Genomic DNA, 66,704 nt, shown 5'->3' with positions numbered 1-66,704 from the left:
TTTAGGAGGAAAAAAATCCCATCTGTATTTTAAAATTGCCAGTCAGAGAGAATCCACCAAATACTGGGTAAACTATGCTAACAAGAGTAGATTTACACTAGCAGAAATTAGCATATTTCCACTGAAATCAATTAACCAGGTCCTGTTGCGATGTCTATACGTTTTACAAGGAACAAATGTTTGAACTCCTGTAAAAAAAAAAAAATTATTAAAGTCAGCAAAAGTAGAGCACAAATAGACCTGTACAAACTGGCTTCTTTAAGTAAAGGAACTGTGCTAAGTGGTCTCCATGGTTTCTGGTAAATTCAGAGCCTGTCATGAAAACAAGCCAAAAGTGTCTCGACGTGGATGGAAATTTTACAGTTTGAAGTCACCAAAATGATTGATGGATGTTGATGGGAGGAGGCTGCTGCAGCTTCTGAAATATTATTTATCTAGTGGTCGCTCCATGGGATCAAGGGCATGAGTGGACTGGAAGGAGAGAACTTTACCATCATGGCAGCCAGACTAAACAACTCTTGAGGCCTTTGATCCACCAGGACACCTTTAGGCCTTTTTTGCCCATATGCAGAAAAGTGTCTTGAGCAAAACCAGCCAGCCCGAGAGAAACAAATTGAGACGTTTTGAGTGAACCATTTGGTACAATGTAATGGGTGGTATCTTACTATGTCAAAGAGTGTACCTTGCCATGTTGGGGGAGGCACCTACACACATCAGAGGGGTAATACACAACTTGTTTGTATCTATGTATAAAAGGGGACCTAAGAGGAGGCATTTTGGTCCAGCTGAGGGGGAAATGGAAAGTCACGCCCTTTATTGAGCTGGTTCATTGTAACACACATACAAGTGTTAGTGTTCCTGTAGCATCTGTGGGATACTAGGACCGTGCTTTGTCTACAATAAACCTGGCCTGGTGCCTTCATTATTGAAATGGATCTCTGGTCTTATTGAATAATTTAATCATGGAGTGGTGTCTCGGTTATCTGCACAGAGCTGGGACAGCATACACCTTGGGAGAACACACACACAGCCAACAACTGACAACAAGGGATAATGGTAATGCATGATCTATTTGTCAGGGCAAGATCCTCACCCGCTATAACCTGGTGAAGATCCATTGACTCCAGTTGAGCCACATGGATATATGCCAGGTGTCGATCTTACACGTTGCTTTCAATAGAGCTGTGCTGATGAACAGCAGTTGTGGATCTGGCCCATTGCCTTCAGTGGAGTCACAACGTTATAGAAAAGCAGGGATCAGGCTTCTTGACTCCATTTGAGCTACATCAATTTATACCAATTGGGGACGTGATTCATTGAGTCCAAGTGAGCGGTGCTGAGTTACACCATCTGGGAATCTGAGCCATATTGTTCTATTGTGAAATCCTCACAATTAATCTATCAAAAATTAAACACGCGTGTATTGCTGCTGTCCTGTTCTCCTACATTTATTTCACCTGGCGGTTACATTTTGTCTTAATAAAATGGTAAGCTCTTTGCTCCATGGATTCTCTTTTAGAGCCATCTATAATGGTCTTATACAAGATGCTATGGGCTACGTTCACAAAATGACTTAGACACCTCACTACCACTTTGGGCACCTAAATCCCAAAATTAAGCCCCACTGGGATTCACAAAACCCCTGCTCAGCTTCCACCTGCTCCTCTAGGTGACTAACCTCACTCAGAACTTACATTTTTGCTTGCATATGGAAGCCTTATTCCAGTCATCAGGATCCTTAAGACACAGAGTGATTCATGAACTGTGGAAAGACAGGTGTTCCTCCACTTACCCCACCTGCAGGGCAGTGATGCAGTGGTAAATAAAGAAGGGGGTCTCCATTTATCATCTAAAATTATTACAGTAGATATTTTGTACATCAGTAAATATGATGCATGTGGTGCTTCTGCTGGTGAGTCTTTCTGCAGTTGGTAAATGAGTCAATGTACTTATCACCTTTAGAAAACCCAGGAGTAAGGCAGTTGTCTAAAGTGGTTACCTTTGTTGCCAGTTCTCTGTGGCAGGAGCCAATGTTAAAATTGTAGTTGCATGAATTTACATTGAATTAAATGCGATGTCTTTGAGCTGCTAGAAGGAGAGACAGAACATGTAGACAAATAAACATGAAAAAGGAGTAGTTTTAAAACTTTTAGGGTACTTTTTGAAAAGCATCCGAGTCCCATTTTAAAAAGTGATGTGGAATTTAGCGCCTCTTTTAAAGGTATTTAGGTGTCTGAAGATGCAGAAACCGCCTAGTGGGATTTTCAAAAGTGCCCAGGCACCAATTCCCAACAGGAGTTAGGCATCTAAATACATTTTAAAATCTGGACCTAGACACATAACTCATTTTAACAATCTGCATCTTAAATGCTTTGAAAAATCCCACTAGGTACCTATTTGCATCTTTAGATGCCAAAATATCTTTAAAAATCTAGTCATAGGAGCTTTTGAAACTTTTACCCTGAATCTCAGAAAATATTAAATGTTACCCAAAATATTGCATATTAGGCCAGATGTCAGTACAAATTAACAACAAAAAGGTAAAGGCTGGAGATATTGTCTGTGTTTCATGTTTTTGTTTGATGCTGATATTTGCTGGGATTTTACTATTATTATGACTACTGTACTATTTATTTTCAATGGGGACATTCAACATCAGCTATATAATGAGACGCTGGTTGTGACCTTAGTTAGGGGTGTAGGGTGTAAGACAATACACTCAAATTGCTAAACAATATAAAATATGCTCCGGAGGGCAGAAGGTTACGTGAAACAAGAAAGAAGGAAAGAAAGAAAGAAAGACATTTCTAGCCCTCCTGAGACCTAAGGACAACCTAAAGGCTGAGGAAATGGAAGGCATTTACAGAGAACCCCATGTTTAGCTATATAATAAGATTACAGGATTGTCACTCTGCGATGCCCTGAAACTCAGATGTCTGTCAGTGAGAAGCAATGGAAACAGCTACACATATTTCTGGGGGCTCTTTTTGGTGTGACATACAGTTACAATAAGGCATGTACCTATGCCTTGTCCAGAGTTGTAGAATGCTGGGATGTCAGAGGTAACTCAACCAATCAGCGCCCTTACTCTACAGCTCATTTGAACGAAGAGTATCATTGGCTGTATGAGGAAGACTGCAAACACAGGGATTACTTGGCCCAACTGCCACATGAATTTCAAATAATGTGTCAGGTAGATAGATAGATAGATAGCTTCAGGAACCCATTGTGCTAGGCATGGTACAAACAAAGAATGAAAAGACAATCCCTGTCCCAAAGATTTTACAATCTATGTAATAAAAGTTTAATTGGAATTCTGCTCTGGCTTCTTTACACCACTCAGGAGACACCATAACAACCATATCTATTATCAGGGAAATCTGATCCTAAAATGTAAAAAATATCTATCTATCTATCCATCTATCTGAGACCCTGGTTGGAGGTCCATCATTAAGGCTGAGATCCATTTTTGCATTTAAATCATGGATTCAATGTCTTTGTTATTCTAAGACAAAATAACCTATGCTAACCTGGAGAATATTCCCATGTTGAAAAAACAAAACAAAACACCTATGTGTGTTGCTCTATGAATTATGTGTGACCATTTATAATATTATTAATACCAATATGAAAAAATTGCAAAGAATCTTACGTGCTATGCCATGGAAGGTATCGTTGGAAAAGTCATGATTCATTAAATACGATAAGCCTATCTGTATGTGTGTACCATCTTTGTATGGTGAGTTATAAATACGTGCGGTAAATCTCTATCTAAAACTTGTGCTGTGCTGCTGGGTGACACTGCCAGACAGATTCTCAACAGAACTATCCAGCCGACTTGATGGCCCAGCAAGGACACCCAAGGAGAAAAGCAAGAGACTATCCCTATGAGTCAGCAGGACATGTAGGGACACGCCTATGGACACGGGTCTCCAAGTGCTATTCCATGCCCACGAGTGGTGAGCTTGCATTGAACTGGTAATGTGGCTGACCCTTTCGGGATCAGGAGAATATTTTGGTAAAGGGAAAAGAGTTTTAAATCACTTCTCATTTTCCTAGACCTAGCTGCTGATTGGGGGCCAGATGCTGACATGAAATAAAGGGGGCTGTGTAACTTGTGTTTAGAATCATAGAATCATAGAATATTAGAGTTGGAAGGGACCTCAGGAGGTCATCTAGTCCAACCCCCTGCTCAAAGCAGGACTAACCTCAGCTATATCATCCCAACCAGGGCTTTGTCAAGCCTCAGCTTAAAAACCTCTAAGGATGGAGATTCCACCACCTCCCTAGGTAACCCATTCCAGTGCTTCACCACCCTCCTTATGAAAAACTTTTTCCTAATGTCCAACTTAGACCTCCCCAACTGCAACTTGAGACTGTTGCTCCTTGTTCTGTCATCTGCCACCACCGAGAACAGCCTAGCCCCATTGTCCCCGGAACCCCCTTTCAGGTAGTTAAAGGCTGCTATCAAATCCCCCCTCATTCTTCTCTTTTGCAGACTAAACGAGCCCAGTTCCCTCAGCCTCTCCTCATAAGTCCTGTGCTCCAGCCCCCCATCATTTTTGTTGCCCTCCGCTGGACTCTCTCCAACTTGTCCACATCCTTTTTGTAGTGGGGGACACAAAACTGGACACGATACTCTAAATGCGGCCTCACCAATGCCTAATAGAGGGGAATAGTCACTTCCCATGACCTGCTGGCAATGCCCCTCCTAATGCAGCCCAATATGCTATTAGCCTTCTTGACAACCAGGGCATACTGCCGACTCATATCCAGCTTTTTATCCACTGTTACCCCCAGGTCCTTTTCTGCAGAACTGCTGCCTAGCTCGTCGGTCCCCAGTCTATAGCTGTGCATGGTATTCTTCCTTCCTAAGTGGAGGACACTGCACTTTTCTTTGTTGAACCTCATTAGATTTCTTTTGGCCCAATCCTCTGTATCCTATCCCTATCTTCCAGGGTATCTACCACTCCCCCCAGCTTAGTGTCATCCGCAAACTTGCTGAGGATGCAATCTACTCCATCTTCCAGATCATTAATGAAGATGTTGAACAAAACCAGCTCAGGGACCGACCCCTAGGGCACTCCACTTGTGACTGGTTGCCAGCTAGACATGGAGCCACTGATCATTACTCGTTGAGCCCTCTGGTCTAGCCAGTTCTCTATCCATTTTATAGTCCATTCATCCAACCCATACTTCTTTAACTTGCTGATAAGTATACTCTGAGAGAAAGTATCAAAAGCTTTGCTAAAGTCAAGGTATATCACATCCACCGCCTTCCCTACATCCACAGAGCCAGTCACCTCATCATAGAAAGCAATCAGGTTGGTAAGGCATGACTTTCCCTTGGTGAATCCATGTTGACTGTTCCTGATCACCTTCCTCTCTTCCAAGTGCCTTAAAATGGATTCCTTAAGGACCTGCTACTTGATATTTCCAGGGATTGAAATGAAGCTGACCAGTCTGTAGTTCCCTGGATCCTCGTTCCTCCCTTTTTTGAAAACGGGCACTAGATTTGCTTTTTTCCAGTCCTCAGGGACCTCCCCCTGTTGCCACGAGCTTTCAAAAATAATAGTCAATGGCTCTGAAATCACCTTAGCCAACTCCCCCAGCACCCTCGGGTGCATTGCATCCGGCCCCATGGACTTGTGAATGTCCAGTCCTTATAAATAGTCTTGGACCTGTTCCTTCAGCACTGCAGGATGTTCGCCTCCTTCCCATTCTGTGCCACCCAGTACAGCAGTCTGGGAGCTGATCTTGTCTGTGAAGACACAGGCAAAAAAGGCATTGAGTACCTCAGCTTTCTCCACATCCTCTGTCACTAGGTTGCCTCCCTCATTCTCTAAGGGGCCCATACTTTCCCTAATCTTCCTCTTGTTGGCAACATACCTGTAGAAACCCTTCTTGTTCCCCTTCACGTCCCTTGCTAGCTGCAACTCTAATTGTGCTTTGGCCTTTCTGATTTCACTCCTGCATGTTCGAGCAGCATTTTTATAATCCTCCCTAGTCATCTGACCAAGCTTCCACTTCTTGTAAGCTTCTTTTTTGCGTTTAAGTTCGCCAAGGACATCTTTGTTAAGCCAAGCTGGACGCCTACCATATTTGCTATTCTTTCTGCACATCGGGATGGTTTGCTCTTGTGCCCTCAATAAGGTCTCTTTAAAAAACAGCCAGTTCTCTTGGATTCCTTTCCCCCTCATGTTAGCCTCCCAGGGAATCCTGCCCATCAGTTCCCTGAGGGAGTCAAAGTCTGCTTTTCTGAAGTCCATGGTCCGTATCCTGCTGTTCTCCTTTCTTCCTTTTGTCAGGATCCTGAACTCGACCATCTCATGGTCACTGCTGCCTAGGTTGCCACCCACTTCTACTTCCCCTACCAAATCTTCCCTGTTTGTGAGCAACAGGTCAAGAGAAGCACGGCCCCTAGTTGGTTGCTCCAGCACTTGCACCAGGAAATTATCAGCGACACTCTCGAAAAACTTCCTGGATTGTTTGTGCTCTGCTGTATTGCTCTTCCAGCAGATGTCAGGGTGATTGAAGTCCCCCATGAGAATCAGGTCCTGTGAACTGGAAACTTTCCCTCGTTGAGAAAAGAAAGCCTCATCTACCTCATCCTCCTGATCTGGTGGTCTGTAACAGACACCCACCACTACAGCACCCTTGTTGTTCTTGCTTCTAAGCTTCACCCAGAGACACTCAACTGGCTTATCTCCAGTTTCATACTGGAGTTCAGAGCAATCATAGTGCTCTCTCACATACAGTGCAACTCCTCCACCCCTTCGCCCCTGCATGTCCTTCCTGAACAGTTTATACTCATCCATGACAGTGCTCCAGTCGTGTGAGTTACTCCACCAAGTCTCAATTATTCCAATCATTTTGTAGTTTCTTGACTGTGCCAGGACTTCCAGTTCCTCCTGCTTGTCTCCCAGGCTTCCTGCATTTGTGTACGGGCACTTGAGATAAGTAGCCGATTGGCCTACATTCACAGTATGAATCGGGAGGCCTCCCCTGCTGCACCCTCCTCCTTCTGCTTCCTTGTGGTGTCCCTCTTCCCCATTTACCTTCAGGCTTAGGTCTCTGTCCCCCGTCGAACCTAGTTTAAAGCCCTCCTCACTAGGTTAGCCAGCCTGTCTGCGAAGATACTCTTCCCTCTCTTCGTTAGGTGAATCCCATCTCTTCCTAGTAATCCTTCTTCCTGGAACAACATTCCATGATCGAAGAATCCAACGCCCTCTCTTCGACACCACCTGTGTAACCATGCATTTACTTCCACAATGTGACTGTGCCTACCTGGGCCTTTTCCCTGAACAGAGAGGATGGTTGAGAACACCACTTGCGCTTCAAACTCCTTTGTCTCTTTTCCCAGAGCCACATAGTCCGCAGTGATCCGCTCAATATCATTCTTGGCAGTGTCATTGGAGCCCACATGGAGACATAGGAAGGGGTAGTGGTCTGAGGACTCGATACGTTTTGGCAGTCTCTCCGTCACATCCCTAATCCTAGCTCCAGGCAAGCAGCACACTTCTCTCATTTCCCGGTCCGGACAGCAGATGGATGACTCCATCTCTCTTAGAAGGGAGTCTCCGACCCCCATCACCCTTCTCTTCCTCTTGGGAGTGGTGCTTGTGGAAACCCTGTGCCTAGGACAATGCATCCCTTGCCTTCTGATCAAACAGGTCTCCTTCTGATCCATTCCCTCCGATGTGTCCTCCAGATCGTTCTCTGCCGTAGTACTTGTGCAGAGAGGATCAAAATGGTTCCTTACTTCTATCCGCATGGTGGGTATACAGGTTGTCTTTCTTTGGGAAGTCACATGCTTCCAATTTTCTTCTCCTTTCTTCGGTTTCGCCTGCCTGGCCTTCTCTGAATCTTCCTTACACTGTGCCTGTGCCCAATCGAGAAAGACTTCATTTTCTTTAATGCATCGCAGAGTTGATATTTGGGCCTCTAGTCCTTTTACCTTCTCTTCCAATATGGAAACCAGCCTGCACTTGGTACAGATAAAGTCATCTCTATCCTGTGGGAGGAAGACAAACATAGCACATCCAGTGCAGGTGACAACAACAGATCGCTCACTCTCCATATATTTCCTCTGAGAGCCTCTTCAGATGCTGTATTTCCTGCTCAGCAACGTCTGGGCTCCTCTCGGACAGAACCCAGGCAAACTCCCTCCTTCTGTTAGCCGCTCGTCTGTTCGCTTCTTGATAATCGGTGGGGGAGTTCAGGAGCACTGTTTGTGGTTGATTGGGGACTGACCGCGGTGTTAGGCACCAGTTTGGATAATCTGCTCTCCCTTTTGCAGCCTGCCTTGATCTTGGTATTTTCCGATGGGCTACCCTAGGCACAGCAGGTCACACTATGTTAAGATGTAGTACAGGGTGAGAGCACATCTTGGTAGTTTAGAGTAAATTACATTAAAAAGAACTCCTAATTACCCTAAACCCAGCATAAGAAACCCAGGAAATTTACAGTTAAGGTGAAATTTAAAAGAATTCGAAGATCTAGAACATTCCCTGAAATGTTGGATCTGATTGGATGTGATTTTCAAAAGTTACCATGTTAGATGAATACAAAGAGACAGACAGAGACATGCCAATGTGTTCAGTCTGAGGCCTTGCTTCACTTGGCCAGTCAGGTAAAGTTGAATTTTAAAGGCCCGTTTTCTGTTCCCCTTCCTGGGGTGACTGCACCGGGACCTGGCTCTGCAAGTCTCAATGAGCCACAATTCCAGCTGTGTCCCCAGGGGGCAGTTCCAGGCGGGCGGAGGGATTTCCTGCCTGGCCTGGGCACACGCAGACATGACCTTTTCACTCCCCTCACTCTGAAGGCTGGGCCCGGAGCTGTGTCACAAGGCTGTGTGAGCTGGGTACACGCTGGGAAAAGCCCTGAGTGGGGGGACACAGGCTGGTGCAGAGAGGGGATGAGAGCTCGCAGGCCCCCAGCCTGGCTCTCTGTCTCCTTCCCCTCTCCACCTCTGGACCTTGTGTACCCAGCTGCGGCTGGGCTGAATCTAGCCCTGGGGGGCCCAGACGAGGGACACCTCGTCTCTCTCTCGCTCTATCTGGGGTCTCTCCCAGGGTCAGGGTCACCCTCCACTGATGGAAGAGGTGCCTGGAGGTTGCGCAGAGTCTCTCTTGCTCAAGTGGGGATGGCTCCGTCAAAAGCAGAGTCTGACATCCTCCGCTCCCACGGGGTCTGTCTGCCAGCTACCTCATCCCTGGAGCGCAGGGTGTCTCGTCTGCCTCACACGGAGGGAGTCTTCATTGCTCCTTGTACAACGGGGGTCATCTAGCCTCCTGTACAACAAGAGCAAGAGCCTTGTGTCCAGCAAATGTAAATGGGAGTGGTTCCCCCAGACTTTGTCTGTGGGTCTGGGAGCAGAGGAGGGGGCCGCCCCTCGCTCCCAGGCTGGGGTGGCCGCATGGCCGGAGTGAGACTGCTGTTAGCCCTGCCCTGGAGGGCACTTGGAAGCTCCTGACGTGTGATGGGGGAGCACACGTCCCATTGACACACCCGGCAGGGGTTGGTTCAGTTGAAGATTTCACTTTTTAAAATTCTGTATTTTACTATGTATTTTAAGTTTTAAATTTTATTGTATATATATTTCAAAACTTTTTATAAAAATATTATTTTTTTACTTTATATTTCTTTTATATTCGGCCCCTCCTCCCACCAGGCCCTCTGACACCCCCCACCCCCACCAGCCAGCCCCTCCCACCAGGCCCCTAGCCTCCCACATTCTAGGCTGGCCTTCTCCAGACAGATCCATCTCCACCCCGTAGTCAGGCCAGAGCAGCCCGCCTAGCCAGGCCCATCACCCCCACAATCTGGCCAGTCCTTTCAGCCAAGCCCCTCATTATCCCCCCACACCAGCCAGACCCCAGCCTCTCCACTTTGTCAGCCCCTGCAACCAGACTCTTCACCCCCTACACTGGCCAGTCACTCCCAGCTGCGTCCCCTCCTCCTCAGTCTAGCCAGTCCCTGGTGCTGGACCCCTTGTCCCCTGACACACACTCTGGCCACACACCCTCCAGCCAGAACCCTTGTCCCCAACTCCACTGCATCCAGCACCTGCCCGACACCCACAGCCAGACCCCTCGCACTATTGAACAGGCCTAGAGTCATTTGCTCTTTCTTTCTTTCTTTCTTTCTTTCTTTCCCCTCTCTCCCTCTGGCCAAATGACTCTTTCATCATTTATCCAAAGTGGAACAGACAGACCTGTCTTTTCTTTAGGGTTTTCATTTGTATTATATTAAAGCAAATGGAGGAAGAACAGAGCAAATGCACCTTTCACACCCATCAACATCCAGCACCTAGACAAACAAGAATTAAAAATTACCAGGCCCCAAGAAATTTTCCATGTCACTCAAGAATGTGAAGTGTAGGCATAGAATCGGGAGTACGGTATGCTTGGTACGCTCTATATTGGTTATTCATAAATTCTCAAAACTGTTAGATATTGCAACCACATTACACTCTATCTATCTATCTATCTATCTATCTAATGATTTTTCCTATGTTTTTGAATGACAGAAGAAAAGATAAATTCAATTAATCATCTTTAAATTAAGGATAATTTAAACGGGAGAGAAAATGAGGAAGAGCTGGGGCTTGACATGTGTGAGAGCGAGAGTGGAAGAGAAATTGTCCTGATGTATAGAGGTGAATCAGGCCCATCTCTTCAACTGCAGTTTTGTCTAGTTACCTTAGTCCTGGGGTTATTTTTTTTTTTACACTCTGCCTACATTCTCCCGTTGGGTTTTTGATACCAAGAGTCTCATTTCACATCTCTGCATGCGTTACCTCTCCAAAGTAAATCACAATCTAAAACATCTCATTTTCATCACCAGTTCAGGCATGAAATATGAACCTTCCTTGTGAAGCAAAAAAGTTCAAGTAACTTTCAGTGAAAATGGAATTTAGGTGCCAAAATCACTTAGCCTTCAGATAGCGTCATATGCATCTCGACTCATATTAACAGGGCTGAAAAGTCCCACTGACTCCTCCAGGCCCCTTGAGCTAGCCTGTTCCCAACAACTGGGAAACTGGGGATTTAACTAACCAATGTGTAAGCAGAACACCAGAACTGGACAAAGCCCCGGCTGGGATGATTTAGTTGGGGTTGGTCCTGCTTTAAGCAGGGGGTGAGACTAGATGACTTCCTGAGGTGCGTTCTAAACCTCCTTTTCTATGGCTCAATGATTCTCTGAAATCGACACTAAATGGCAGAAAAGAAGAGGAACTGGTGCAGGACTCAGAAATACTGGCCAGTGACCAAAAGATTTCAGTAGCCAATTCAGTAATGGGAAAGCTAGACTGTAAAATGGCCACAGGTGGAAGTATACTGAAAGGATGAGATATGGGCAGCTATTTATTAGAAATGCCCACTAGCTGGCAGCATCTGTTGAATATTTATTAATCAAGGGATGGTGCAATTGTTTTATACAGGCCTTCACCTTGGACAGGCATCACTCAAAAAGATAAGCTGGGGTTTACTTACAATCTCAAATATTTTTCACATAGGATTATTAGACTTAAAAAAAGATGCAATTACGCAAGTCCCATAGTATAAATCCCACTGGGGGTTGTTAGCCACAAAGCTTTGGAGACACGAAATTAACCAAATGGGAGAAAACTTGCAGAGAGAGGGTGGTATTAAGAAGTGTGAGGACCGAACACTGATACAGAGTCAGCATTTACACGAATCGAAGGGCAGCCCCTTTTCCAAAGATAGTTCAATGCACCTGCTCATCTCTTCATGGAACTGCAGGTCTCTGCACTGAGAAAACCCAGCTTCTGCAAGAAAAAGAGACACAAGAATCTAAGCTGCGGATCCTGGGTCCTGGCACCGAATCTGGAGAAGTAGGAGATCATCGTTTCAAGCTGGAGTTGCCCTGGGGTGACAGGTGAGCACCAACGCACTCACAGTGTTCCCCCCCCCCCACCTTCCAGACACGGCATGAATGTGCTTTGGGAGGAGTAGGGGGAGAGGCGGGTGAGGTAATATCTATTATTGGTCCAACTTCTGTGAGTGAACGAGAGAAGCTTTCAAGCTACTCTGAGCTCTTCTTCAGGTGAATATTAACAGATTCAGGCTCTGTCTACAATGCAGCGCTAATTCGAATTAGCTTAATTCGACTTTCAGAAACCGATTTATAGAAATCGCAGCAGACTGTCCACACTACACTGTTTGTGCTGGTCTCTTGCATTCACATTGGCCAGCCTTAATTCGAATTACAAAGCAGTGCAATGTGGGTAGCTATCCCACAGTGCAACTAGCCACGGAGGCTGTTGAGATGAGTGTCATCATCCCAGGATGCAGTGCTGCTTCCCTCACCATCTTCCCCTGCCCCCCCAAACAAACAGGAAAAGGATTTTTGTGCAGTTTTGTTTACTCCTTGCGATCATTTCTTCAGAGAGATGGAGCCAGCTCAACTCTGCACTGTAATTGTTAGTGTGACAAATACATCGTGGCTTATTCTGCAGTACTTTAGAAACAGAGCAAGTAGGTGAAGCATGTACTGCATGTGTGCCACCGAGGGTGCCCTGCTTCAAGACATCCAGCAGAACAATTCCTGATTGCTGCAGGCAATGAGCAATGCGTGAGTGATTTCTGTTCCTGGATGTTGTTTGCCTTTGATTATCCCTGTAGCCTATAAAACTATCCTGCTTGCTTGCATTCTATAGGGATTCTATAGGGATATATATTTTCTTATAAGATTTAAGTATGATGGTGTGATTAATAATAGAGTTATAAGTTTATATATTTTGCTGTAATGCCAAGTACCTTACGGGCCAAAAATCCTGTAAGACAGCTACGCAATTTGAGACCTTTGACTTAGTTAAGTGTCGAAAGAGATGAGGTATAACATAACAAGACATATATGGAGTTGTTTTTATCAAGATTTAGCAGACCTTTTGACCTAGATGTTGAAAGGGGTGATGTCAGGTATTAACCAATACATCATAAGACTCGGGACCCTTTTCCCAAAAAGTGGTGATGTCAGAAAAATAAATATACCACAAAATCCACAGAGGGTCAAAAAGGCAAAGGTGAGATCATGGAAACTTCTGATAAGTGATGGGGATATCTCATTAATATACATGAACCTGCCAGCCTATGACATGTGGGTACCCCACTATTCTGGGTGTAGGAATCCAAGTATGGACTTAGAAGGAGGACCCATATTCTCAGAGTATAAGAATGGAAAGATCGTGCTATTTGAGGCGATCGTCATCTATTCCTGCTTGAAGCTTCTTTACTCTTAGCTCTCCGCATTGCCTACTCCACCCGCTCCCCCCCCCTCCCTCCAGAGGTGAGACATCTCTCAACCAGGTCATCAGGGAAGGTGTGAGTATATTAGGCTAAAGAATATCATAAATATATTATATAAGTCTCTATAATTAAAATTGTCTTATCCATTATTCATTTGATTGTTCATTTACTCTATATCAGTCATTTGTTTATCTTTTTATGTTATCTTAATAAATTATAAAATTATACAAATTTGGTTATCATTGAAATATTCCTGTGATACCCCCAAGAGTTCTTATAAATTCTTCTGGAGCCTGGTTAAGACACAAACCTCATGATCCTCTAATCAGATCATTTCGCAAACCTATAACTCTATTCAATATTGATACAACTAAAATCAGGCTACATCCCCCAACCCACCACCAACCTCCCACCCCCCTCTATGTCGCTTGCCTTTTATCATCCCCCCAGCCCCCACCCCCTCTATGTTGCTTGCCTTTTCTCTTCCACCCACCCCTCATCACCCTGCAAGTTGCTTGCCTTTTATCATCCCCCCAGCACCTACCCCCCTGTATGTTGCTTGCCTTTGATGCAAGCCTGATTTTGGTTCCTGTGTGTTGTTTTCCTTTGATGATACCCACTCCCCCCACCGCCCTTCCAGATGTGTGCCCGACAAATCCCTCATGAACAAGATTTTATTTAATAAAGAAACGTTTTGGAAAGATGCAAAAATGTATTTATGAACAGTCATGTCTTGTGTGAAGGGGGCGGGGGAGGGTTCCTTCACTGTCTCCAGGAGGAGTGTGTTAGCTTGCTGGCCAGCTGTCAGTGTGGCTGCCACAGCTTTCTGCTCCCCTCTACCAGGGTGGAGGATCTCTGTATGCATCACAAACCCACGCAGACAGGGACTGAGTGGGGGGGGGGGGGGAGAGACTATGTTTAAAACACATGAAGCCATGATGCTAGCTACCTTCAGTGCAGAGAATAATCCTAATGTGGATTGAAGAAATAGTCAGCAGTCCACTGAAAACATTTTCAAGTGACAGCCCATTACATACATTACATTTTCAATGTGATATCAACTGATGATAAAAGCAGCTTTTCTCATTGCATAAAGAACCTGATCCCTGGGTAGACACCCAGTACAGTCACGTAAATGCCTGACATCCCCTTCATTCCCCCCCACACCCAATGTACATGGACAAGAAAACTCACCAGATGTGCCTTCCCCAGGACAGATGTGCTGTTCTGTGTGCTGGTGGACTGCTCTGGGGTCAAGAGTAAGTCTTGAGTTTCTGTTAGCTTCCCTGGCTTTATGATACATCTAGCGAAGCTCCTTGATCTTGACTCTGCACTGCTCAGCGTCCCTCTTGTGTGCCTTCTCCAGCATGCCCTGGGATATCTTCCCATAAATGTCCAGATTCCTTTTGCTGGCTCTGAGTTGAGCCAGAACTGACTCCTTGCCCCACAGCCCAATGAGGTCTAAGACATCTGCTCGACTCCATGCTGGAGCATGTTTGGGATTTGCAGTAGCCATGCAGAGAACAGTGGGAAAGCTCCCTCCACGCTGGCAGAAAGCACAGAAAAAGAGGATTCAAAACTTCCTGGGACTGCTTGAGGGGATGGGACTTTAAAATGGGGCATTATGGGATAGCTTCCGGAGGTCAATTAATTCAAATTACGTCCTATTGTGTCTACACTGATACTAATTCGAATGAACAAATTCAAATTAGGCGCTACACCACTTGCAGAGGTGGTCTTATTAATTTGATTTTACAGGCACCTTAATTCGAATTAACAGTAGAGCCAGTGTAGATGCAGGAGTATTAATTCGAATTAAGGGACTTTAAATAGACCTAAGCTGCCAGTGTAGACGTGGCCACAGTCTCAACTTCCTGCAATTCCAGTCAGCATCCATATCACCATTTAACAGAGATGGAGATTGACATACAGCTCTTGTGATAGGTTCTCAGTTGGGGATCTGCCCCCCGACACACAAAGGGAGCTACCTTGATATATACCAGCTGAAGGTCTGGCTCAGTGTGTCCCAATCAGGTGCTGAGTGTAGATAGAGTCTTACTAGCCCAGATCACATGTGCCACGTTCTTTCTAAACTCCGAATTCAGGGACAGCATCTTTTACCACCATGTGTCTTCTTCCTGTATTATCATCCCACAGTCATTATGGAGAGAGGAATGACACTCCCTGGTAAGGACTGAATGTCAGCCTGTTTATGCTCCTTCCCAAGATTCATATTCCAAAGAGCTGTATTGTGTTACTGCTACAAAGCGAATGTTGAGAAACAGAAAAGGCACTGCCAGTCCCTCAGCACATCACCATCACCGCCGCATACACTAAGGAAGAATTTACTCCACTTCACAGTTGATGAAATAAATGCATCTGTGGTAGGACGTGGAAATTGTTCCTTTTCCTACAGGACACTGAAACGCTGACTACACCAGGACTACACCAGGATACATGCTTGGATTATTTACATGTATTGTAATAGAAGGTCGGTGCCTAAGGACCCTAGACTGCACTGAAAATGTCAGTGCAAGGTTTCAGTTGCTGTATTTATTGATTTTGACTCTTGAGACATCACATGATTCTGCCATTGTCAGAAGTGAAATACAGCATTGAAGCATCATTGTCAATCTCCTCTGTGTCACTAGATAGGATACAATAGTAGATAAAGAAATGCTGTGCTCTGCCATCTCAGTATGTGGCTACCGGAGAACTGGACCATTGTTACTGTAGTTATTGCTCTGATAGCGCACAGGATAGTCTGCATGGGTACCAATGTTCTTTTCTCGAATTGAGACACCTGCCACTTTCCTCTGAACTCTACATTTAGTCTTAAAATTTCAGCCTGTGATCAGGAGAAGAGGAGCTTCTGATTATTTATGGAATTAATTCACAAGACTTTAACTCTTAACTCTGTGTTCTACCAATTCAATTTGTTTTATTATTCCTAGACTCAACCCATGACAGACACAGACTGCAGAAACCAAACAGATGTCATGGAATTCATCCTCCTGGGATTCAGGGATCTCCTTGATCTGCAAATTTTTCTCTTCTTGGTGTTCCTAGTGATCTACGTCACAACCGTGGCCGCAAACACCCTCATCGTGGTGCTTGTTGTGATTGATCGGCACCTTCACACCCCCATGTACTTCCTCCTGGGAAACCTGTCCTGCTTGGAGACCTGCAGCATCTGTATCATCCTGCCCAGGATGCTGGCCAATCTCTTGACTGGGGACAGAACCATCTCGGTCAGTGGCTGCTTCACACAACTGTATGTCTATGGTTTTCTTGTAGGTACCGAATGTTATCTTCTAGCAGCGATGTCTTACGATCAGTATTTAGCGATATGTAAACCTCTGCACTATTCCATTTTTATGAATCCCAGGTTTTGTCTCCAATTGGCTGCTGGTTCCTGGTTAAATGGTTGCTTGGCTCCTGCCATCTTTCTCTTCTTCCTATCACAGTTAATATTCTGTGGGCCAAATAAAATTGACCTTTTCTATTGTGACTCCATCCCATTGATGGAACTCTCCTGCAGTGACACACACCTGGTCATATTGTTGGATTTCATACTAGCCTGTGTATTCACCCTGCCTCCATTCCTGCTAACCCTGACATCCTACGCATGTATCATCGCCACCATCCTGAGAATCCCTTCCACCACCGGGAAACAAAGAGCCTTTTCCACTTGCTCCTCTCATCTCATCGTGGTAACAGTTTTCTATGGAACCTTAATGATCGTCTACCTGCTTCCCAAAAGTGACACACTGCGAGAGCTGAACAAAGTGGTCTCTCTTTGCTACACGGTCCTGATTCCCCTGGTAAACCCCCTCATCTACAGCCTGAGAAACAGGGAGGTCAAGGAAGCCTTGAGCAAAGCCATCCGTAAATGTGGCTTTCACAAAACCATGCAGAGACTTTGAGATAATATCTTAACCTGAGATTTACCTTTAATTTAGCCAATCAGCCCCCATTAAAATGAAGTTGAAAATTAACATTGAAAATCTCAGCTCCAGTGTGAAAAAACATAGATAATCTGCAGAGAGTTACTAAGCATGTTTACAGTCCCACACTCTGTTCATGTAACACAATGTACAGGAAAGTGAGGCTGAGGACAGCTCTGTCGCTCTCTCATTAATAGCACCGATACACACAGTATCATAGTATTTTTCTCCTTGGTGTTGGCTAAATGCTCACCCTATTGGGGGTGGGTACATAGCATCTGAACTTGCACAATGCTGTCTTTGTGTAAAGCATAAAATCCATTAACAATCCAAGTAAATCTCTGGGTATATCCCCTATTCATTGTTTCTCTCTGTTAGATAATAAAATTCTGTAATCAGGCAGTTTAATTCAAATAAAACACAAGAGGTGACATCATGTTTGTTGCTACAGTTTCTTATGACCCTGAGGACACAGCAGAAAACCCAGGACCAGCTCAGGTAAGCATTGTCCACCCAAAGGGAAGGATCAGGGAGTGAGGTGGGCATAACAATGTTCCCATCAGGGCGTGTTCAGCTGGGCACCAGGAGGAGGGGAGACACAATTGCAACCATGTTTTTATGTCCATTAAAAAGCCATTTTTGATCAAAATAAATGTTTCTGTTAGAAATAACCCAACAGGTTGTCCCAGGGGTGGATTGGGGAGATGGAACAGGGATGTGCAGCAGTGCCACATGAAGATCAAGGAGCTATGGGTGTCATATAAAAAAGCCAGGGAAGCTAACAGCCGTTCTGGCTCCTCACCAAAAACATGCCCCTTCTACGATGAGCTGCATGCAATTCTTGGCAGCGGCCCCACCACTTTGCCGCCATGCAGCATTGATACCTCCGCTGCATCCCAATCCAGGGATGATGAAGACTCCATGGGCGAGGAGAGGGACGAGGATGAGGAGAGTAGGGTGCCCCTTCTCCAGACAGTCAGGACCTATTCCTGACCTCAGAGCAGTCCAGCAGTACACAGGACAGGAATAATGATTCCGGGGAAGGCACATCTGGTTAATTTTAATTTTCTTCTTAGCAGTTATGTCCTTATAAAGGGGAGAGGAAGGGGATTTCAGGGGTTTAGCAGACTTTACTGGGGGGTTACTCCCGGAACAGATTATTTATGTGCAGAGGTATGTTCTGAGAATCATCCTTTCATATCTCAAGGAAACTTTCATGTAGGTAATCTGTTGTCCTTTGCACAAGGTTTCGGTGGAGGGCAGCCTTGTTCCTTCCTACCCGGTAGGATGCTTTGCTGTGCCACGCTGCAATCAAGTGAGCCGGCATCCTGGCAGAACACAGCATAGCAACATAAGGGCCAGGCCAGTACCCCTCTGCTTGCAGCAAATCTTCCCTTTCCTTGTGCATTACCCTCAGGAGACTGATATCGCTCGTAGTCACCTAGGGAAGACAATGCATGTTCCAAATACCAGAGCAATACAGCTGATACCCTGTACCTCTCTATTCCCCTTTGTATTGTCTTACTGAGTCACTAATTATTTTGCTTTGGCTTTTGATGAGACTATTAACCTGCTCGCACTTGTTGGAAAAATATTCCAAATGAGGTTCGTTTGCCCTGCACCAGAGGAAAAGAGATCCACGCAGGTAGTTGGGCAGTCTCCAAGTTTTATTTCTGCAGAGGTCGGACACTTCCCAGCAAGTGGTCAGTGTGAGACCCCGAAGGCATGCTCTCTTGCATATTTATACAAACACAAACAAAGAAATTACATATGCATACATTCTTAATGCTTATTGGTACACTCAAATTATTATTATTATTGCTATTGACTTTACACTTTCTACCTCTTCTAACTATAAACATATGCATAACATAAAAGATAAGGGCAGAAGATTTCAACTTATCTATCAAAATGGTCTAGTCTATTTCCCAAGACTGAAGAGAAAGCAAAAACTACTTATGGCTGACTCCTCATTTCTCCTGTTAATCTTTCTCTCTGACCTTGGCAGAGATAAGCACCATAAACATAGTGAAGAGGAGGGGGTGGGTGATTTCAACAGAAAGCAGAACACTAAAACAACTAAAATGGAGTAACTGTGGTCAAGCAAACAATTATTTTCCTTCACACTGTCCTCAGATCCACTGTGGCCGTCTCATGATAAAATAGTCATCTTAAAGAGATATTTATGCCCAGTCACCCCCTCATATAGGGCATTTGAAATGAGCTTTTTAGAGATAATTAGTTCTCTCTATAGCAAAGTAAAGTGTTCCTGGCTTACCGTCTCTGTAACAGCACAGCAACCTGACCTTTCTGAGATGTTCAAATGGAATGCAGGTCTGCCTTAGCCTTGTGCACACGAAGGGGAGTATTTTATACTTTGTAGCGGTTGCTTCGTTTTCCTGGCTTGGCTAACAATGGCAACGTTGTGTATTTCTTTTCATTCTGTAGATACCTTAGCCTTAGCCCCCCCATCTCGAAATGCTGCGGAAAGACTATTGCAGATTAGAAAGAGGGAAAAAAATCACGGGACGGCATGTTTGGCAAGCTCATGAACGCCTCTGCAGCCGCAGAGACAGAGCTCTGTGTGTGGTGGCTGTCCGTGTCCCAGTACATGGGCATGGTCAGGGAGAATCAAAGAGCAATGCAGGAGCACAACTGCAGTACCATACAGGAGATGTTTCAAATTATGCGCGATCCGGCAACTTGTGGAGCTTCAGGAAGAGCGGAGGCCGAACAGAGTCCCGCTGCAGCCCCTCCAGAATGCTCCTCTGCCTATGGCTTTTCTGCCCTCCTGCTCTCCCACCCCCAGGCGGTCTCGGAAAAGAATGGCCAGGCTGCATTATGTGGTGCACTCCACCCCGGTGGAGGCGAGCAGAAAGCAGCAGCGGCCATGCTGACAGCTGTCCTGCAAACAACCACTCTACCCCTTGAGACTGTGAATGAACACTCGCCTCCTGCCCCCACCAACTTGAACATTCATAAATAAAACTTTGCTTCATTTCAATACTTTTCTTTATTAATTCATATCTTATTTGGGAGGGATTTGGAGGGTACTCCTATCGGTGGTGGGAGGGAAGCAAAGGCACAAAACATACAGGAACAGAAATCATTACTAGAAAAATTACTACTGTCATTGCAGAACCTGGTTTTCAATGCTTCCTGAATGCAAAGTGCTCTGCAGTTAGCTCTCAGCGTATTGCTGACATCTGCCTGCTCATAATTGGGGGCCAGTCTTTCTGCCTCCACAGCCCATCCCTGGGAGAACCTTTCCCCCTTCGCTTCACACACATTATGAAGAACACAGCACGCAGATATAACTGATGGGACATTCTTTTCACTCATGTCCAGCCTAGTAAGGAGACATCTCCATGTGGTCTTTAAACACCCAAACACACACTCCACAACGATTCTGCAAGTGCATAACCTGTTATTAAAATGTTCCTTGTCGCTGTCAAGTTGCTCGGTGTACGGCTTCATTAGCCAAGGGAGCAAGGGGTAAGCAGGATCCCTCAGAATCACTACTGGCATTTCCACACCTGATGTTAACTTTTTGGTCTGGGAAGAAAGTGCCTGCCTGCATGTAGGAGAACAGCCCCATATTCCTAAATACACACGCATCATGCACCTTTCCAGACCACCCCACATAGATGTTGGTAAAATGACCACTGTGATCCACAAGGGCATGCAGCACCATGGAAAAGTACCCCTTGCGGTTTATATACTCGGTTGCTAGGTGGGCAAGCGCTAAGATAGGGATGTGTGTGCCATCAATGTCCCCCCCACAGTTTGGAACCCCATCACGGCAAATCCGTCCGCTATGTCCTGCACGTTTCCCAAAGTCACTACCCTTCATAGCAGAAGTCTATTGATGCCCCTGCTGTTAGAAATAATCAAACAAGTTGTCCCGTGAGTGGATTGGGGAGACGGACCTCTTCATTGCCTGCTCTTTCCACCTCGACGCCAGGAGTGAGCAGCGAGGTGATTACTTTACAATCCTTTTATACATACCAGTATGTAAATGTATACATTTCCAGCAACTCCCCATAGACCCTTATTTGGTTACATTGACACCTATAAAATGTATATTAACAACTACATGATGAATATAATTATACCCACCCCTGTTTGTTTTTTACAGGATTACCATACAGAGGACAGGCACATCACCTTAAAACCTATACATTTTACACTAACATTTTTTGAAGTAAAGGTATGCTGGGGGAGAAGAAAGATAACACTTTCTTCCCACCATAAAATCTTGCACAGAAATAGCCATAGGCTCATCTCCTTCACAGATGGCCAGAAAGGGAGGAGAAGAAGAAGAGAGATAACATGCTCTAACTAAAATTCATACCAATTAACAGAAACAAAGTTTGTCCTTATATTGACCCCGTTCCCTGTAATTTTGGCCTGAAAACTTGTCCAGCTTTTAACTCTTTACTCTCCTACTCTTGCACACTTGAATCATAGCAGTTCCCACTGTAGATTTACCGACTCCGAACTGATTCCCAACTGATCGGTAACAGTCCGGGGTTGCCAGCTTCCACATAGCAATGGCCACTCACTTCTCCGCCGTCAGAGCTTCTCTCAAGCGAGTATTCGCATGCTTCAGGAACGGGCCCAGCTCCAAACACAGTTCAAGGAAAGTGGCCTTTCGCATATGAAACTTCTGAAGCCACTGGTCATCATCCCACAGCTGCGTAACGATCCATTCTCACCAGTCCGTGCTTGTTTCCTGGGACCAGAACTGGTGTTCCGTGGGCTGTAGATGATGTATTATGGCCTGCAGCAATTGGGAATTGTTCTGCTTGTTGTCTTGTAGCAGGGCAGCCTCAGTGACATTGCAGTAGCCTGTGCTTTATGTTCTCGCTTTCCTTCGAAAATACTCAAGGATAAGCCGTGATGTATTTGTGACGCTCCCAATAATAGTGTAGAGTTGAACTGGTTCCATGTCTCTGCAGGCAAACCAGTATCCTGGGAATTCCCCCCACTCCTAGAGGATGTTTTCCACCAGCTCTTTCCCATGTTTTTCTATTTTTTAAGGGAGTCACATAACTCTGTGTGTGGTACCAAAAGCCTAGCGTAATAGTAGAGCTAAACTAAGACTTCTTTCTGCTGTCTTTGTTGTCAGACCTCCCAATATCTGCTCAATGCATGTCTCGTGTGAGGAATACCTGTGTCAAGGCTTGTCTGCCCAGAAATGTTGCACCCCTTTAACTGTACTGGGCTACATCTGCCTGTGACAGGGCCGCACGTCCTTGGACTGGAGAGCCTGGCACATGTCAGCCCTGATTAGAGAAGGAGCCAGAGCTGAGGGGAATCAGGAACTTTGCAGCCAAGCACAGATGTAGCCAGGGTGAGAGGGAACCATGAGATGCTGAAGTGAAACTTGGGAGAGTGAGAGAGGCTCCTGCAGGGAAAACCCTGAGATGGGGGATTCCTCCCTTACATGAGGAACAAAGGAGGGAAACTGAGGTGAGGGGCTGCCCTGAGTTCTCTGAGTGGAAGCAGCTCTACTGAGGTAAAGGTGCTTCTGGCAGGCAAGTTCGTTCCTATGGGGGAAGCAGAACAAGCGATATATTGGTCATCTGTATCCGCCCTAGAGGGAAGAATTGCAGCAAGAACGCAGCTGTGTGTGCAAACCCCCCTGGCTGTGAGATCGCCACCGCCTCCCTCTGCCTGTGCTATAAAGGGAGTTGGGCCAGAGGGGGCTGATATCTGCTCTCTGAGCTGCTGGTTCTCTGGGACGTGGGCTCTCGGGTGAGTAGGAGCAGCCGGATCTGGATCTGATGCCTGAATGACATGGGGACTCCCAGCCTACCCCAGAACACTGACACCAACAATGCACACAGATTTCCCCTCACATACAGCCAGCCCCCCATGTTGTCCTTCCTCACACACAGCCTTCCACAGAGTCCCCCCACAGCTCTCCCGCAATACACACAGACACAGACCTCCCCACCACACACACAGCTCCCACCCTCCCAAACAAGGTGTGGTAGGTGCCAAGATGAGGCCACGGTGAAAGTGCCGCCACCGGCCCCTGGGGCACATGATGAATCCTGGCCAGGGACAGGCAGGACTAGGGCCCTGCTTTGTCTTCTAGGACATGCTGTGCTCTCTTCACCAACCGAATGGGGTCCATTCCTCCCAACAGGCAGCAGCAGGGACCCACCCCGCCCCTCGACACTGGGCGAGCCATCTCCATGCAGTGCTGTCACTACCCCAGAGCTGGCTGCATCTCAGCGCTGCTGTGCACATGGGGTTGGAAGGAGAAGATGCTTTATGAACTCAGGCCAAGTGTAGATCTCTCGCTGCCGGGTGTATGATGTGTTTCTCCTTTGCCAAGCCAGGGGAAGGGCAAAACCCTGTCTGGGTCTTCACTGTGTGGGTCCTGTACTCAGTCGGCACCTCATTCATCATTCTTATTCATTAATCTCCTGGGGGCTGGCTGGAGTGGTGGAGAGGGGCATGGTGGGGGGACAAGGGCACTGAATGGAGTAGGGGGGGCTGGATGAAGTTGGGATGATGAGCTGGGGGGGAGGCTGGAGGGAGTGGTGATGAGACGCCTGGTTGTGGGGGCTGGACAGAGTGGGGGATGAGGGAGGGCCTTTATGGGGGGGCTTTAAGGAGTGGGGGTATAGGGTCTATATGGGAGGGGGCTGGACAGATTGGGTGGGGGTGGACGGCTTGATAGTGTGCAGCTGAGGGACCAGACTGGGGATCTGGCCAGATTGGTCATGAAGAGACTGGCTAGGGGGGAGGGGGCCTGGCTGGGGGGCAGGACAAATTGGGGGTGAGGGTCTGGCTGGGGGGCAGGACAGATTGTGGGTGAGGGTCTGGCTGGGGGGGCTGGCTGGAGTGGGGGACAGCGACCTGGCTCAGGGGGCTGGATGCTGTGAGCTGAGAGGTGTGGCTGGAGGATGATGGATAGGGTGGGGGTGATGGCTGCGACTTGTTAAAAATGTGGAGATCACCCCAACGGAGAGGAACTTGGGCATCTCTGCTGCGTGGCATGTAGGGGGATCTCAGGATGGAGCTGTCCCCCTGCAGAGAGGGTCTGGTGTGGCCGGGTGGCGGGGCATAGACAGGGAACCTCAGAATGGGGGATCCCCCCTGCGGACGGAGGCAGAGAACCCCTTTTTCCCATGCTCTCGCTGCATAGAGGGTCCCCCCTCCGCTGGCACTGAGCTAGACCCAGGCTCTGCTCCCAGACGCCCCCCTCAATCAACCAAGGGCTGACCCCGGGTGGGAGGAAATCTCACTGCGATGAGGAGACCACTCCCAAGTGCACCAAGGCCCCTCTGCACCTCTTCCCTGCCCTGTCACCCCAGGGTGGTCGTGACGGCCGCCTCTTCTGTGCAGTGGGTCCCATGTGTAATGAGTGGGGTCGTTCTCAGCAGAGCAGGGGTCCATGGGAACCTGAGACTCAATAGCTCTGCTTATCGCTGGAGACCAAAAGCTGACCGGACTCTGGAGACTCATCTCCACCCTCCGCCCCACCCCTCGGTCCTAACCCTGGGATCTGCCCTCAGCTCTTGCAGGAGATGAGATAACTTCTGCTTTGAAGTGCCTGGCTCCAACTTTTCAAGCAGAAACCAGCGGCAAACTCCGCTCAGCTCTGTAATTGGCTCCGCTAGCGGCCCCAAATCATCAATACCCAGAGTGAGAAACGTTCAGACACAAAACAAGCTAGTTCTGCCCAGGGAATTGCAGTCTGGGCTGCATGATTTATTAAGTGGCTCTAACTTGGACACCGCACCGAGACGGACAGCTTCTGTTAATAGCTAGTATTCACACAGTGGTTGTGATGTCTACTGGTCAGACTGCTGGACTGGGAGCCAGGACTCCGGGGTTCTTTTACCAGCTCTCAGGGGCCAGTGGGGCCACTGACTTAGAACAGGGAGGGACGGGCGGTCAGGACTCCTGGGATCTATCCTTAGCTCTGGAAGTGAAGTGGGATCCAGTGGGTTAGAACAAGGGTCTGGGATTCTGGACTCCTGGGTTAGGAGCCCCCCGCACTGGCTGGGAAATGTGTAAGCGAGATGCACCCAGATAATCCTGGCCAACAAACAGCATCCCACATGCTGCAGAGGAAGGTAGAACACTCCCTAGATCACTGCCGGTCTGACCGGAGAGGAAATTCCTTCCCACCCCACGTCTGAGAACCAGCTACGCCCTGAGCACGTGAGCAAGAGCCAGCCAGCCGAGCAGCTGAGACAGAAAATGCTCAGTGCCACCTCAGAGCCACCCCGGGCAATGTCCCGTCTCCAGCAGTGGCCATCCCTGATGCTTCTGAGGAAGAAGTGAACAATGGAATAATTATTTTGGAGTGGGGGGTCCCTTCCTGAGCCTTGCAGGGACCAGCTGAAACCCTGCAGCACGAGCTTTTGGGAACAGCAGACGTGAACCAAAAGGAACCTTCAGTGCTACCACCCCCCGCCCCTCCATCCCAAGAGACTCCATCACACAATCCAGCTCGGACATTGTCCAGCTCTTCCAGAAAACGAATGAAGTTATTTACCACCGTGACCCCAGTTTGGAGGCTGTCCCAGAACCTCGCGCCTCTGATTGTTAGAGAATGTCTTCTTTCTGTCCCTTGGTACGGGAGGGGAGTGGGGTCCAGTGGTTAGATCAGGTGAAGCTGGGACTCCTGGGTTCTAGCCCTGGGTGATATAGGGAGGGAGGTGGTGTCTGGGACGCCTGGGTTCTGTTCCTGGCTGTGAAAGGGGAGTGTGATCCACACCAAACAATACAGCACTGCCATGATTTGGGTCCCGGGTCTCAGTCTCTGGCCATCACCAGACTGGCAGGGGAGAAAGGAGCAGAATATGGCCCTCTGGATCTAAGGGTGAGACCACATTGATACAGGGAACAAGCTGGAAATGCAGCTGCACAAACAGGGCCGAGACGCAAGCCAGCCTCCGCACCCGCACACTCGGTCTGCTCTCCTCTGCACACTCCCACTGAGCAGGGCTCATTTCCTTCAGCAAAGACACGACCCTCCCAGCTCCCGTTTGCGTTCTGGCTGTGCCGTCCCACGGGCATTTTTTAATATGAGGTGGGACTCCCAACAGTTGTGGGAAATGCTGTGTGTTCCCCTGCAGGGCTGGAGCCAGCACCCCTTAGAAAGGAAAGGACTCGTATCTCATTGCCCACCCTGCTGACCGGCCAGTCCCTGCAGACTGGGACCAGAACACGCCCCCTACCAACCTCCCAGAAGCGTCCTCCTCAGCGCATCCTTCATCTCCTTGTTTCTCAGGCTGTAGATCAGTGGGTTGAGAAAGGGGGTCCCCACCGTGTAGAAGAGAGTCACCACCTTTCCGCTGCTTCCTGAGGCAGCCGGGTTGACGTAACTCACCATGACAGAGCCGTAGAAGAGACCCACGACAGCCAGGTGTGAGGTGCAGGTGGAGAAGGCCTTCTGCCGCCCGGACCCTGCAGGGAGCCTCAGCACCGCCCTGATAACTAGCCCGTAGGAGGCCAGGATGAAGAGGACAGTGGTGAAGAGGAGGAGGGAGCTTGTGGTGGAGAAAGTCTGTTGGGTCCAGGGAGCTGGGGTGCAGGAGGCAGCCAGCAACGGGCCCGGGTCACAGATAAAATGATCCAGGGTGTTGGGGCCACAGAAGGAGAGCTGGGAGATGAGGACAATGGCCACCATGAACCAGAGGAAACCGAGGAGCCAGCAGGAGGCCACCAGCACCCAGGAGCTCTGCGGGGACATAAGGACAGGGTAGCGCAAGGGGTGGCAGATGGCCAGGTATCTGTCCAAGGCCATGGCCGCCAGGAAGAAACACTCGGTGGTGCCCATGGAAAAGAAGAAGTAGAACTGCACAAAGCAGTCGAGGAAGGAGATGGGGACCCCGGGGTTCATGAGGTCGAAGAGCATCCTCGGCACGGTGGTCGTGACATAGCCGACCTCCAGCCAGGCGAAGTTCCCCAGCAGGATGTACATGGGCAGGCGCTGGAGGCGGGGGTCCCACAGCACGGCCCACACGATGCTCAGGTTGCCGGCCAGTGTCCCGGCGTAGGTGCAGGAGAGGAGGGTGCAGGTGAGATCCCGGCCCAGCCGGCTCAGGGAGGGGAAACCCAGCAGGATGAACTTGGTCACCGGGCTGGTGCTGTTGGCTGGATTCATTGGGGACTGGGGGAGCCCTGCAGATGAAAGGAAACGATCGACAGGGCGCCAAGGCTTTGCCCAGAGCTCTGGGAGGAGAGCAGGGTCTAGTGGTCACAGCCAGACTCTTATAAACATCACATACCAAACTCCTCCCCAGCCACCTGTCCCACCACCCAATGTCCCATCTCCAGGCGTTGCCTGGGGCTTCAGAGGAACAATATTTAACCCCCCTCAAAAAATAAAAAACAACCCAAGCTCTCTCCGAATACATGGGGCAGTGGGGTGGAAATCCCTTCCTGGCCCCTGCCGATGGCCCGCTGAACCCTGAAGCATGAGCATTGAGAATGTGGGATATTCACTGGGAATGAGCACCAGTGCTGCTAAGCTTTGCCCCCAGTCTTCCAAGCAACCCCATCCGATAATCGCACTCAGACAGTTGTCCAGTCCGCCCTGAAAATGAACAAAATCGTTGCCCCCCCACCCACAACTCTGACAGGGATGCTGCTGCAGAACGTCCCCCCTCAGCTGGTTAGAAACTCCCTGCTAATTTCCAGCAATCCTGTCTGCATGGCCAGGTGGGCGGCTGGGCAAGGAGGGGTGGGCGACCGAACCGTGAAGCAGCCAGGGAAGGAATCAAAGAAAGAAAGAAGCTGTCTGGGAAAACTCACCTGGCTGTGAGATCTCAGCCTCTTCTCTCCGCCTCTGTTAGGAAGGTGAGAGGGGGCTGATATCTGCTCTCTGAGCTGCTGGGTCCCTGGGACATGGTCTCTGGGGTGTATAGGAGCAGTTGGATCTGGATTTGATGCCTGAATGACATGTGGGCACCCAGGGTAGTGCCAGGGAGAGCTCCCCATCTTCCCAGCCACCCCACCCAAACACCCCACTCAGATATCCCCTATCCTCACACACAGCCCCCCACAAAACAAACACAATCCTCCCCATCACACACATCTCTCATGCAGAACCGGGCATGGGGGTGAGGGGCCTGGCTTTGAGGGGGGCTGTAAGGAGTGGGGCTCAGGATGAGGAGACCCCTCCTAAGCTCATCCAAGGTCTCAGCGGCAAACTCCGCTCAGCTCTGTAATTGGCTCCACCAGCGGCCCCAAATCATCAATACCCAGAGCGAGAAATGTTCAGACAACAAAACAAGCTAATTCCCCAGGGGATTTTAAGTCTGGTCTCCATGGTTAAATAAATGGTTCTAACTCCCATGAAAGATATGGGAGGGAAAAACAACAGCTTCTGTTAGTGCCAAGAGTTGACACAGCACAGGCAGTGGGAGTGAGGGCTAGGGTTCAGAGGGCTGAACTGGGAGCCAGGACTCCTGGGTTCTTTTTCCAGCTCTCAGAGGGCAGTGGGGTCCCCAGAAGGGACCGGCAGCTCATCTAGTCTCAACGTCTGTATATCTGAGGCCACCATCTAGCAACTGAATTAGACCAAGATCTTACAAACCTCAGTTAGGTAAAGTGTTCTGTGCCACAGGTGGAGAATAACAGGAACTGCTGTGCTCCAGTCCCTAAGGCCCCCACGATTTCAAGGAAACGATTAAAGGAGATACAGCCAGCTAATTCTGGCAACTGACCCCAACCCACAGGCTGCAGAGGAAGGCTGAAAAATCCCAAGGTCACTGCCAGTCTGTGGTGCGCAAAAGTTAGACCCAGAGCATGTGAGCAAGACGCAGCCAGTCGAGCACCTGCGAGAGGGTTTGGCTCAGTGCCACCTCTGAGCCCTGGCCCACCCCACCCACTGTCCCATCTCCAGGCGGGGCCATCTCAGTGCTTCAGAACAAGACAACAACAACTCAAACAACCCCCTTCTCCCCAAACCAGAATTTTGTTGCGGGGGAAGGTGACTCCCTTCCTCACCTTTGCCAGTGACCAGCTGAAACCCTGAAGTTTTTAGGAGCATCAGACATAAACCACAAGGGCTCTGCAGGTTTAGAACAAGCGGGGGGCTCGGACTCCTGGGTTCTATCCCTGGCTGGGGGAAGGGCGAGTGGTCCGTAACACAGGACTGTAGTGTTGCCATGAATTTGGTCCCAGTTACACAGGTATCAGTCTCTTGACACCACCAGGCTTGCTCCTGACGGACAGCAGAGAAAAGGAGAGCAGAGCTTTACTGTCTGGATCCACGTGTGAGAAAACATTTACCCAGGGAACAATCTTGAAATGCAGCTGCTCAAAAAGGACAGAGATGCCAGTCAGCCTCCTTGCCCGCACTCTCGGTTTGCTCTGCTACCCTCTGTGCAAAAACACACACTCTTTGCCTCCAGCAAGGTTCCACCTTTCTGGAACGTGCTGTACCTAGTGGTTCTTTGCACTGTGTGTGTAATACCAGCTCAGGTTTTCCCAGTTCCTGTGAACTTACAGGCAGGCTCACCACCTGACTCCTGCTAACTTTGCTTTCTTACAGCAGTCCTTGACCATTCTCAGGTTGCAGTGGGGGAGGTCTAGTTTGGACATTAGGAAAAAGTTTTTTACTAGGAGGGTGGTGAAGCACTGGAATGGGTTACCTAGGGAGGTGGTGGAATCTCCATCCTTAGAGGTTTTGGAAGCTGAGGCTTGACAAAGCCCTGGTTGGGATGATATAGCTGAGGTTAGTCCTGCTTTGAGCAGGAGGTTGGACTAGATGACCTCCTGAGGTCCCTTCCAACTCTAATATTCTATGATTCTACTTTAATTCAGGCCTCAGGCCTTCTAGGCCTCATGTCTCAGGCTCTCACTTTCTACTCCACCTAGGTAAGCCTTTCCAGAGCTTCACCACCCTCCTAGTGAAAACGTTTTTTCTAATATCCAAACAAGACCTCCCCCACTGCAACCTGAGACCATTGCTCCTTGTTCTGTCATCTGTCACCATTGAGAACAGCCTAGCTACATCCTTTCTGGAAGCCCCTTTCAGGTAGTTGAAGGCCGCTATGAAATCTCCCCTCATTCTTCTCTTCTGCAGACTAAGCTAGCCTAGTTCCCTCAGCCTCTCCTCATAAGTCATGCGCTCCAGCCCCCTAAACATTTTTGTTGCCCTCCGGTGGACTCTCTCCAATTTGTCCACATCCTTCCTGTAGTGGGAGGGCCCAAAACTGGACACAATACTCAAAATGTGACCTCACCACCAAAGATACAAAAGACTTATAGAAACATAGAAGGTAAGAGTTGGAAGGGACCTCAGGAGTTATCTAGTCCAACCTCATGCTCAAAGCAGGACCAACCCCAAATAAATCATCCCAGCCAGGGCTTTGTCAAGCAGGGCCTTAAAAATGTCTAAGGATGGAGATTCCACCACCTCCCTAGGTAACCCATTCCAGTGCTTCACCACCCTCCTACAAAAATGTTTTTCCTAATATCCAGCCTAGACCTCCCCCACTGCAACCTGAGACCATTGCTCCTTGTTTGTCATCTACCACCACCGAGAACAGGCTAGTTGAGGCTATCAAATCCCCCCACTCTTCTTTCCTGCAGACTAATGGGATGGGCATTGGGATATGAAACCTTCCCCTGCCAGGGGTTGTTGGCTTCAGTCCTGCTGGGGGAACACACCCTGCATATTGCATGGCCTATCAGGGTCACCTGCTGTATAAAAATGGCTCTTTTATGATAGAACCAGGTCAAGCCCTGCTGTAAGAAAGCAAAGATAGCAGGAGTCAGGCGGTGAGCCTGCCTGTTAGTTCACAGTAACTGGGAAAACCTGAGCTGGCATTACACACACAGTGCAAAGAACCATTATGTACAGCACATTCCAGAAAGGTGCCAGAACATCCCAATTCCCCAAAGATAACAAGGGCTCAATGACCCCTCAGAGTGACAATATGATGGATAGAGATGTTTTTAGCCGAACGATCCAGTACAAGATCAAAGGTGGCAGCTTACTACTTCAGAGAGCGGTAACTACACGTCAGATGGGCGATACACAACTTGTTTGCGTTAGTGTATGAAAAGGGGGTCTCAAAGGGAGTGTCTTTGTCTGGCTGAGTGAGAATCAGAAAGTCCCGCCGTTCACTGAGCCAGCACCATTGTCAGAGGCACACATGTATTAAGTGTCCTTGTAGCATGGATAAGACGTTTTTTACCATGCACGTTCGACAAAAAACCTGGCCCGGTGCCTTCGTTGCTGAAAGGGATCTGTGGACTTACTAGATAATCCAATTGTGGTTTGTTGGCCCAGTTTGGTGCACAGAGCGGGGACAGCATAAAAATTAGGAGAACACTGTGGAGGGAAAAGAAGATGGAGTTTCAATTTCTTAGGAGAACTGGTCTGTAGGAATGGCTGCAAAAGCCTGAAATGGAATGTGCCTTTCTAGCAGATGTTTAGTCTGAGAATGTTTAGCAGTAACAAGACAGTTATGAGGCCTGGGTGCTGGCAGGGACGGAATGCGGAGGAAGACCTTGCAACTTAGATAGGGACAGTTGAAAAGTACTAGGCTAAAACATTCCTAGATAAGTAGTTTTAGTATGTATTACCATGGAAACAGTGACATAAAAAGACTTGTTTGTATAAGACTATAAAAGCTTTTAGAAATGTATGTTTAAGGTCACCCCTTGCCTTTAGGGACCACCTTCTTTACGTAAAGAATAAACTTTTGACTTTGCTAAACTGCTGCCTGGCTAATTTGGACTATCCACTGGGCAACAGACGTGCAAATAAGGACCCCTGAGATTGGGTTCATCCACAAATTTGGCACCCCAGATGGGACCTGACTAGCGCGCATCCTCCTCGTCTCAGTTCCACTGAACTACCCAGCCGGCACCAGGTGAATTCACCTATTGGGGTTACTTCTGGGTAGCTGAGGCGGTGGGGAGGCGATAAGGTAAGGTCCCTTGTTTATTTTTTTTAGCAAAGTCTAATGCTATAATTCCAATCTGTAATTCCCTGTGTGGGTGAGAGTTGGTGAGCAATTTCTGATCAGAAACCCCAGTTATGGGTGCAAGGCAGTCTTCTCCCACCCCTGTGAGTCCTTTGGACTATATGGTTAAGAATTTCAAGTCTATTCCAGGTTCTAAGGGTTTGTCTATAAAGCGCTTAATTCTGTTATGTAAAATGATATGGCCAGGTTATTTTTCCGGAGATCCTAGTAAACAATGGCCACAGGAAGGTACCTTTGACTTAGACAAACTGCAGTATTTGAAGGGGTTATTAGAAGATCCACACCCCAAGCAAATGGAATATTGGTATCTGTGGGATAATGTACCTTTTAAACGCCGTACGGAAAGTCAGCTAGCTAGTTATAAATCAACTGTGAAGAATTTAGAAAGGAAATTGGCAACTGTTGCTCCCTTATTTGCACAGCCGATTTCTAACACCGGTGAATTTATTTCAAAAGTCTATCCTTCTCTTACTAATCCTCTGCCTTACAATGAAAAGGGTTTACAAGCAGGGAAAGCAGAGGAGCAGGATTGGTCACTGCCTCCTTGCTGTGTGTTTGAGGGAGAATCTAGGACCCGAGAGGAATCCTCATCTCCCCCCTCCCCTGCACTCCCTTTCATTACTCACAGACTGTCAGATCAGTCTGTCAGTAAGGGAACTAGAGATCAAGTTCGTCAGAGACTTGATGATGAGCCTTCCTTTTCTGGTTTGTCCCCTAATTCTCCTATTCCCACTGTTCAGGCTCCATTAAGAACCTACCCTGTCATTATTGGAGATGGAAGCATTCAGCAATCTTTTGTTCATGTTCCTTTTACTCCACAAGATCTGCTCTTATGGCAGCAGGGTACTCCGCGTTTACGTGATGATCCAGAGACAGTGTGTAAAAAAATTAAAATTATTTTTTCTACTTATAATCCATCTTGGGCAGATGTTACTCAGTTGTTAGACGCTCTTCTGACAGAGGAGGAAAAACTGAAAGTTATTCAGGAAACTACTAAGCAAGAGGGAGGGCAGGTAACCCACACATGGCCCATGGAAGATCCCTCATGGGATAATAATAATGGTGCACGGAGGAATAATTTAATTAATCATCGTTTAGCCTTATTGGAAGCAATTAGGGGAGCATCAAAAACTGGAGTTAATTGGACTAAGGTAGAATCATGTACACAGGGTCCTGATGAACATCCAGGAGACTTTTTTTGGGTGATTGAAGAAAGCCCTCAGACAGCATGGAGGATTAAATCCTGATTTACAGGAAAATCACCCTATGGTTGCAGGTTTTTTTGTGAGGCAATCAGCTGGGCATATTAGATCTTATTTTTACTGTAATGGTCCAGGCTGACAAGGGAAATCATTGTCTGAGATTATATCCATTGCCACTTATGTGTTCAATGGAAGGGAAAAGAAAAGGCAGAGAGAAACTGAAAAGGTTGCTGCTACTCAAGCTGTGCTTTCTCAGTATCCTAATAGAGGAGGGCTCTCTCAAGAACACCGCCTGCAAGGCATAAGGCAGACAGGCCGGAGACAGCCTAGTGTGGTTTATCAGAGGCACGGGAGAGAGAATACAGATGCCTGCAATTATTGTGGGGAACTTGGTCATTGGAAACATGACTGTCCTATAAGATTTAGGGGGCTTCCACCACATTCAAATCAACGACCCCCAAAGTGAAAATGTTCCAACCATCTAAAGGGAAGATGGTTTAGCAAATTTAGACTAGGATGAGGAGGGAGACTTCACTCTGTTAGCGTCGCTTGTTGTTGATTCATTTCACTTAGATTCTTCTGACCCACAATTAAAAATTCAGGTAGGGGAACAAGTTTATAGTTGTTTAGTTGATTCTGGAGCAGAGTTAAGCTTACTTAAATATTCTGAGGTCCCTCTGGACCCTAAACATTCTGTTCCGATAGTGGGGGTGTCAGGAAAAATACATCGTGTTTCCCAGACTAAACCTACACTTGTTCACATAGGACCTCTTACAGAACAACATGCTTTTTTGATTTCTCCAGATTGCCCTCATCACTTGTTTGGGAGAGACTTGTCATGTAAATTGAATGCCACTACGATTTTTACACCAGAGGGAATTTCTTTGTCTTTTCCTGGTTCACTGGTTCCTTTATTTTAAGCTTTAATTACTGAAGTTGTAGCTAAACGGTCTCTTCCTCACCCTGCACTAAGCGAAGTACCTGAAGGGTTATGGGCTCATACTTCTACTGAAGTGGGGTTACTAAAATCTGCAGACCCAGTCAAAATTACTGTCTGTCCTGGTCCACTGCCTTTGGTGCCTCAGTATCCTTTATCTCAGGAAGCAATAGAAGAAATTTGCTCAGTGATTCAAGAGTTTTTAAAGCAGGGTATTTTAGTACCTTGTCAGTCTCCTTGTAATTCTCCCATATTGCCTGTTAGGAAACCTAAACCAGGTCCAGACGGAAAACCTGTGTATAGATTTGTACAGGATCTTTGTATTAATAATTCTTATGTGGTCCCACAACATCCAGTGGTTCCAAACCCAGAAACTATTCTTACTTCAATCCCACCCTCTTTCACTTATTTTACTTGCATTGATCTTTGTGCTGCATTTTTTTCTATACCTATTCATGCAGATTTCCGATATCTGTTTAGCTTTATTTGGGAAGGGATGCAATTTTGCTGGACACGCCTTCCACAAGGATTTGTGGAAAGTTCTATGATCTTTTCTCAAGCTCTTACTAAAGATTTACAGTCTATAACATTTTCTGAAGGTTCTGTTTTGATTCAATATATTGATAATTTGCTTTTGTGTTCTTATTCTGAGAAAGCATGCATTGTTGATTCTGTGTTTCTATTAAAAGCACTGTATGAGAAAGGGCATCATGTTTCTTTGATAAAATTGCAGTTCTGTAAACTAGAGGTTCAATATCTGGGGCATCTTATTTCTTATCAAACACGTTTACTTTCACCACAGCACATAGAAGCTGTTCTAAGAACTCCTAGACCTAATACTAAAAAACAGATTCATGGGTTTTTGGGAATGGTTGGTTATTGTAGACAGTGGATTCCAAATTTTGCTGCTATGGCTAAGCCTCTGGTTACACTTACTAAAGTTTCTGAGACTGATCCACCTCCTTGGTCAGGAGAAGCTGAGGCTTCTTTCATTTTTTTAAAGCAAGCCTTGTCTATAGCCCCAGCATTAGGGCTTCCCAATTATTCTAAACCGTTTAACCTTTACTGTCATGAACAACAGGGTACTGCATCTGGAGTGCTTACACAACCAATGGGAGGGGCTCAATGACCTGTTGCATACTTTTCATGTCAGCTTGATTCTGTGACACAGGGTTATCCAGCCTGTCTTAGAGCTGTGGCAGCAGCTGCTTTACTAGTTCAAAAAGTACAAGATCTGGTGCTTGGACATTCTTTAACTCTTTATGTGCCACATGCTGTAGAAGCCCTGATAACTAAAGGGAAAACTCAGCATATTTCAGCACAACGCCTTACTCAATATGAAATTGTGCTTTTAGCAGCTGATAATATTACTATCAAACGTTGTGCATCCCTAAACCCAGCTACACTGGTACCAATTCCCACTGAAGGAGAACCTCATGATTGCGATTATGTTATTTCTCAGAGCACTACACCCTGCTCTGATCTTCAGGATACTCCTTTGACTAACCCAGATTATATTCTTTATATCGATGGTTCTTGCTTTGTTGATGAGACAGGAACGCGTAGAACGGAGTATGTGGTATGTACACCACATGAGGTTTGGGAAGCTCATTCTTTACCTGATGTATTTTCTGCTCAATTGGCTGAATTGATTGCTCTTACATGTGCTTCTTGTTCTGTTAATATTTATACTGATTCTCGCTATGCATTTGGAGTTTGTCATGCTTCAGGACAAATTTGGAAGCAAAGGGGTTTTTATACTTCTTCAGGACAGCCCATAGCACATGCTCAGGCTGTGAATAATTTGCTTGTTTCTATTATTTTACCTTCTTCTATTGCTGTTACTTTTTGTAAAGCTCATACTTCTGCTTTGGATGAAGTCTCCCGTGGAAATGCATTTGCAGATCGAGCTGCAAGGGCTGCAGCCAGGAACGCCTTTCCTCCTCTGGATGTACAGGCAGTCTGTGCCTCCTGGCCAGCTCAATTTTCTGTCTCCCCTTTGGAGATTTATGATTCAGTTCCATCTTCAGAGTTGGACAGTTGGAGGACTCTTGGGGCTACTTTTCTGACAATATATGGTGGTCACCTGATGGCCGCCAAATGGCCCCTAGGACACTTTTGCCTAAACTTGCCTGCTTTGCCCACCGAGGTGGCCATGTGTGCAAAGGGGGGATAGCTGATCAGGTTCTGTGATTTTGGTGTGCTCCAGGTATTCATCAAGTGGCTAAACAAGTATCTCAAGGTTGTGTTACCTGTTAAAAGTATAACATGGGATGTCACCAGCCACAACTACTGGGGGCACCAGAATGGATCTATGGCCCATTCCAGTATTTGCAGATAGATTATATGGACTTGCCTGCTTGTAAGGGTTTTAAATATGTGCTGGTAATAGTATGTGTGTATTCAAAACGGATTGAAGCTTTTCCGACCAGAGGGGCTGACACGGCGACTGTCTTAAAAGCATTAGTGAAAGATATAATTCCAAGGTTTGGCTGCCCTCTAGTGGTAGAATCTGATAGATGAAGTCATTTTGCTAATCAAGTGATGCAATCTTTAATGAAAGCATTGGGAATAATTCAGAAATTACATACTCCATACAGAGCTCAGTCATCAGGCATAGTTGAAAGATCTAATGCAAAATTGAAGAATCAACCAGTTAAAGTTATGGCTAATACCGGATTACGTTGGGTGGATGCATTACCATTAGCTTTAATGCATCTAAGAACTATGTCAATTAGAAAGACAAATTTATCTCCCTATGAAGTTCTTTTTGGGAGACTATTTCAACTATTTCAATTGGGGGGAAGCATACGCCAGTCTCATGGGTGGAGATGAGGAGTTGGTTGTATACATTATAAAATTACAAAAGACACGTATTGCTATTTTTGAGTTTTCCAGAGATGTTCAGAGAATTCCTTTAGACGTGGCCGTGCATGACATCTAGCTGGGAGATTGGGTGTTGTTGAAGAAGTTTTCATGCAAGAATTGCTTAGAACCAAGGTGGGATGGTCCTTACCAGGTGCTGTTAACTACATACACTGCTGCAAAGCTACAGGGAAAGGAAGCCTGGTACCACTGCACCCATCTAAAGAAAGTACAATCACCTGATGCTAATCCTCAAAAGGAGCAGATTTCCAAGTGCAATGAGGGAGCTCCGCTGGACCGAGGTCCCAGAAGCAGACGTGGAAGGGTGAACCACCACGGGCAATACCCTTGTGGTTGCTCTGAAGTAGACAGTCAACGGAGTCAAGAGTGCACCAGGAAAGAAATATTAATGGACTTTATTATTTTTATAATATTTTTAATCACTTTATTGATTATTTTGTGGTGTCTCTGTTATATTGAGGGGATACATTGTTTTATAATTAGTGTAGAAGATGGATTTGTTATTTTTGATGATGTTTCTAATTAATTTAAACATGGGCAATGCAGATTTTAAAGCCAATTCATTTTATATGTTGTTAAAGAATTTAACTGCGTCTTGAGAGGTCAAAGATTGTTGGGTGTGCTCCTTTATGGCAACCCATCATCGGGAAGGAATACCACCTAATATCAATTCCTGTGCCAGTTAATGAATGGGAAAGTTTGGCCTGGACTAATCCCATGGGAACAGTAATAGAAAAAAATAAAACACTGGTTGGGAATGAGAGTTGATCCCAGAGACTTAATTCTCCCGGGAAGGAAACCAGCAGCACCAATATGTGTGCAGTGGATACAATCTGTACCGGTAACAGAATTAGACAAACCCTGGTTAAATGTTACCTGTGAAGTAAGGAATGTATGGAAATATTCAAAATGTAAATACATTGTCCATATACCTACGGTGGAAGGAAAAATCAGTAAAATTTTGATACAGAAGCGAGGATCAAATGCCACTCAATTGAATGAGAAAACAGTTTATACTTGTATGCTAGATGCCACCCGAGGAATTAAGTGTAACAAGACCCACAAATGGTGCATGAATCTTAGAGAATATGAATTTATATAAAAATGGCCGGTTTAGAGGAGAGGTCTGGAAAATTCAAAAGGCTACTACCCTCAATCAATATGCAAATAATACCTGGTTTGAATGGGCTAACATCATGCTACATGGGCCATACCAAGCCCATTCCAATAGTTGCAGAGGAGTTACTCCAATAGAAGAAGGTGTATGGTGGGCATGTGGAAATTGGGCAGGAAAAACTTTATCACCAATGTGGAGGGGAAGATGTACCCTAGTATATCTCTGGCCTGGAGGTGTGCATCCAGTTCCTCTACATAGAATCATAGAATCATAGAATATTAGAGTTGGAAGGGACCTCAGGAGGTCATCTAGTCCAACCCCCTGCTCAAAGCAGGACCAATCTCAGCTACACCATCCCAGCCAGGGCTTTGTCAAGCCTCAGCTTAAAAACCTCTAAGGATGGAGATTCCACCACCTCCCTAGGTAACCCATTCCAGTGCTTCACCACCCTCCTAGTGAAAAACTTTTTCCTAATGTCCAACCTAGACCTCCCAGCCCTGCAACTTGAGACCGTTGCTCCTTGTTCTGTCATCCGCCACCACCGAGAACAGCCTAGCCCCATCCTCCCTGGAACCCCCTTTCAGGTAGTTAAAGGCCGCTATCAAATCCCCCCTCATTCTTATCTTTTGCAGACTAAACAAGCCCAGTTCCCTCAGCCTCTCATCATAAGTCCTGTGCTCCAGCCCCCTAATCATTTTGGTTGCCCTCCGCTGGACTCCCTCCAACTTGTCCACATCCTTTTTGTAGTGGGGGGCCCAAAACTGGACACAATACTCTAAATGCGGCCTCACCAATGCCGAATAGAGGGGAATAATCACTTCCCGTGACCTGCTGGCAATGCCCCTCCTAATGCAGCCCAATATGCCATTAGCCTTCTTGACAACCAGGGCACACTGCTGACTCATATCCAGCTTTTTATCCACTGTTACCCCCAGGTCCTTTTCTGCAGAGCTGCTGCCCAGCTCGTCGGTCCCCAGTCTATAGCTGTGTATGGGATTCTTCCTTCCTAAGTGGAGGACTCTGCACTTGTTCTTGTTGAACCTCATCAGATTTCTTTTGGCCCAATCCTCCAGTTTGTTTAGGTCACTCTGTATCCTATCCCTACCTCGCAGGGTATCTACCACTCCCCCCAGCTTAGTGTCATCCGCAAACTTGCTGAGGGTGCAATCTACCCCATCCTCCAGATCATTAATAAAGATGTTGAACAAAACCGGCCCCAGGACCGACCCTTGGGGAACTCCGCTTGTGACCGGTTGCCAGCTAGACATGGAGCCATTGATCACTACTCGTTGAGCCCTATGCTCTAGCCAGTTCTCTATCCATTTTATAGTCCATTCGTCCAACCATACATAAGGTTGTGTATAATCATTGACCTAAGAGAAGTTTTCTAACCCATTAACTGAACACTCTTCAGTGTTCTGGAGAGGATGGAGAATGTTTTGGCCCTGGCAAGGAGTGGGTGATTTGGAGTACGCACTAAAAAAAATTTGTCAGCAGATTTTTCCATGAATTCGCTAACTCTCCAATGCCACTGTCTGGCATTGATATTTCATGGTCATCCGTCTGGAATGCTCTGTCTTCTTGGTTACCGGACTTATACTGGCTTAAAAAATTGTTTGTAGGTATAGTAGTGTTTATGATAATGTTAATGTTAATGTTTTGTTGTATGCAATGTTGCTATTTATTATTCCAGCAAAAAAAGTTTAAACCCCCTAGGAGACAAATGGTGCAAAGGTCAATATGGTATTGGTATATTGGCAAGGGAAATGAAGGAATATATCATGATTGTGTTCCTAGTAGTAGAACTAATAGGAACAAAGGGGAGACTGTGAAGGGAAAAGAAGATGGAGTCTCTGTTTCTTAAGAGAACTGGTCTGTAGCAATGGCTGCAAAAGCCAGAGATTGAAAGTGCCTTTCTAGCAGATGTTTAAATCTTAGAATGTTAGGGGTTAACAAGATAGTTATAGAACCTGGGCGCCAGCAGGGATGGAATGCAGAGAAAGACCTTGCATCTTAGATAGGGAAAGTTGAAAATACTGGGCCAAAATATTCCTAGATAAGCAGGTTTTTTTAGTATATAATGCCATGGAAATTGTGATATAAAAAGACATGTTTGTGTAAGGCTATAAAAGCTTTTAGAATTGAATGTTAAGAGTTGCCCCTAGCATATAGGGACCACCTTCTTTACGTAAAGAATAAACTTTTGACTTTGCTAATCTGTTGTTTAGTTAATTTGGATTATCCACTGGGCAACGGACATGTAAGTAAGGACCCCTGAGTTTGGGTTCTTCAACAAGGACCACTGTGATGCTGGCAGACCGGGTGCCAGATCATGCCAAGGCCCCTAATCCTCAGCTGACCACTGACAAAGGCCTGGCTGGAAACCAGCCTGGCTCAGCTGTGGGTTAGTACTGTTAAAACTGGTATTAGATTCATTAGACTGTGTTCATTGTTTAGACTTTCTGGAATGCTTGGGAGCAGGTGCACACATCAATCTCACTTGTCACATCTTTATTCCGTGTTGTGTGATAATATTTAAGTGTTTTCTCTGTCACTGCCAACCCCCACCACCAGGAGAGAAGCGTTGCCAAGCATGAAATAACCCAATGACTTCAACAGGGGGTGGATTGGGTGACCCTGCAGATGAGTGCTCCAGAAAGAGTGGTTATTGGTAAGCCTGAGTGAGATCAAAATGTCATTTGTCTTCTTCCTAGCTTCTTTCATCTGGGATCCTGGACTCCTCCTAGGCTGTGTTCCTGACTCTACAGCAATGTCAACATGAAACCATGAGTGAGCCCTTCCATCTCCATGGTAGATGCTACTTCCATTTACAGCAGGGTAAATGCACAGAAAATCCACTGGTTTTGGTGAAATTACCCCAGATTTACGCTGTTCTACATGACGGCAGAATCTAGATCTCTGGTCTGCCGTCTCCCTCTCTAAAATAAGGATAAAATTTACCTAACCTTATGCCTTTTTGGGTGAAAAAGATTTACAAACAATTTGTCCTGATTTAATTTCCTTCAACTTTGTGTAAATAAAAAGTAATCTTCTTTGGTCGATGGACTTGATTATCCAAACACTCAGCCCAGTGTAAATCAGCAGTAACTCCACTCGAGACAATGGAGTTGATTCCCCCATCCTCGTTTCCATATTACACCAAACTTCACAGGCTAAGGATATGGCTCAAGGATATTAAGGTGGTTAACACTAAAGGAGAGTCATTTTACTAGCCTAATTCTGACCCTGGTTCTTGTCTTTCCCTCCACAGGAAGCAAATAATGTTTTGAGAAAGACAATGTCCAACCAAACCACTGTCACCACATTCCTTCTCCTGGGATTCTCTGATGTTCCTGAGATGCAGAATCTTAACTTTATCCTGCTCCTACTGCTTTACCTGGCAACCCTGATGGGGAATCTTCTCATCATTGTAGTTGTAGCCCTTGACCACCACCTTCATGTCCCCATGTATTTCTTCCTTATGAACTTGTCCATCCTAGATGTTGGCTCCATCTCTGCCACCATTCCCAAATCCCTGGCTAATTCCCTCATGAACACCACTTCTATTTCCTATGCTGGCTGTGTCACCCAAGTCTTTTCCCTCTTCTTGTTTATGGGAACAGATTTTTCCCTTCTCACCATCATGGCGTACGACAGATACATCTATATCTGCCAACCGCTGCACTATGAGAGAGTGATGAACAGGGGAGCTTGTCTTCAAATGGCAACCTGTGCCTGGATCAGTGAGATTCTCAATTCTGCCCTGCACACAGGGAACACATTTGCATTAACCTTCTGTGGAGGCAACACAGTGGATCAGTTCTTCTGTGAAATCCCCCAATTGCTCAAGCTTGCCTGCTCCGACACATACCTCAGTGAAATTGGTGTTATTGCCTTTAATGCATGCTTTGTCTTAATCTGCTTTGTTTTTATAATTGTGTCATACGTTCAGATCTTCACCACAGTGCTGAGAATCCCCTCTGAGCAGGGCCGGCACAAAGCCTTCTCCACCTGCCTGCCTCACCTCACTGTAGTCTCCTTGTTCGTTTTCACTGGCATCTTTGCCTACCTGAAACCCAGCTCCAGCTCCACATCAGCTCTGGATCTCGTGGCAGCTCTTCTGTATTCCACAGTGCCTCCAGTGCTGAATCCCATCGTGTACAGCATGAGGAACAAAGAGATCAAAGCTTCACTGTGGAGACTGACTGGGTGGAGGTTATTTGCCAAGAATTAATCATCTGTCTTTCTCCAATACATACTTTTTCACTGTGAGCCTCCTGGTCCAGGCCCCTTTTTTCCATGACAACAACGGTTTATATATAAATGGGCCAGATTCTGCTCTCAATTGCACCAATGGAAATCCAGATTCTCACTGATGTCAATGCAGTTGGTCTGATTTACACCTGCAGAAGATCTGGCTCAATCCTGATGTTTAACGGGTGTGCATTTTGTGGGAGGGAAGAATCCGGCTTTCATTGTGTGCCTAAGCAATGCCTATTAAATTGCTTTGACACTTAGTCTTGTTTCATGGACACTAAAAATCAAGGATACGAGCTTCTTTCTCTTGTGTCTATAAATCAAGATTGGTGCCAAAGGATTCAGACTGGTGTAAAACTGGAATATGTGAGAGAAGAATCCGAGCTGAACATTTACAGCTAGATCCTCCACAAACCAGTGGAATTTCTTGACTTTGAGAGAACGTAACCAATTTACACCATCTGGGAATCTGGCCTATTGGCTTCAATGGAACTACATCCATTTACATCACATAGGGATTGGCTCCATTGAGTCCTATGCTATGATTCCAGTTTACACAAGCTGTGGATCTGGTATGTATATCATGAAGCTCAATCGATTTAGCTTAACAAAGAAAAGGCCAAGATTTTTTTCCAAAGATATGCTGTTGTTCAAACAAGAATTATTTGGAATTGATTCAGGGATTGATTCAGAGAATCAAAACCTAAATTTCATTTTGACATGTCAGTGCTTTTCATTTCCTTCAAAAAGAATAAAATGCTTATTTTAATATCTCCGTCTCCATCTTTAAACACCTAAATATCTTTAGAAATCAGGCCCTAGATGCCTAATTCTCACTGAAATCAACAGGGGTTAGGTGCCTGGGCATATCTGAAAACCTCAGTAGATGGCTGTGATGTACTGGGGCGCAATCCAGACCAGTGGGGGGCCGTGTGCCCCTTGACCCCAAAACACTCCCAGTCCTGAATTTTCCCCCCAGGAAATGTATGTCCTGTACTGCCCAGCCTCTCCCAGACAGTCCAAATATATCAAGTGCATTATTCCTTTAAGAGGACAATGTACACACAACTTGGCCACCCTACATGGAATTACCCAGCACTTTAACGTAAACACACGGGATTAGATAAAACAATAAAACAAGTTTATTAACTAAAAGAGAAAGATTTTCAGTGAGTGCAAGCAGTGAGGCAGAGTCAGAAATGGCTGCAAGAAAAATAAATATAAAACACTCTGGAGTGCCTAACGGAACCAGCTATATTAACTTTAAAGCAAAGTCTCTCACCACATGCTTTTAACAGCATTACTGACCAAACTCTTCCAGCCAAGATTCTTCCCCCACAGTACAATGGCTGCTTCTTTTGTCTTCTCCGGTGCAAAGCGGGAGATGGACAGGGAAAGAGAAGAGAGGGGTATCTTGGGATGTTTGTCCCTCCTTTCTTGCAGTTCCTCCTTGAAAAGCATTTCCATCTGAGGGCCAAGAGGTTTCAGGGATGAAAGAGAGATCATGATGTGTTTTAACTAAGATGAAGATCTCTTTACCCCTTCCCCTCCCTTTCTTGCCATAGAACGGCCACTTGATAGGGGGTGGCTCATCAGCTTTGTTGACACCTGGCTGGGGTTTAGCCCTGCCCTTTGCCTTTGAGAAACTGGTTTAGCAACTCCCCAAACTTATCTGGGAAACAAGTCAGTCATGATCTCAGCCCATGTGCATAATGTTACTGGATGCATTTTACTGTTCAGCAGGTTATGAGTTTTCAAATAACACCTTATAAGGCATGACTGTATGAAGATTATTATAATAGTGTCTAGTGTGTGAATACAAGGGGATGTTCTGTCACAGGGAGGAGGTTGGTTAAGATGGAGAAATGATGAGCTACTGAAGATGGCCTGGGATGTGCCAGGAGCATCTACAATGGTGACGTCTCACAAGTGTTGAGAGGGATTCAAACTAGCAACTCCCTGATTTCCCGAACCACTGCCATAGCCTCTGTGCTCAAGGGCCAGGCCCTTAGGGCTCTTGGCCCAGGGAAGAAGTTGATTTAGGTGGAGAAGCAACGAGCAACAGAGGAAGGCCTGGACATTACAAAGCTGCAGGTAGGAGTAGCCACTGGCTAACGTAGAGGAAGAAGGTCAGGGCCTTCTTCCCCAGACAGGGTGTGGCACACTGTGCCCCAAAACAGTACAATCTAAACCCCATATTCATCTCTTCTGTACAGTTGTAATAATTCATATGAAGCAGGACACCTCAGATGTCTAATGAAAGGACGTAATCTGCTAAAATCCATTGTGCTGTCAAAATATGCCTGTTGCTAGAATGGATCAAGTGACAAGATTTACTGTTAGAATCATTAAACCATAGAAGATCAGGGTTGGAAGTGACCTCAGGAGGTATCTAGTCCAACCCCCTTCTCAAAGAAGGAGCAACCTCAACTAAACGATCCCAGCCAGCGCTTTGTCAAGGCACACCTTAAAAACCTTTAAGGATGGAGATTCCAACACCTCCCAGGTAACCCATTCCAGTGCTTCACCTCCCTTCTAGGGAAAATGGCTTTTCCTAATATCCAAACTATACCTTACTCACTGCAACTTGGGATCATTGCTCTTTCTTCTGTCACTGCCAACACTGAGAACAGCCTAGTTCCATCCTCTCTGGAACTCCCCTTCAGGTAATTGAAGGCTGCTATCAAATCCCCCTCACTCTTCTCTTCTGCAGACTCAAAAATCCCAGTTCCTTCAGACTCTCCTTATAAGTCATGTGATCCAGCCCCCTAATTATTTTTCTTGCCCTCCACTTAACTCTCCCAAATTTGTCCATTTCCTTCCTGTAGTGGGGGGCCCAAAATTGGACACAATACTTCAAATGTGGCCTCACCAGTGCCGAACTGAGGGGAATAATCATTTCCCAGTGATTTTATAAGTGTTGGCATGTTTGGAATTGCAAAGCTGATATTCCTTTTTGAATCTAGCCCTGAGCATATTTCTTATTTCCCTAGCCAAAATGTCAAACTGTTTCCTCACAAGGGAAACTGAAGTCACTTTGATCTATGGAAGAAGAAGAGATGTTTCAATCAATAATAAGTAGGTATGGAGGGATTAGATTTTTATTGGTAAATGGAGGTAAACATCAATTTCACTGTACCCACAAACCAATGAAAAATATTTCCATTGTTACGAACAGGAATTTACAGCTAAGAAATTAATACAAATGTTACAGGAGAAGTTATTTGAGTTTGATTTAAGGATTTTTACTTTATATATTTTTCCATATGATATTAGCAATTGGTGTTTTAACAGCTATCAATCTTGAACATTTTGAATATCAAAGTCTACTGTCATTAAATAATTATTGTATGTCTGCCCCAATTGTCTGACTGCCCACTTTCCCATCACTAGGGAAACTTAAATCAATTTTAGAAAATGCTTAAAAATAAGCATTGATATTATCCGTCAAATTATGTATCAAAATAAAAATGGACTTCTGCCAAACATAATAACAAGTGGCAGCGGTTCTTAATGATTTTATAAATAAACTAAAATAATGGAATGTTTTGACTCCTATTTTATGTTGAATTATGGCATGAAATAAAGTAAAGAAAAATAATACAATCAATAAGAACATTAAAAACCATAAAATAAAATAAATTTCAACATGAAAGTTTCATTTCAAAATGAAATTTTGAAGATTTCTGCAAAAGAGTTTTCCAGAATTATTATTTTTTATGTTTCATTTTGCAAGAGATTTCAAAGACATTTCCTTTTTTTCTAGTTCAAAATAAAAACAAAACTTGAAATTTCTCATAAAATGGAAATTCAGAGAATCCACCCGGTTTATAAATAAGCTCAGGTTTTCAGAGACACCTAAGAGGTCTGTTGAAGAACTCAAACTCAGGGGTCCTTACTTACATGTCCATTGCCCAGCAGATGGTCCAAATTAACCAGACAGCAGTTTTAGCAAAGCCAAGAGTTTATTCTTTACGTAAAGAAGGTGGTCCCTATATGCTAGGGGTGACCTTAAACATACATTTCTAAAAGCTTTTATAGCCTTACACAAACAAGTCTATTCACGTCACAGTTTCCATGGCAATACATACTAAAAACTACTTATCTAGGAATATTTTGGCCTAATACTTTTCAACTGTCCCTATCTAAGTTGCAAGGTCTTCCTCCGCATTCTGTCCCTGCCGGCACCCATGGCTCATAACTATCTTGTTACTGCTAAAGTTTCTGAGACTAAATATCTGCTAGAAAGGCACATTCCATCTCAGGCTTTTGCAGCCATTCCTATAGATCAGTTCTCTTAAGAAACAGAGACTCCATCTTCTTTTCCCTCCACAGGTCTGGATGGTCAACTTGCCTTAGCATTGAATGGAAATTGGACCTCACGATTCCATTGGCAGTTTGGAAAATGCCTTCTCTAGCCATCATTTCAGAGAGGCCCAAACATGCACAATAGCCTTTCCCTCCTGTTCTTCTTTGCACACCTTACCTAAGGCCATAGTATAATTACAATCTCTGTGCCAGTCCCTTAGTGGTATTCCATACAGTAGCCATAACAACCATGGTTTGAATTCTAGACATGATGTTGATCTTTCAGTTTGTGTCTCATCCATCCACCCACCTTTTGGTTATAGCCACTTTCCCTGCTCCAATCTAACTTCTGGAGTGAAATCCAAGACAGTGGTGCCCATCTGCAAATCCTTGGATAGTTGAAGGCAAGACTCAGACTGGTTTCTCTCTATCCAACCCACTCAGTCTGTGTGAGACCCCTACTGAGCCATGTCCTCGGCTGATGTAAAGCAACGTAGTTGAGTAGAAGTCATTGGACCTACCTTGATTTACAAGAGCTGAGGAGCCAGCTCATTTACTTCATCAACATTTGTTAGTGTTATTATTACCATAGCTTCCATTAATTACAGAGCATGCACTTTGAGGATAGGGTTGGACTAGATGACCTCCTGAGGTCCCTTCCATCCCTCATCTTCTATTATTCTATGATAACCTGAACTCCACCTTCTCAGCCTTCCTTTCTTCACGCACCCTTTCAGTGGCTGAGGTGGGTCTTTATGATGGAATGGGTCCAACACGTCTAGGCCTTATTAACAGCCTCTAAGTTGGGCCTGACAGAGGGTAGCTGCTCCTTTTAAAGAGCCAGAGAAGAGCAGGAAATAGGAGAGGAAACTGTGGCAGGACCCGCAGAGTTCAAGAGGCTTCTACAGGAGACGGACCTTTGAGCGAGGGGAGAGCAGAAGCAGATCCTGGGAAGGGATGAAAAGCCATTCCCAACTTGGAAACTTGAAGATAGATAAACAGAGAGACATTAGGGAGGAGGGGCTGTGTCCAGCTTGAGACTGCGCTGGAAGAGTCTTCTGTGTTTATTTAGAATTCTATGTTAATAAGCCAGGCGCCAAGAAGGGACACGTGAGCCTTAGTAGAATTAGTGTGGACCCCTAAGGAGGGAAATGGAGAGAGGCACTGCAGAGCCATCTCAAGTCACCCACGAGGGGGCATTCTGGAGGTGGCCACACCATTTACACAATCCTTCAGCAAACTACCCTTTCCTATCCTACCCACATCGTTTGTGGATATTGATGTAGTCGAGTTTTGTGCTGTGGGCACAGTTAGTTTGATCAAGAGGGGAGATGGAAGGCTGGTGTTCCCAGAGGGGCAGAGTTATGGCTGCAAGAGGAAATCTGTTTTTATTTTTCCCTTCATTTATTTAAAGGCCTCTTAGTGATTTTTCACATGAAAGATTCTTCCATTGAAAAAGGTTAGTTCATCAAAATGGACATTTCCTGCTGAAGCTAGATAGCAGGCAATCCAAACAGCATGGGAAGCTGAGGACATGGGGAGAAGTCAAGCTGCGAGCCGGATGCTTGTGCTTTCCAGCTGCTGGCCAACCTTCCTGGTTTCCATTCAAAGCTTTAGTGGAATCAATGAGTTCCCCTGGAAAGATTCTTTTCCCTCCAATCAGCAGCTTCCAATGGAAAACTGTTGCACAGGATACATTTTGGACTGATTCTAATAATTATATTTTAATGTATTTATCCTTCTGAGACGGGTGATGTGAAAAGTGTTACTAAGATCACTCAAGAGAAGACATGAGAATCCAACTCAGAGGTCTCCTGCCTCTCTGCTCAAGCCATTATGTGCGTAAGACTTTGGGTCAAGCTACTCTGCCTACTTCCTTACCAGTTATGATCAATGGGAGATTTAGGTAAACCAGGAAACAGGGTTAGGTCCCCATGACTTTACTGTTTGCAGTGATGAGCTATTTATTGCTTCTGAATTAGAAAAGCACCCACCCATGTTGAGCCAACAGCTAACTGATTAGGATGCCCGGGGACTTTCTGTATGGACATGGTGTTCCACTTCTTAGTCTTATCGAAAAGAAGATTGAGAGGTGTCTTGGTGAGAGTGTATAAGTGCCTTCATGCGGAGAAGTTACACCTACGAGAGGGGACAAAGCCTGGAGGGAGGAGTTACAAGAGGAAGAGCCAAATACAGTAGATGCTGAGCAGGAGAAGGAAAGGACCTCTTGTGCTAGCACCTTGAAGGAAGGCCTGGCTGGGCCAGAGAAAACCTAGAAATTGTGTGGAGGCAGGCTTGTCTGGGGCCAGGGGCTGTTCTGAGCCTGTTAGATGCCAGAGCCTTTTCTAGGGCAGAGAGACCTGGCATGGGACCTGTACATTTGCTTTGTTCATCATAACTTATCCTCTTTCCTTCAGGGCTCTGTGGAGGAGGGAGCCTGAGAAGGGGCTGTGAGGAAGGCCTAGGCACAGGCAAAGGTGGGAATTAGGTCATCGAGGAAGCAGTGGGTCTTTACAGGCAGACTGGAGCTGCTTAAGACAGGGTACCTGGGCTGGAACCCAGAGGATAGTGCAAGCCTGCGTTCCACTATCAGAAAGGTGACCTGGCTGGATGGCTGATTCACAAGTAGTAGCTCAACACATGGCCAGAGTGACAGCTCACAGCGGGGTGCCAGAGAAGAAGACCCTGCTACGCCATTCCTTGCACCCCAACTAGAGAGTCGCTCCTCTAGAGAAGTCCATGAACCATTGGAACAAGCTCCCATGGGCAGCACTGGATTCTCCATCTCCTGATGTCTTCGAATGCAGCCTGGCTACTTGTCTGGAAGATAGGCTTTAGTCAAACACAAGTTATGAGGCTCAGTTAAGGGGTAGCTGGGGGAGATGCAATGCCCTGTTAGATACAGTATGTTGGAGTAAAGGATTCAATGTCCCTTCTTGCCTTCAGGTCCGTGCATCTATGAACATTCTTCTAAACAGTTGGTACTAGCCACTTTAGAGACAGGAGAGCAGACAAGGGGGATGACTGAACTCCTTTGGAGTGAAAACGCCTTAGCAGTTAGCAAAGAAAACATCTCCTTTGAGGTTAGGCATTTCTCTATCTCTACAACTTTCATAGAATCATAGAATCATAGAATATTAGAATTGGAAGGGACCTCAGGAGGTCATCTAGTCCAACCCCCTGCTCAAAGCAGGACTAACCTCAGCTATATCATCCCAGCCACGGCTTTGTCAAGCTTCAGCTTACAAACCCCTAAGGATGTAGATTCCACCACCTCCCTAGGTAACCCATTCCAGTGCTTCACCACCCTCCTAGTGAAAAACTTTTTCCTAATGTCCAACCTAGACCTCCCCCTGTAATTTGAGACCGTTGCTCCTTGTTCTGTCATCCGCCACCACCGAGAACAGCCTAGCCCCATCCTCCCTGGAACTCCCTTTCAGGTAGTTAAAGGCCACTATCAAATCCCCCCTCATTCTTCTCTTTTGCAGACTAAACAAGCCCAGTTCCCAGTTTAGAAGTTTCCCTATTAAACTTGTTAGTAAGTTCCAATAATAAATGTAATATTTACTCCGCTTCATGGTGGTTGCAAATTCCCTTTAGTAGAAGTGTCCAGGGAGATGTTTCTCTCTTGTGTAATGAATGAGAGGAGGCATTCACTCTTTGGTATCAGGTAAAAGCCAGCTGTGCGAGGCAGGAAAATAGAGCTCTCGGTCCTTTCCAGCACTCTCTCGTCTCATTACACAGGTCCAGGAAGAGGATGGTGATCGGATATAGACTCTAGATCCTGTATCCTAGTCTCTGAAAGGCTGCAAGAAGAAGTCACATCAGTGATTCCAGCTTTTATTATTTCTGTTTTGGAAGAAGCACAACTTTTCTCATCAGATAAACAGAAGGTAAAGGAGAATGTATATTCTTATACCTGATCCCTCCTGTCCAGTACATAGTTTTCCAATACACAGTAGGACCCGCTAGGGTTTGGTGAAATTTTTCCATCAAAACTCTTCATGATGGGAAATTGAATTTTCAACAAAACAAAAATGTTCATAGAAAGTGTCTGCTTTTCTTCAATTTTATTTTTAAAAGTTTCATTGAATATTCAAAAAACAAAATACCAGCGCACTTTCAGTTTTTTCTCTGGAAAAAAAAATCAGATTTTGGCTTTTTACATTTGGGAGTTTATAGATGCTTTTGCTCTTGTGATTTTTGTCTTTATAATTACAAGTCAAACCTCTGCACGGTGGAAATATACGACCCTGTAAGCGTTTCTGGTTCCGTGGGAGGCCACAGTGGCTTCCTACAGGGGAATATCGCGCGTTTGGTGAGAGATCAGTCTAGGCAATTCGCCTGGGTGTGGGGCGAGGACTCAGTCTACCACTCAAGCCCCCAGTCGGGGTGAGTGAGCAAGGAGTCAAGTGCTCCAACCCTTGAGCAGGGTGAGCAGATCACTCAGGCCCTCAGTCCGGGCGAGCGAGCAAGGAGTCTATCGCTCCAACCCCTAGGCAGGGGTGAGAAAATCGCTCAGGCCCTCAGTCCGGGCGAGCGAGCAAGGAGTCTATCGCTCCAACCCCTAGGCAGGGGTGAGCAGAGGCGGATCGCTCACGCCCTCAGACGGGGCGAGCGAACAGGAGTCTAGGTTCTAACCCTTCGGCAGGGTCAGCAAAGGAGGCAACGGCTTCAGGCGGGGTCAGGAGAGCAATTCTCCTGGGGTGGCTAGGGAATAGGGGAAGGGGAGGGGGACGCAGGCCCACCCATCTCCACTGCGTCCCAGCCCAGGGCCCTAGCAGTGGCAGAAGCGGCTGTCACTGTGCCGGCGGGGCTCCCGCCGCAACACACTGGCTATAAGGCGGCTTCAGCCACAGGCCGTGGCTGTCCCTGGGCTACTTCCTCCCCACTGGCCCTAGTACCTGCTTCCTCTGTGGTACGGGGATAGTCCACCTGGTGTAGCGCCGTCAGTCCTTCCTCATCAATGGGGGGTAAGGCCGGAAGCTCCTCTTCAGGGGGCAGCTCCTCCAGGTTGTTGTAGGTGGGGAGTGGCTCGGCCTCGAGCAGCTCCTCCAAGTCCTGTCCCGCTGCAGGGAGGGGCTCGGCAGCCGGCAGTTCCTCCAAATCCGGCCCGGCCTCTGGGGATGCCCGCCACTCGGGCTGCTCTGGGGTCTCAGCCCAGCCAGGCGGTTCCAGAGCACGGCCCCGGGCTCAGGGTCGGGGTAACTCGGCCCAGTCGTCCTGGCCGGGTTGCCTTGTCCAGCTTTTCGAGGGCCCTATCCAATCCCCGGGCCCAGGTGGGGCTGGGGTTCGTCGGTGGCGGCTAGGCTCTGGCCTAGGCCTCTGCTGGCGGGGCAGCACGTCTGTCTCTGGCGGCAGTCTGGGACCTACTGAGCTCAGGGGCCAGGATTTTGTACTTCCCCTTCCTGTTGGGGCTCCGCCCCGCGGCTGCCAATTGGCCTGGCCGGGTGGCCCTATCACGGCCCGGGTCCCTTGTTGCTGGGCAGACTCTGGGGCAGGGTGTGAGTTGGGCCAATCAGAGCGCTCGTGTCCTTCCTCAGGCTCTGGTTCCGTGGGAGGCCACAGTGGCTTCCTACAGACCCTGAGTAGCTCTTTAGAACCTACGGTCATGAATGACGTGTACCAGAGTTACTGTCTTTCTGTGAGACACGTCGGAGCAGACAGATTCAGATGTATGCAGAACACCCTGGGTTCCAGTTCTAGCCAGAGATGAGCTGAGCTGGCAAGTCTTTGTGAGGATTTATGAGATTTTGAGCCTCTTCACTCACTCACTGAATGAAACGCATCGCTCAGGATTGATGGTGGTGAAATTCCAGAGGTAGTGAGACTGCAGAGGCAGGAAAAGAGGGTAGAAACAGGGACAGAAACTGACAAAATAAACTTCTTCTTAGGCTAATGTAATTAATGCCTTTCAGTAAAGAATTTAACACATATCCAGTGGGAGAAAAAATCTTTGGAATAGGAAATTTTCAATGAGGTATCTAGCTAGGTGACTGTCTGCCCAAGTGTTGCAATCTAGCCTTCCCTCCAGAATCTTTCTTGCTTGCTTGTGTTCGTTATTTCTGCCTATCTGACAGGTATGCGTGCGCCAGGGTCTCCCTCGTGCCGCAAAAGGGGCAGGTGTCGGGGCGGGGGGTGAACCACGCCAAGTACATGCCCGTGCTCACGGCTCCATGCAGGAGCCGCCAACTAATGTCCCCGGTGGGCCGTGGGGTCAAGGTGGAATACAGGCTGGCCCACCGGGGGTTCCCGCCCTCCATAGGTGGCAGCAGGTCCCGCCATTTGGTGTCGGGGCAGGACGCGAGGACGGGGAAGTGAAGGGTGTGGAGCACGAGCGTGTAAAGGTGGTCTCTCGGCGCGGTTCGGAAAAGAATGCGGATGCAGCACAGGCCCTGCCCCCCTTCCTCCAGGGGGAGACTCAGGATCCCTGCAGAGACCCAGTGCAGTCCTGGCCAAAAGAACTCCAGAACTGTCTTCTGGAGGTAGGCCAGGAAACTCAGGGGCGGGACCAGGGTGTTGAGACGGTACCAGAGCATGGACAGGACCAGCTGGTTGAAGACCAGCGCCCTCCCCCGAAGGGAGAGGCACCGGAGCAGTCCAGTCCAGCTCCGGAGCCGCCGCACCACCCTGTCCGTTAAGTCTTGCCAGTTCTCTGCCGGGGAGGGATGGGTGGCAGAAAGGTAAATGCCCAGATAGAGCAGAGGACCCGCGCTCCACCGGATGGCTTGAAGCGCGGGTGGGAGGGAGCTCGCCCGCCACCCGGCCCCTACCATCAGGCCAGAGCTCTTGGCCCAGTTGACCCGGGCGGAGGAGCACCAAACTTGTCATCCTCCGACGGAGGAGACAGAGGAAGGGCTCAATGGCCAGGGCGCACTCCACGCCCAAAGCTGACCGGTTCGGTCAGGGTCCAGTTGAGCTTCACCAGGCACTCCGTGGAGGCGTACAACACCCGGAGAAAACCCATAAAGCGGGGCCCAAAGCCGAACGCCCACAGGGTGCCCAGGAGATACCCGTGGTCCATCCTGTCGAACGCCTTCTCCTGATCCAGAGACAGGAGGGCGAACGACAGACCATCCCTACACCCAAGCTCTAAGAGATCCCGGACCAAATACAGGTTGTCGAAGATGGTGCGGCCCGGGACGGTGTAGGTCTGGTCGGGATGGACCACGTCCTGCAGCACGGACCCCTGTCTCAGGGAGACGGCCTTGGCCACGATTTTGTAGTCCGTGCAGAGGAGCGAGATGGGACGCCAGTTCCGGAGTTCGCGGAGGTCCCCCTTCTTGGGCAGCAGGGCGAGCACGGCCTGCCTGCATGACAGGGGGAGCTCTCCGCTGGCCTCGGACTCGGCCCAGATGATGGAGAGGTCCGGGCCGAGGACGTCCCAAAACACGCGGTAGAACTCTACGGTCAGCCCGTCCATGCCCGGGGATTTGTTGGTGGGCATGAGGCGGAGGGCTTCCGAGAACTCGGCCAGAGTGAGAGGAAGCTCCAGCCGGTCCCGGTTGCCCGTGCCGACCATGGGAAGTTCGTTCCAGAGCATCCTGCGGGCGGCGGCTTCGGTCGGATCCGGGGAGAAGAGGTAGGCGTAGAAGGCCCGGGCCCTTCCACGCATCTCCACCGGATCCGTCAGGGGGGCGCCGTCCCCTGCCAGAAGGCAGGTGACGTGCTTCCGGGCCCCCTGTCGTTTCTCCAGGGCATAGAAGAAGCGGGAGCCGCGGTCCATCTCCCGAAGGAGACGGATGCGGGATCGAACGAAGGTACCCCGAGCCCGAAGGTCTTCGAGGGCCCGGAGCTCCTCCCGCTTCTCCCAGCACGCTCCGCAGAGGGATGGATCCTCGGGGCTGGCGGCCAGACGCCTCTCGAGCGCTAAAACCTCCCCCTCCAACTGCTCTATCCCCGCATCCCTCCGCCGGCTGGCCCCCCGAGTGTAGTCGCGGCAGAAGAGCCGGGCACGCACCTTCCCCATGTCCCACCAACGCCGCGCCGAGGGAAAGGCACACCTCTGTCCCCGTCAGGCCAGCCAAAACTCCCGGAAGGACGCCACGAAGCCCACGTCCTCCAGCAGGCTGTTGTTAAACTGCCAGTAGGCCGGCCCCGGCCTCTCTGACGTCAGAGAGGCCGTCACAGTCACCGTGTGGTGATCCGAGAACGGGGCCAGCCGTACGCTGGAGGAGTGGGCTCGCGAGAGATGGTGACGGGAAAAAAAGATACTGTCCAACCGGGAGTGGCTCGACCGATCTTCCCCCACCCGGACAAAGGTGAAGGTGACGGTGTCATCCGGGTAGTGGTCCCGCCAGACGTCCACCAGGGAGTGGTGGTCTAGGATCTCCCTGAGGACGGCGGCGGCGGCCTGGCACTGCTCGGTCCCCATGCGGTCCCGCTCCTCGAGGGTGGTGTTAAAGTCCCCTCCCAGGACCAGGCACTCATGAGGATCCAGTGCACCGAGGAAGGCGGCCGCCTGCCGAAAGAACCGCACCCGCTCCGGTCCCGCAGTCGGGGCATAGACGTTGACAAGGTTCAACGTCAACCCCTCCATGCAGACCCGGAGGTGCAGCAGGCGGCCCGGCACAACCTCGGTGATCCCCAGCACCTCGGGCTGCAGGGTGGGGGAGAACAGGGTGGCTACTCCGCCCGCGCGGGCGGAGAGATGACTCAGGTGCACCCCGTCTCCCCACTCCAGCCGCCAGCTGACCTCGGCGGCTGGGTCCGTGTGGGTCTCCTGCAGGAACGCCACGGAGTAACCCCCCTCCCAAAGGAAGGAGAGCACTTGCGTCCTGCGGAGACCCATCCTGCAGCCCCTGGTGTTCAAGGTGACAAAAGTTACTGGCATGAGGAGGAGGGCTGGGGGGATCCTCGCGGCCAGGAACGCCAGCGGGTCTCGCTGGGCTCCGCAGCAACCGGTGACTGGTCCCGAAGACCATCAGAGTGTCACGGAAGCTGCGGGCCCGCTGGTAGGCCGCGGCGTCCTGCCGCCCGGTCCCTTTCCCCTCCTTCAACGTGGCCCTCACGGCCCGGAGGACGCGGTGGAAGTCCCCCCAGCGCTGCAGTGCGAGCTGCACCCGGTTCCGGGCACCGCGTGATTCCCGGAGGAAGGTGCGCAGCTCCTCACGCAGCGCCTCGGGGGGTTCGTCCTCCGGCCTGGCCCCTGCAGCGGCCCCGCTGCCAGAATGGGCAGAGGGCAGGGGCAGCGGCAGAGGGAAGACAGCAGCCCCTAGAGGGCTGGGAGTGGCAAAAGCAAAGGCCGCCTCCTGGGAGCTCTCCAGGGGGAAGGAGACAACTCCAGGGGCGGTGGGGACACAGGTAGCGGGGGGAGGGAGGGAGGGTTCGAGGTCAGGTGTAGGAGGAGGGGCGGGACCTAGGAAAAGGGGAGGAGTCAAGACAGGGGCAGGGTCGTTGCAGGGAACAGGGGAGGGAACAGGGTCAGGAGTGGGTGCGGGTTCCATGGCAGCCGGGCCAGCGGGACGTGGTGCCTCTGGATCGGGGCCGGGAGCCGGAGGGTCAGGCGAGATGGGGGGGACGGCCTCGGGGCCAGACTCAGGAGCCGCAGCATGGGTGGCTCCACACTCCCGGGGAGGGGTGACTGGGTCGACGGGGCGGGGCCATCCCGCGCTGGAGAGTGGGAAGTCCAGCTGCTCGGGGCCTGGGTGTACGGCCCCAGCCATCACCCCAAGGGCTGCAGTGGAGACGGCACCGTCGACCGGGGAGGGAGAAGGGTCTGGAAGGGCCTCGGGGACAGGAGCAGGGCCAGCGGCTAGAGAAGGGAGGGAGGGGATAGGGGAGGGCGTCCGGGGGCCGTCCTCGGCCGAACCCTCCGGACGGGAGGGTTCGTCCACCCCTGGACATGCCGGGGTTAGGCCCAAGGCGTCTATCTCCTCCATAAGGGAGGAGAAATCTCCCCCTGCCACCACAAGGTCCTCCTCGGCGAGGACCGAGGAGGGAGCAGCCTCAACACTGGCAGGGGGTGCGAGGGGCGTGGGGGCAGAGGGGCCTCCGGCTGGGGACTCCTCTAGAAGGGACTCTAGGAGGGAGATGGTACTACCCTCAGCTGCCGCTGCAGTCTCCTCGGCCGGTGCAGGGGGCGCGGCGGAAGGCCTGGGTCCAGCAGCCCCCTTGCGGGACTTGTAGGGACGTTCACCCCCCTCGCTGATGAGGGGGAGGGGGCGCTGGGTCCCAGCCTTGCGCTTGCCGCGCTTGCCCTGCATGAGCACCCATCCCTCCGAGGTGGAGGGCTGGGCGGTAGGGGCAGGGCCAGGGGGCAAGAGCGCAGGGGATGGGGCGAGGGAAAGTGGAGGTGGGGCAGCAGGGAAAGGAAAGGCCTCTCCCTGGGGCGATCCCACTCCAGTGCCCGCCAAAGGCGGCCCTGGCTCCCTCTCCCCCGCAGGCCCCGCCAGACTGCTCCGGGCGTCGGCGGGGCCCGCCCGCTCGTCTGGGCACACCGGGGGAGGCACCCACGGGGCCCGAGCGGAGGTGGCCGGCGATGGGAGAGGGGCAGCCACAAGGACCGCATGGCTGAGGGGGGCGCCGCCGCTGGTCTGGCTGGCACCCCCCTGGGTCCCGGGGGCCTGGGCTCCCCGCTTTGCCGGGACAGGGGGCAGTCCCTCCGGACGTGCCCCGTCGCCCGGCAGAGGAAGCACCGGGCCTCACCCGTGCTGTAATGGACCCTGTACTGGGCCCCTTGATGGGGCACCAGGAATGACCCCTCTAGTGCCTCCCCGCCACGTGCCACCGGCGGCAGCTGGAGTTGCACCTGCCGGCGGAAGGAGAGGACGTGGCGGAGGGCGGGGTCCTTACAGCCGAGGGGAAGCGGGCTGATGGTGGAGATGGGCCTCCCCAGGGCAGAGAGGAAAGGCAGAAGGGCGGCGTCGGGGAGGAAGGGCGGAACGGAGGTAAAAACCACCCATATGCCCAGGTCTTCCAGGGGCTCCACGGGGACATGGACACCCCCTACCGCCAGGCCCGTCACCACCGCATCCTGGGCAGCGGCCTCCGATGCCAGGAAGAAGACTACCTTCCCGTACATCTTGGAGGCCGCCACCACGGCCGTGGGCCCCACCACCCGTGCCAACGCCCGCACATAGGTTTCTACGTGGGGCGAGGCAGGCACCAGGAGGCAGCGGACCCCATGCCTCCTGGTAAGGGTGGGGAAGGGGCCCCGGCCTCCAGGGATAGTGCTGGAGGCGGCGGGCAGGCCAGATGGGAGCTGGGCTGGAGATGGGCTGGGGCTGGGCTGGAGCGGGGCTGGAGCTGGGTTGGAGATGGGCTGAGCTGGGGATGGATTGGGACTGGGCTGGAGCGGGGCTTAAGCTGGGCTGTATCTGGGGTTGGAGCTGGGCTGGGACTGGGCTGGGGCTTGAGCGGGTCTGGAGCTGGGGCTGCAGCTGGGGCTGGAGCTGCGCTGGGCTGGAGATGGGCTGGGCTTGTGCTGGGCTGGCGCTGGGCTGGGGTGGGGCTGGGATGTGGCTGGGCTGGGGCTGGGCTGGCGATGGGCTGGGCTTGAGCGGGCCGGGAGCTGGGCTGGAGACGGGCTTCACTCTGGCTGGGCTGCGGCTGGGCTGGACTGGAGCGGGGCTGGAGCGGGGCTGGGCTGGGGCTGGGCTGGAGCGGGGCTGGAGCTGGGCTGGAGATGGGCTGGGGCTTGAGCGGGTCTGGAGCTGGGGCTGCAGCTGGGGCTGGAGCTGCGCTGGGCTGGAGATGGGCTGGGCTTGGGCTGGGCTGGGGCTGGGCTGGAACTGGGCTGGGCTGGGGCTCGGGTGGGGCTGGGGCTGGGCTGGAGATGGGCTGGGCTTGAGAGGGCCTGGAGCTGGGATGGAGACGGGCTTCGCTCTGGCTGGGCTGCGGCTGGGCTGGACTGGAGCGGGGCTGGGCTGGGGCTGGGCTGGAGCGGGGCTGGAGCTGGGCTGGAGATGGGCTGGGGCTGGGCTGGGCTGGAGCTGGGGGGGGGGCTGGGCTGGGCTGCAGCTACGCTGGGCTGGAGCGGGGCTGGAACTGGGGCTGAGCTGGAGGTGGGCTGGATCGGGGTGGGCTGGAGCGTGGCTGGAGCTGCGCTGGGCCTGGAGCGTGGATGGAGCGTGGCTGGGGCTGGGGCTGGGGCTGGGGCTGGGGCTGGAGCTGTGGCTGGGCTGGAGTGGGGCTCGGTCTGGGCTGAGCTAGAGCTGGGCTGCAGCTGGACTGGAGCTGGGGCTGGAGCTGGGCTGGGACTGGGCTGGGGCTTGAGCGGGTCTGGAGATCGTCTGGATCTGGGCTGGAGCTGGGCTGGGCTGTGGCTGGGCTGGAGCGGGTCTGGAGCTGGGCTGGAGATGGGCTGGGGCTGGGCTGGAGCTGGGGCTGGGCTGGGCTGCAGCTACGCTGGGCTGGAGCGGGGCTGGAACTGGGGCTGATCTGGAGCTGGGCTGGAGCGGGGCTGGGCTGGAGCGGGGCTGGCTGGGGCTGGGCTGGGGCTGGGCTGGGCTGCAGCTGGGGCTGGAGCTGCGCTGGGCTGCAGATGGGCTGGGCTTGGGCTGGGCTGGGGCTGGGCTGGAACTGGGCTGGGCTGGGGCTGGGGTGGGGCTGGAACTGGGCTGGGGCTGGGCTGGAGATGGGCTGGGCTTGAGAGGGCCTGGAGCTGGGCTGGAGACGGGCTTCGCTCTGGCTGGGCTGCGGCTGGGCTGGACTGGAGCGGGGCTGGAGCGGGGCTGGGCTGGGGCTGAGCTGGAGCGGGGCTGGAGATGGGCTGGGCTGGGGATGGATTGGGGCTGGGCTGGAGCAGGGCTTAAGCTGGGCTGGAGCGGGTCTGGAGCTGGGATGGAGATGGGCTGGGGCTGGGCTGGAGCTGGGGCTGGGGCTGGGCTGGGCTGCAGCTACGCTGGGCTGGAGCGGGGCTGGAACTGGGGCTGAGCTGGAGGTGGGCTGGATCGGGGTGGGCTGGAGCGTGGCTGGAGCTGCGCTGGGCTGGAGCTGGGCTGGAACTGGGGCTGGGCTGGCGCTGGGCTGGAGCAGGGCTGGGCTGGGGCTGGGCTGGGGCTGGGCTGGGCTGGAGCTGGGCTGGGGCTGGAGCATGGCTGGAGCTGCGCTGGGCCTGGAGCGTGGCTGGAGCGTGGCTCGGGCTGGGGCTGGAGCTGGGGCTGGAGCTGCGGCTGGGCTGGAGTGGGGCTCGGTCTGGGCTGAGCTAGAGCTGGGCTGCAGCTGGACTGGAGCTGGGCTGGGTTGGAGTGGGGCTGGGGCTTGGGCTGGGGCTGGGCTGGGGCTAGGCTGGAGCGGGGCTTCTGCTGGGCTTCTGCTGGGGCTGGAGAGGGGCTGGATCTGGGCTGGAGCTGGAGAGGGGCTGGACCTGGGTCTGCAGCTGGGGCTGGAGCTGCGCTGGGGTGGGGCTGGGCTTGTGCTGGGCTGGAGCTGGGCTGGGGCTGCAGCTGGGGCTGGAGCTGGGATGGGCTGGATTGGGGCTCGGGCTGGGCTGAGCTACAGCTGGGCTACAGCTGGACTGGAGCTGTGCTGGGCTGTAGCTTGGCCGGAGCTGTGCTGGAGCTGGGCTTTAGCGGGGCTGGAGCTGGGCTGGGGATAGGCTGGGCTGGGCTGGAGCTAGGCTGGAGCTGTGCTGGGCTGTGGCTGGGCTGAAGCTGGAGCTGGGGCTGGGCTGCGCCTGGGGCTGAGGCGGGGCTGGAGATGGGCTGGAGCTGGGCTGGAGCTGGGCTTGGCTGTGGCTGGGATGGGCTGGGGCTGGACTGTAGTGGGGCTAGATCTGGGGCTTGCCTGGAGAGGGTCTGGAGCTGGGCTGGAGCTGCGCTGGATTTGGGCTGGATCTGGGCTTCGCTGGGGCTGGGCTTCGGCTGGGCTGGAGCGGGGCTGGGCTGGGCTGGGAATAGGCTGGGCTGGGCTGGAGCTAGGCTGGAGCTGTGCTGGGCTGTGGCTGGGCTGAAGCTGGAGCTGGGGCTGGGCTGCACCTGGGGCTGAGGCGGGGCTGAAGATAGGCTGGATCTGGGCTGGAGTTGGGCTTGGCTGTGGCTGGACTTGTGCTGGGCTGGAGCTGGGCTTGGGCTGGGCTTGGCTGGGGCTGGGCTGAAGCTGGGGCTGGAGCTGGGCCTGGGCTGTGGCTGGGCTGGAGATGGGCTGGGCTGGGGCTGGGTTGTGGCTGGATTGTAGTGGGCTGGAGCTGGGGCTGGGCTGGGGCTTGCCTGGAGCGGGTCTGGAGCTGGGCTGGAGCTGCGCTGGAGCTGGGCTGGAGCTGGGCTTCGCTGGGCCTGGAGATGGGCTGGGGCTGGACTGGAGCGGGGCTGGAGTAGGGCTGGGCTGGGGCTGGGCTGGAGATGGGCTGGGCTTGAGAGGGGCTGGAGCGGGGCTGGAGTGGGGCTTCGCTGGGGATGGGATGCAGCTGGGCTGGAATGGAGCGGGGCTGGAGCGGGGCTGGGCTGGGGCTGGGCTGGAGCAGGGATGGAGCTAGGCTGGAGATGGGCTGGGCTGGGGATGGATTGGGGCTGGGCTGGAGCGGGGATTAAGCTGGGCTGTATCTGGGGCTGGAGAGGGGCTGGGCTGGAGCGGGGCTGGGTAGGGTTGGGCTGGGTCTGGGCTGGGCTGGAGTTGGGCTGGAGCTGGGCTGGGGCTGGAACGTGGAAGGAGCTTGAGCTGGGCTGGGGCTTGGCTGGAGCGTGGATGGAGATGGGGCTGGGGTTGGAGCTGGGCTGGGCTGGGGCTGGGCTGGAGATGGGCTGGACTGGGCTGGGGCTTGCCTGGAGCGGGTCTGGAGCAGGGCTGGAGCTGCGCTGGAGCTGGGCTTCGCTGGGGCTGGGCTGTGGCTGGGCTGGACTGGAGCGGGGCAGGAGCTGGGGCTGGAGCTTGGCTGGATCTGGAATGGAGCGGAGATGGGGCTGGGCTGGAACTGGGGCTGGGCTGGGGCTGGGTTGGAGCTGGGGTGAATCTGGTCTGGAGCGTTGATGGAGCTGGGCTGGAGCTGGGGCTGGGCTGGGCTGGAGCTGTGCTGGATCGGAGCTGGAGGTGGGCTGGAGCCAGGCTGGGGTTGGGCTTGGGTTTAGCTGTGCTGGAGCTGGTATGGAGTGGGGCTGGAGCTGGGGCTGGAGCTATGCTGGGCTGCGGCTGGGCTTGGGCTAAGCTGGATCTGGGCTGGGGCTGGGCTGGAGCGTGGATGTAGCTGGGGCTGGGGCTGGAGCTGGGATGGGCTGGGGCTGGGCTGGAGCTGGGCTGGGCTGGGGCTGGGTTGGGGCTGGGCTGTAGCGGGGCTGGAGCTGGGGCTGGGCTGGGGCTGGGGTGGAGCTAGGTATGGTGCTGGGCTGGAGATGGGCTGGGGATGGGTTGGATATGGGCTGGGCTTGAGAGGGGCTGGAGCTGGGCTGGAGCTGGGCTTCGCTGCGTCTGGGCTTGTGCTAAGTTGGAGCTGGGCTGGGCTGGGGCTGGTTTGGGGCTGGGCTGTATCGGGGCTGGAGCTCGGGCTGGGCTGCAACTGGGCTGGAGCGGGGCTGGAGCTGGGCTGGAGCTGGGCTTCGCTGGGGCTGGGCTGAGGCTGGGCTGTAGCTGGGCTGGAGCTGGGGCTTGGCTTGGTTTGGGCTGGATCTTGTCTGGAGCGTCGATGGAGCTGGAGCTGGAGCTGGAGCTGGAGCTGGGACTGTGGCTGGGCTGGATCGGGGCTGCAGGTGGGCTGGAGCTGGGCTGGGCTTGGGCTGGCCTGGAGCTGGGCTAGGGCTGGTATGGAGCGTGGCTAGAGATGGGGCTGGGCTGGGGCTGGAGCTAGGCTGGGCTGGGGCTGTGCTTGTGCTGGGCTGCAGCTGGGGCTGGAGCTTGGCTGGATCTGGAATGGAGCGAAGCTGGGGCTGGGCTTTGCCGGAGCTGTGCTGGGGCTTGGCTGGAGCTTGGCTGGAGCCGGGCTGGAGCTGGCCTGGGGATAGGCTGGGCTGTGGCTGGGCTGAAGCTGGGGTTGGGGCTGGGCTGCAGCTGGGCTGGGGCTGGAGCGGGGCTGGAGATGGGCTGGATCTGGGCTGGGCTGTGGCTGGGCTGGAGCGGGTCTGGACCTGGGCTGGGCTGGGGCTGGGCTTGGGCTAAGATGGAGCTGGGCTGGGGCTGGGCTGTAGCGTGGAAAGAGCTGGGGCTGGAGCTGGGGTTGGAGCTGGGCTTGGCTGGGGCTGGTCTGGAGATGGGATGGGGCTTGCCTGGAGCGGGTATGGATCTGGGTTGGGGCTGGGCTGTAGCGGGACTGGAGCTGGGGCTGGGATGGGGCTTGCCTAGAGCGGGTACGGATCTGGGCTGGAGCTGCACTGGAGGTGGGCTTCGCTGGGGCTGGGCTGTGGCTGGGCTGGACTGGAGCGGGGCTGGGCTGGGGATGGGCTTGGGTTGGGCTGGATCTGGTCTGGAGCATGGATGGAGCTGGGGCTGGAGCTGGGGCTGGAGCTGCGCTGGGCTGGGGCTGGGCTGGAGCTATGCTGGGCTGGGGCTGGGCTTGTGCTGGGCTGGAGCTGGACTGGGGCTGGAGCTGCGCTGGAGCTGGGCTGGATATGGGCTTCGATGGGGCTGGGCTGCGGCTGGGCTGGACTGGAGCGGGGCTGGAGCGGGTTGGGCTGGGGCTGGGCTGGAGTTGGGCTGGATCGGGGCTGCAGCTGGACTGGAGCTGTGCTGGGCTGTGGCTAGGCCGGAACACTGCTGGGGCTGGGCTCTAGCGGGGCTGGAGCTGGAGCTGGGACTGGGCTGGGGCTGGGGCTGAGGCAGGGCTGCAACTGGCCTAGAGCTGGGCTGGAGTGGGGCTGGTGCTGGGCTGGAGCTAGGTTGGAGCTGGGCTGGGATCGGCTGGGGCTGGGCTGGGGCTGGGCTAGGCTGCAACTGGGCTTGAGCGGGGCTGGAGCGGGGTTGGGGCTGGGCTGGAGCTGGTCTGGAGCTGGGGCTGTACCTGGGCTGGTCTGGGGCTGGGCTGGAGGTGGGCTGGGCTTGGGTTGTGCTGGATCTGGGCTGCAGGTGGGCTGGAGCTGGGCTGAGGCCGGGCTTGGGCTGGGCTGGAGGTGGGCTGGGGCTGGTATGGAGCGTGGCTAGAGCTGGGGCTGGAGCTGGGGCTGGAACTAGGCTGGGCTGGGGTTGGGCTTGTGCTGGGATGGAGCTGGGATGGGATGGGGCTTCGCTGGAGCTGGGCTGGGCTGGAGATGGGCTGGAGCGGGAATGGAGCGGAGCTGGGGCTGGGCTGGGCAGGCCTGGAGCTGGGGCTGGGCTGGGCTGCAGCTAGGCTGGGCTGGCGTGGGGCAGGAACTGGGGCTGAGCTGGAGCTGAGCTGGATCGGGGCTGGAGCCGGGCTGGGCTGGGGCTGGGCTGGGGCTGGAGTGTGGCTGGAGCTGCGCTGGGCCTGGAGCGTGTCTGGAGCAGGGCTGGGGCAGGGGCTGGAGCTCGGGCTGGAGCTGGGGCTGGGCTGGAGTGGGGCTCGGGCTGGGCTGAGCTAGAGCTGGGCTGTAGCTGGGCTGTAGCTGGGCTGTGCTGCGGCTGGACTTGGGCTAAGCTTGAGCTGGGATGGAGCTGGGATGGAGCGTGGCTGGACTTGGGGCTGTCCCTTTGATGGTCTAGAGCTGGGCTGGAGTGGGGCTGGGGCTGGGCTGGAGGTGGGCTGGAGCGGGAATGGAGCGGAGCTGAGGCTGGGCTGGAACTGGAGCTGGAGCTGGGCTGTGCCGGAGCTTTGCTGGGGCTCGGCTGGAGCGTGACTGGAGCTGGGCTGGGCTGCAGCTAGGCTGGGCTGGAGCAGGGTAGGAACTGGGGCTGAGCTGGAGCTGGGCTGGAGCGGGGCTAGGCTGGAGCGGGGCTGGGTTGGGGCTGGGCTGGGCTGGGCTGGAGCTGGGCTGGAGCTGGGCTGGAGATGGGGCTGAAGCTGGGCTGGGCTGGGGCTGGGCTTGGGTTGGGCTGGATCTGGTCTGGAGCGTGGATGGAGCTGGGGCTGGAGCTGGGGCTGGGCTGGAGCTGGGCTGGGCTGTGGCTGGGCTAGAGCTGGGCTTGATCAGGGCTGGAGGTGGGCTGGAGCTGGGCTGGAGCGGGAATGGAACGGAGCTGGGGCTGCGCTGGAACTGGGGCTGGAGCTGGGCTGGGCCGGATCTGTGCTGGGGCTGTGCTGGAGCGTGACTAGAGCTGGGCTGGAGCGGGGCTCGAGCTGGGCTGGGCTGGGGCTGGGCTTGGGTTGGGCTGGATCTGGTCTGGAGCGTGGATGGGGCTGGGCTGGAGCTGGGTTGGGCTGTGGCTGGGCAAGAGCTGGGCTTGATCGGGGCTGGAGGTGGGCTGGAGCTGGGCTGGAGCGGGAATGGAGCGGAGCTGGGGCTGCGCTGGAACTGGGGCTGGAGCTGGGCTTGGCCGGAGCTGTGCTGGGGCTGTGCTGGAGCGTGACTGGAGCTGGACTGGCGCGGAGCAGAAGCTGGTCTAGGGCTGTCTGGGGATGGGCTGGGCTGGGCTGCAGATAGGCTGGGCTGGAGCGGGGCAGGAACTGGGGCTGACATGGAGCTGGGCTGGAGCGGGGCTGGAGCGGGGCTGGGGCTGGAGCTGGAGCTGGGGTTGGGCTGGAGTGGGGATCAGGCTGGCCTGAGCTACAGCTGGGGTGGAGCTGGACTGGAGCTGGGCTGGGCTGGGGCTGGAGCGGGGCTCGAGCAGGGCTGGGCCTGGAGCGTGGCTCGAGCGGGGCTGGGGCTGGGCTGGGGTTATGCTGGAGCAGGTCAGGAGCTGGGGCTGCAGCTGGGGCTGGAGCTGGGGCTGGGCTGGAGCGGGGCTGGAGCTGGGCTGGATCTGGGCTGAAGCTGGAGAGGGGCTGGAGCTGGGCTGGAGCTGGGCTGTGCTGCGGCTGGACTTGGGCTAAGCTGGAGCTGGGATGGGGCTGGTCTGGAGCGTGGCTGGACCTGGAGCTGTACCTGGGCTGGTCTGGAGCTGGTCTGGAGAGGGTCTGGGGCTGGGCTGGAGATGGGGTTGGAGCTGGGCTGGGGCTGGGCTTGGGTTGGGCTGGATCTGGTCTGGAGTGTGGATGGAGCTGGGGCTGCAGCTGGGGCTAGGCTGGAGCTGGGCTGTGCTGCGTCTGTACTTGGGCTAAGCTGGATCTGGGCCGGGTCTGGGCTGGAGCGTGGCTGGATCTGGGCTGGAGATGGGCTGGAGCCGGGCTGGAACTGGTCTGGAACTGGGATGTGCTGTGGCTGGGCTGAAGCGGGATTGGAGCTGAGGCTGCAGCTGGGGCTGGGCTTGGAGTTGGCTGGATCCGGTCAGGAGCGTGGATGGATCTGGGGATGGACTGGAGCTGGGCTGGGCTGTGGCTTCGCAGGAGCTGAGCTGGGCTGGAGCTGGCCTAGAGCTGGGATGGAGTGGGGCTGGAGCTGGGCTGGAGCTGGCCTAGAGCTGGGCTGGAGTGGGGCTGGAGCTGGGCTGGAGCTAGGTTGGAGTTGGATGGGATCAGCTGGGGCTGGGCTGGGACTGGGCTGGGCTGCAACTGGGCTGGATTGGGGCTGGAGCGGGGTTGGGTCTGGGCTGGAGCTGGGCTGGACCTGGGGCTGGACCTGGGCTGGTTTGGGGCTGGGCTGGAGATGGGCTGGGATTGGGTTGTGCTGGGTCTGGTCTGGAGCTGGGGCTGGAGCTGGGATGGGCTGGGGCTTCGCTGGAGCTGGGCTGGCCTGGAGATGGGCTGGAGCGGGAATGGAGCGGAGCTGGGGCTGGGCTGGGGCTAGGCTGGGGCTGGGCTGGGCTGGAGCTGGGGCTGGGCTGGGCTGCAGCTAGGCTGGGCTGGAGCGGGGCAGGAACTGGGGCTGAGTTTGAGCTGGGCTGGTGCGGGGCTGGGCTGGGGATGGAGCGTGGCTGGAGCTGCGGGGGGCCTGGTGTGAGG

General features: G+C 51.2%; 3 protein-coding genes across 3 annotated transcripts; 2 read left to right on the top strand and 1 right to left on the bottom strand.

Annotated features, from left to right (window-relative positions):
* Positions 1-16,237: 16,237 nt before the first annotated feature.
* Positions 16,238-17,226, top strand: LOC137141580 (olfactory receptor 6N1-like). Its single transcript, XM_067530511.1, has one exon. It carries the CDS (start codon positions 16,238-16,240, stop codon positions 17,198-17,200), a length of 963 nt encoding a protein of 320 aa, XP_067386612.1. The 3' UTR covers positions 17,201-17,226.
* Positions 17,227-26,426: 9,200 nt separating this feature from the next.
* On the bottom strand, positions 26,427-27,359 carry LOC137141581 (olfactory receptor 11G2-like). Its single transcript, XM_067530512.1, has one exon. It carries the CDS (start codon positions 27,357-27,359, stop codon positions 26,427-26,429), a length of 933 nt encoding a protein of 310 aa, XP_067386613.1.
* A 14,280-nt stretch (positions 27,360-41,639) lies between these two features.
* Positions 41,640-42,575, top strand: LOC137141578 (olfactory receptor 14A16-like). The gene has a single exon (XM_067530510.1). It carries the CDS (start codon positions 41,640-41,642, stop codon positions 42,573-42,575), a length of 936 nt encoding a protein of 311 aa, XP_067386611.1.
* Positions 42,576-66,704: the final 24,129 nt, after the last annotated feature.

The sequence above is a fragment of the Emydura macquarii genome, unplaced genomic scaffold, assembly GCF_026122565.2.
Source record: "Emydura macquarii macquarii isolate MOO-44397 ecotype Brisbane River unplaced genomic scaffold, CSIRO-AGI_Emac_v2 contig_3089, whole genome shotgun sequence".
NCBI classification, from domain to species: Eukaryota; Metazoa; Chordata; order Testudines; family Chelidae; genus Emydura; species Emydura macquarii.
Note: the sequence above shows the minus strand (reverse complement) of the source record. Positions and strands in the feature narration are given on the sequence as shown.

Bases quoted from the DNA above. Each gene is read 5' to 3' on its own strand.
- LOC137141580 (XM_067530511.1), top strand. From the start codon at position 16,238: ATGACAGACACAGACTGCAGAAACCAAACAGATGTCATGGAATTCATC.
- LOC137141581 (XM_067530512.1), bottom strand. From the start codon at position 27,359: ATGAATCCAGCCAACAGCACCAGCCCGGTGACCAAGTTCATCCTGCTG.
- LOC137141578 (XM_067530510.1), top strand. From the start codon at position 41,640: ATGTCCAACCAAACCACTGTCACCACATTCCTTCTCCTGGGATTCTCT.